Genomic DNA, 72089 nt, shown 5'->3' with positions numbered 1-72089 from the left:
CCACAGAGTCACATCCCCAGCCCCTTTCATTTTTTATTTTGAGACAGGGTCTCAGTAAATTGCTTAGGGCCTCACTAAATTGCCGAGGCTGGCCCCGAATTTGCAATCCCCTTGCCTCAGCCTCCTGAGTTACTGGGATTACAGGTATACACCACCAAGCCAGATCCCACTTTTCTTTTTCAAATGAGAAAAATAAGGCCCAAAGGAATTAAATACAATGCCCAGGTTCCCCTACCTTGTGACCCCCATGGCTGCCTGACTTTCTACCTCATCAGTGATGTGTCTGTACAATAGCTTCTTCAGTTGATGCTGTCTCCATTCATTTGCTTTCTAACGTGCTGCCTTGGCTAGGTCTCAGCCCCCAGAGCACACACCTACAATGCACTCTTCAAATGCAGCTTGCCATGAACTGAGTACCCGACGGACTGCCATGCACTGGGGAGAGAGCAGTAAACAAGCCCTTATCTCACCAAGTTTTCCATCGCATCCTTTCTGCACTGCCATTGGGCTCCTTCGGGAGATTGTGCTTCGTCTGTGGTCTTCTGCTCAATCCCAGAAACACTTTAATCTTGGGCAGATATGGCCCAGACAGAGTTTTCTTTGTGCTTTGTCTTTGGCCCACCTCTCCCCTTCAAGGCCACTCCCCTGTCCTTCCTTACTTTGCTCTGAGCCTTTAAGATGTTAGCAGGCCCAGAGCCTCTCCTTTCTTTCTCTCACACACAATCTGTAGATTACATGAAAAGTGATTTCAGGGAAGCTGGTGTCTCTCTTATACAGCAGTCCTGTCCCCTCCCTGGCCGTCTGAAGTGAGAACTGGATGGCTGGAGAAGCTGCAGGCCAATGCACCTCTGGACTCTACCTGAGAGTCGAGGGCCCACTGAGGATAGGGCTCTCAGGCCAGAGGCTCCCCAGGGCAAGACCTGAGTATGGAAGAGCCAAGTCGGGGAGGAGAAATTGAGGTTAAGTGCCCTATGCACTCACAGTCATTCATTCAGTTTATTCAAAATATTTATTCATGCCTTCTTGTCTGAGGGACGAGAAGGGATAGGATGTAGCAACTAACGAGCCTGCCTTTGTAGAGTTTGCAATCCATTGTGGGAAAATGAACATTGTGAACCATAAACAAGTATATACAGTGGCATCAGAGGGTGGTCCAGGGTATAAAGGGAAAGGAAGCTGTGGGTAGAGTTTGGTGGAGGCATAGTCAGAGAAGAACTTTCTGGAAGGGGTGGGATTTAAGTAAAGCACTGAGTGCAGAAAGGTGAATATCCAGGCAGAGGAAATAGCTCTTGTAAAGTCCCTGGGGTGGGAGCGTGCTCCCTGGTTTTGAGGAAGCAGGAAACCAGCGCTGCTGGAGGGAGGGAGAGGGATGGGAGGGGAGGGGACAGCCCCCTGGGGGTTTGTGAGACACTGTTAACTGTTAGGATTTGAATCCAGGACTTCTGATTCCAAACAGAAGCTCTTATCATTGTGCAATGATAAGAACCATCAGAAAAGAGAGTTCTGTTTTGAAGGTGGGCAAAAACGATGATTTGGTCCTCTTGGATGTTTATATTCGCTTCAGTTTACTTGTAAACTAACTGACAAGCAAAGCAAAGGCTATGCTGGATATCAAGAACACCAGGACAAAGTCCCTAACCCCTGGCTTATTATCTGCCGAGTGGTGTTCGACGTTCTAAGTCAGTGCCACCCATGAGGAGTGAGGAATCTGCCATCAAGAGGATCCCAGAACCACTGGACTGAGGATGGTCATCATTATAGTTTGGATCTTGAATAGTTTGTCTCTGGATATTGAAGGCAAGGCTCCCAGGGGTGCTGTTGAGAGGTAGTCGAAACTTGGGAAGCTAGAGCCTAGTGGAAGGAAGTTAGGTCATCAGGGGAATCCTGGGATCTGGCCCCTTCCTGTCTCTCATGAGGTGATCAGGCCTCTTCCCCCATGCACTCCCACTGCTGCTGCAGGCCCAAAGCATTGGGACCAAGTGACGGAAACCTCTAAAACCATGAGCTAAAATAAGCCCTTTGTCTTATAAGTTGATTGTCTCAGGTATTTTGTCACAGCCACAGAAAGCCAATCAATACAGTCCTGCTGCCATCAAGGGATCTGCCTCCAATGTATTGAGGTACCCTGTTATAGACTTAAGTGTGTCTCCCAAATTCATATTTTGAAGCCTAATTTCCAACGCAACTGTATTTGGAGACAGAGACATTAGCAAAGTGATTAAAGTTAAATGAAATCCTCAGGGCAAAGCCCTAATCCTAGAGCACTGAGGTCATTATTAGAAGAGGGAGAAACACCAGAGACTGTTCTCTCCCTCTCTCTCTCTCTCTCTCTCTCTCTCTCTCTCTCTCTCTCTCTCTCGATGCCCGCAGAGGAAAGGCCACATGAGGACACAGTGGGAAGACGCCAGCTCCAAGCCAGGCTGAGGCCTCACCAGCACCTTGATCTTGGATGTCCAGCCACCAAAGTTGTGGGAAAATAGATGTCTGTTGTGGAAACCACCCAGACTGCAGTGTTTCACGGTGGCCACCTAGGAAGAGTAATCCCCACGCCAATGAATCACTTCTGTATTCTGTTTCTTCTCGCATTGCTGGCCTCTAGCAAGCCTGGCCCTGGCCCACCTCCTCTTCAAACTGGGAAGGAAGGTTCCCTTTGACTTCAGGGTGAACACTTGTGTTTACAGATGGATTGAGGAAAATCAAGATGCCTGAAATTGTTTATGTCTCTATTCTTTGTCTAAAACATGGAAAAAATAATGCCCATGCTTTAAGGGAAGCTCCAAATATAAAATTCAATTCAGCAAACAATCGCTGACATCATCCTTGCATAGTCCATTGTGCCAGGAAGGATATAAAGGTAATTGTATCTTACTTGCGGGAGATTTTTCTCCATAATAGTACATGGGTATGAGATGGTTGTGATGGCACGTGGGGAATTTGGCATTTTAAAACAAGGAGTTTTTCACAATAGTAGCAATCTTGTTACTCAATGAAAATGTACTGATTTTTTTTTTTATTAGTTACAGTACCCTGAGTATTATCTCTTACAGTGTTAAAACACTTACGAAACAATAATATATTTGTGACTATAGGTGAATGTTTGGAAGGGTTAGATTAGGATTGCAATTTGACTTAGGGAAATTTGCTGTATTAATTTATGCATTTTGATTTATTGGTTATGTGAGTAGTTTGAGAGCATTGTTTAATGTTCAGAGAAATTCTGAGCACTGAGTAAGTGCATGCATAAGTTATTACTTATAATGCATTACTAAAAAAATGGTGGGAAAGGTAAGGGTTGAGAGTGCAGATTAGGGGGATAAAGAGACCCTGGGGCAGCTGCCAGATGTGTGAGAGATCATGACAAAGAGGAGATTGGGAGAAATGTTTTGATATATGTTAGGAAAAACAATTCCTCTTAGTCATTTTCATGAGGGGCTGTAATATGATATTCTAATTGGTGTCAATCACTCTGGTTTCCAAGCTGTATGTCTTTAAATGTGATCCTGTGGTTTGACTGAACCACTGACTGACTTAACACAGGCTCCAGAAGTAGATGTGCAAAGGAAATAGCTAGAGCTATTAAAATGAAGCAGCTTTCTCTGTAGTACTATCCAAATAGACCCAAAGGCTTTCTTTCTGGAAACCTGCATTGTGAGTTGAGAAATGTTTCCCTCTGATCTACAACTGACCCCACAGAAGACAGACACGCACACACACACACGCACACACACACACACCAATTCACACTGAGCAAGGGTTATTTTTGGTTCCCTATCATATTTCTCTCTTGCTTTTGCATTTTTTTATATTGTTGTGGGGAGGGGAGTCCTGGGGATTGAACCCAAGGGCACTTGACCACTGAGTCACATCCCCAACCCTGTTTTGTATTTTATTTAGAGACAGGGTCCCACAGAGTTGCTTAGCGCCTTGCTTTTGCTGAGGCTGGCTTTGAACTCGCCATCCTCCTGCCTCAGCCTCCCAAGCTTCTGGGATTACAGGCTTGCAGTACTGTGCTCAGCTTCTTTTTCAATCTTATAGCAATACTTCTGAACCTCTGTTTCCTCTTACTAAAATAAGCAAGATTTACTGAGTGCCTACTCTGAGTCCTTGACTTTACTGGTTGCTTTTACATATATTCTTTGTAATATTAATCTTCATAACACGATGAAGCAGATTTTCAGGTTTGGGGAATGAAAAATGGAGGCTGGAGACATTGCCACTCCTGCATGAGAACTGTGGAGCCAGAGGTCAGAGGTGGGTCTCCTAAACAGGGAGCCTCTGGTCTCCTGCCACATATTAAACAACTTCCAGAACCCTTCACCTTTTTTATTTTGTGTGACCCACAGTTTGATCCTCCCAATTCTATGGATCTCTGGTTCTTAAAGATTCATGGCAAAATGAAAGCAAATCAACACAAAATAAAACTCCAATCTTTGATTTAAGGTGATGGATTTCAGACAACCCCAAAGAGCCAATAGTTAGGACTGAGTTCAACCAAGTTTGGGTTACTTAAAATTCCTAGCACACAGCCTCAATAGTCCAACCTTCCTCTTTTGAGATTATGGCTTTCTTCTCATATTTCTGGAAGTCACATCAATATATTGATGTCAGAAGCTGTTTATAGATGTCTGCGTTTGAGAGAAGGTTAAGGAGACCCAGGGTGTTCTGAGTCATTACGGGTTTGGCTTCCTTGACATCACTCCTTACGCAGAGAGGATTAAAGTCATTTGTTCCAGGAGCCCCAAGGGGCCACCTGGAGAAGTTCCAACAGTCCTGCTTCTCCCTCCTTAGGAGGGTGAATGCCGACTTCTGAGCTCCCTTTTGCCCAGGTCCTGGGTTATATTCAGCATAATCACTGCAGGCTCTTAAGTAGGAATGTTAAGCATGTACTATTTTCAGACCACTCAAAATAACAAAATTAAAATGCAAAGAACAGATAAATTAGGGAAGGATTCTAAACACAAATTAATTATTTGCCTTAAGTAAAAGTTCACTGGCAACTTCATTGGTTTGGCAAGCTTCCCACAGTCATTTACAATGTAATTTGAGTAATAAGAAACCCTACGTATACAAAATATCCAGTAGCATGTGATTTAATAGCTTGTATTTCTATAGGGTTTTATCAGTGTTTTTCATAATGTATTTTGTCCTCTTGACTATTTTGAAAAGTGGAGCAAGTATTGTTATGCCCATGTTACAGACGCAAACGCTAAGGCAGAGAGCAAAGTCTGTGTGTTCAAGGTTACGTACCTGGGAAATGTCATAGGTTAGGCTAGCTGTCCATTCATTTGACCCCTTGTCAAAACACTTGTCCCTTGTAAGCAACTGTGTTTGGGGTTTATACTTTTTCTTGAAAGTACTCAGGTATTTATAAACTATTTTAAAGCATATTAAATTTGAAATGGAGGATCATGTATTAAAAATAATTTTGCTTTCAAAAAAAGTAGTTGGAGATCTGTAAGTTTCTGAAAGATCCCACCTGAGTCACTAGCGAAACTTTTTGCATTTGTCAGGATTCTCCTGAGAAACACAGCCAATAGGATAAATGTATATGCATATCTACATCTGTATCTAATTATGTATGAAGAAATTTATTGCAAGGAACTAACTCATTTGATGTGGGAGGCTGAGCAGTCCCATGATCTACTGTCTGCTATCTGGAGACCAGGAGAGCCCCTGGCATGGTTTTAATGAAAGTCCACAGACCTGAGAACCAGGAACACCAAAGGTATGTTTCAATCTCAGGGCAGAACACAGTGTCCCAGCTCAAGTCATTAGGCAGAAAGCAGAAGCCTTTCTTCCTTTGGCTTTTTTGTTCTGTTCAGGTCCTCATCGGATTGGATGGCGCCCAGTCTTCACTGGGGAGGGCCACAAGCTTTGCCCAGCCACTGATTAAAATGCCAATATCTTCCAGAAGCGCCCTTACAGACACACCGGAAATAACATTTAACCAGATACCGTAACTGGGTCCGAGGCCCAGCAAATGGACACACAAAAGTAACCATCTCACTTTTTCAAAAACAGGTGGTCAGGCCAGACCATAATTTTATTCCATGAGAATTTCCAGGTGTAGGTTTTGCTGCTGTTTTTTTCAACCCAAACCGGAAAAGCCCAAATGCCGCCAACTGGAGTCCCTCTGAGGACTGGGAAGAGAGTCGCAGCTTTTCAAAGAGGATGCCTTCTGTGCTGAGAGCTCTAAGTCATTTCCTTGCAGGCAAACTTAATAAATTTAATTTGTGTTCTTCCTCCCTAGCACAGCAGAAGAGAGAATGAGTCATACACCATTGAAGATGATCAAGAATAGATTCTGTTTCACCTCAGGACACGGTTCAGTCTCAATATTCAAAGTCAATGTGTTCCTTCCAGAGCAATGCTCTTCATAAACAGCTCTCAAGTCTTCTGTGGGTCCTCGTTGACTCCTGATTGCAACATGCCCCTTAGCATGACATTTCTACCCTCCATGACCCTACCCTGTACTTACAACCTCTGTGAGTTCTTACTCTTCCTCCAAGAACCTGTACCCCACCAGTCCACATCCACATGATCACAATTGCCAAAAAGCACTAGATTTCATTTAGGACTTCATCCATGTCCCTCTACTGTGATGCCTTTCTATTTTCCTTTTCTCAATCTCTATTTGCTAATTCTCACAGTTTCTTTAAGGGTTAAGCTAAATAAAATTATGCATTGCTTCACAACAGGATGCATTCTGGGAAGTGCATCATTAGGTGATCTCATAGTTGTGCAAATGTCCTGGAGAACACACACACAAATTAAAATGGCTACAGCGTCACTAGGCAATAGAATCTTAGGGAACCGTCCTCATATAGATGTAGTCTGTCACTGATGGAAATGTCCGTGCATGGTGTATGACTATAGTTTTTTTCCACAAAGTCTTCATTCACTTGAACTAGAATCTTCCTCCTCTTTGCTCCACTGGTATTTTGTGTGCACCAGGTGTGTAACACGCATCGTGTCCTGAGTTACATATTTATTTTACATGTGTATTTTACTTATGTATTTTCGGTCCTTTGCTAGTCCATCTTTACTCATCTTTATACCCTCAAGGTGGTAAGGCCTGTGCCTGAGATATAATTGGTAGGTGCCCAGTAAAATAAGTTGTTAAATTGAATTAAATGATAGTTCTCCTGTTTTGAACATGCATTTCGATAAAATTATGAAGCTTTCCCTTGAAAATCTGACTTGGAATTTCTCTATTTTGTAGCCAACAAAAGGCTTTGTCTGAATAGGCAGGAGTGAGGTACAGATTTGGGGGGTTTGGGGCGAATTAGCCAGGTCACTGAGGTTGACAAAGGAAGAGTTGCAGGGGAGGCACAACCTTTGTTGGAACTATACACCAGCTGATACCAAGATATCCAGATATCCAAGTGTGCAGAGAGGACAAACCAATGGTAGTAAAATTCTTAAAAAAAAAAAAAAAAAAAAATTCCTAGAATCTCTGTTTCCACCAAAATGGAGATTAACAAAAGATAAACAGAGCATAGATAGAATCCCCAAGAAATGGATTCTGATCCAGCCTGTGGTCCTCATTGATGAATGGACTAGAATGCGTGCACGTGCGTGCGCACGCGCGCGCACACACACACACACACACACACACGCCTAAATCAAAGCCTGTTTGGAGTAGTATCCAGAGATATGGGAATAAAACCAGAAGATTGTTGCATCACAAATCTCACAAAAATAAAGTATTTCAAGGATAAATAGTGGTCAACTCTATTTAATGCAACAGAAATCATGTAAATTGAGACAAATGGTGGGATTACTAGATTTGAAAAGCATAGTGACTGCTGGTACCTTTGGCAAAGCCAGTTTGAGTACAGTTAGAAACAGCTGGATGGGAGAGGATAGAAGTGTGAGTGGAGATGGACCTTCTTACTGAGAAATGTCACAGATTTACACCAAGTTCATTATTAAATTCCAAGTAACTCATAACCTTATTTATTTTCCCACAAAGAAGCTAAAAGCTTTCATTTCTGATTGTATGGAGGATGATATTCCTTCAAATCCGGACCTGATAAGAACTATATAGTCTTAACTTTTAAGTGCATTACACTACAAAGTATAGAATAAAGGGAAAGGTCCAGAGACACCAAAAACAAAGTGAAAATTTGAACCCTGAGAAGGGCAGGGCCAACATACACGTTCACCGTGAGGATTTTCTAAACTCTACTGAACTTGTGTTCTTGCTATTTTGATGACTTCATGGGGTGAGGAAACCTACGGATAAAGTCTAGATCCCACCCAAGATGAAAGTCTACTAGAACCCAAAGTGTAACAAAACAGCCTGCGACTCAGTGGTCTCAGTCAACAATAGATTACTCTGAGGTTGACAAGGCTTCCCTGGGAAGCCCTCACATGGAGCATGTTATGGGGTTGCAGCCAGATGGAGGTTGGGGCTGAAGTCATCTAAAGGCTTGGCCATCCGCCAGCAAGGGTTCACTCTTAGGACAGGACGTAGTGCTGGCTATTGGCTGGATATCAGCTGGGGATGTCAACCAAATTGTCTTCACGTTACCTCTCCAGGTAGCCTGGTCATTTCCCAGAACAGTGGTGGTTAAATTCCAAGAGGGAGCATCCTAAGAGACAGTTTTAGGAAACTCAGACAGAAGCCTCGTGGCTTGTTGTTCTAGACACAGAAGTCACTTCTGCTGCATCTTATTGGCCAAACAAGTCATTAAGCCCAGCCCATGTTTAAAAGAACAGAACTAAATTCTACTTTTTAAATTTTTATTGATGCATATTTATTACACAGAATCATGGGTTCCACTGAGGCATGTTCACACATGCATATGACATAATTTGATCAATTTTAGTTCCCAAGACCTCACCTTGTAGATTGTACTTCCTGATGTGAGGAACAGAATGCAATTTTAAGTTCCAGAAGGACTCGATAGTTTCCATTTTGGGACAAGATCTGTTACACCTCCTGAATAAAATGAAATGGAAGACTCCATGCTCAGCATAATGGCCTGTGAGAAACAGACCTGTGTCCCAAAGGAACAGCAATGCACATTGCCTGTCTGGAACCCTCCCTCCACTGGGTGATGACCAAAAATCATCTGTCCTGAAATGTTTTGATCATAATTTTTATCATGGGGGAATTTATAGCCAGAATTCATACTTCCAATGTGGTATTTTTTTAAAAAATCAAGTGTGGAATCTGATTTACTGTGGTCCCAGGATCACATTTCGATGCATCCCCAAAACACCAAAAACATGGTAGGTATAAATGCAAAACTTCTCTCAAAGAAAGTCTGGATAAGCCTTGAAAATCCTCACGAAGAAAGTTCCAAAGAACAGGGACCCATAGTTCAAAAATCACAAAACATACCACGTCACCATGGGTAAAGATGGCAAAATGATAGATGGTAGAATCAGACTGTTAGAGACTTCATTGTGGAATTATTAGATCCAGAGTATAAAATAAGCACATTTACGAGATTATAGGCCCGGGCCTATAATCCCAGGGACTTGGGAAGCTAAGACAGAAGGACTATAAATTTGAGGTCAACTTCAGCAACCTAGAAAGACCCTCAGAAACTTAGGGAGACCCTGTCTTAAAAAAAATAAAAAGCGTCGAGGATGTAGCTCTGTGACAAAGCACCCCTGAGTTCAATCCCCAGTGACAAAAATTAATAAGTTAGACATTCATTTCTAGAAACGAAAAGTCAAATGCAATCACCTCTCCTTATCCTTGGGGAATTGGTTCCAGGACTCGACACCAACCCTAAAATCTGTGGATGTTCAAGTCCCTTATGTAAAATAGGGTAGTTATTTGCATATAACCTACACAATTCTTCCCATGTACTTCAAATCATCTTTGGATTATTTACGACACCTGATACAATGTAAATGCTATATAAATAGCTGTTATACTGTATTGTTTAGAGAATAACAAGAAAAAAACCTATATATATTTATCACAGACATTTTTTTCAAATATTTTTCCATCAGCGGTTGGTTGAATCCATGGATACAGAACCTGCAGATATGGAGAGATAACTGTAATAGAAATTTAAAAATGCAAAACGGAAATGAAAAAAGAAATGGATTTGCACTGAATTAGTCACCACTGAATCCAAATTAGGTTAATAAAAGAGAAACCTATACCTCAACATATCTTGGTACTACTTGACAACACAAAAGATAGAGAGAAGAGCCTAATGACAATCAGGAAAAAAACAAAACTAAACTAAACTCATTTGTGAGGCAGTATCACCTGACAGTTTAGTGCTGTGGATAAGAGTGTAAGGGTGAAGGGTAGTTGGTAGGAACCTGAGCTCTGGATCATATTGGCTAGGTTTCAATACTGGTTCTATGAACTGTAAGTATGCTTTGGCAAGTTACTGCAAGTTACCTCTCTATGACTCAGTATCCTCCTCTCTAAAGGATAATCAATAATATTTTCCATTCATTTCATTATCTGAAAAATGCATACACACTTTTGGGAAGAGCCCTAACATTAGTAAATCCTAGCCATTGCTATTCAAGGAATGCTATTCAACAAGCCGCAGAGGAGAGTGACCCTGGCTAGCAACCTGGAATTCTGAATTTACATGTATATTTATCCTTATCACTGTTCACTATTTTTTTTTTTTTTTTGCATTTTGGACTGCCCACCTATTATCAATTTTCTTTTGCCAAGAGTACAAACTTTGTAATTGCCTTTAGTGAGTGAGGGTTTATTTGCAGTTAACTCCTTAAATTTTCTTTCCTTGAAAGTTGCATGAAACCCCTAGGTTTAAACAGGTTAAAAAATCAGACCATCTCAAACACTTCCCATGGGAGTTCATGCACACTGTTAGCGGAGGTATGAACTGGTAAAATCAGTTGAGAAAAGAGTAATACCCAGAAAATATAGATCTGGAGAATATTTTATATGCATGCACTGAGACACATGTATAAGAATATTCATAGGAGTATCATTCCTAATAGCAAAATATGGACAATAACCTAAATCTCCATTAACAGAAATGTGGATAATTAAATTGTGCTAGTCATCTTAGCAGCAGTGCCTTGACTGAATCTCAAAAGATAAAGATGCGTGAGGAAAAAATGGTTTCTATATTATTCCATTTCTAAAAAATGCAAAAATATACAAAGCTAAATAATATTTTCCATGGGATACATTTTTTGTGATAAAATGGTAAATAGAAGCAAAAGAATCATTAGCATGAAATTCAGACTGATGTTGATCTCTGAGATCAGGGATATGGAAATGATTATGACAGTACTAGTAATATTTTTTTCCTCATGCCTGGGAGTAAGAACAGAGGTGATGATTTTATTCTTATTTAGATACTTTTGTTTGTATGAAATATCTTGTAACTAAAAGATAAGTGGAAACTTCTAGTCAAAATGTCTTCATAGAATCATACTTAGTTTCAAGAACATTAATTAATATCAAGATGTTAAGCACCTGTCCCATCAGGCGAATGGGGAATTCAGTCTTGTGCATTACAAATGTCCCCCAGTTTGAAAGTTATACAACAGTTGGATATTCCCTAACTTGCAGGTTATGCAAAACCTGAGGTCCTGCAAGACTCAGTTCATCAGAGAGACCTCTCTGGTCATCAGCCACAGTTCCACACCCATCCACAGAGCCATGTTACAGGTTTTCTTTATGTCCAGTACACCCCACTGTGTCTACCCCACAGTTAGGATGCAGAGGCTTAGGGGTTGGGGTCTGGAGGCTCCTGGGCTTGGAGTTCAGTCTCCTCAGCTCATCATACAACTAACCTTTCACAGGCCTTTCTAGTTCCCTGTGTAAATCAGCCTCTGTTTTCAGGTTGTGCTTCTTTCATCTCTCTGTGGATCCTTATGCCGGTGCTATACTTTAATTTTTAGAGTGTCAAAATATATATCAACATTGTAATAAGCCCTTTGTCATTGTATCTCTCCTTGTGGCTTTTTTTAGCCCTAAGTAGCTGCCCCATCTATTGTGGAAGAAAAGACTTGAAATGAAGCTCTCTCATCTCCAGATGCCTTGGGCTACCCCCACCTCCCCATTCTCCCCTGCTGGGTCTCTATTTTCAAACTCTTCTCCAAAAAGAAAAGTGAGCTGGGTAGTGGTGGTGCATGCCAGTAATCCCAGTGACTTGGGAGGAGGATCACAAGTGCAAAGCCAGCCTCAGCAACTTAGCAAGGCCCTAAGGAATTCAGAGAGATCCTGTCTCAACTGTCTCAAAATAAAGTACAAAAAAGGGCTCGAGAGGTGGCATAGTGTTTAAGATCCCCTGAATTCAACCCCTGGTACCAAAAAAAAAAAAAAAAAAAAAAAAAAAAAAAAGAAAGAAAGAAAAGAAAAGAAAACTAAATTCTTTAAAGAAAGCCATCATCTTTGCCAATCTCCTTTCCTAACCCATTTTTGGCCAGTATAACATTATCTCTACTTGAGAATAAACTGTAATGATGAAACATAAAACAGAGAATTGTTCATTTAACATAGTTACAGAATATAACTGGCACTTGCTTCTTAGGTCCCCATTGAAAAAGCGCCCTTCCAGAATCATAATTCTGCCAAAGTTTGCTCAACAGAACTCCTTTCTCCCAGTTGAGCAATTTGTAGGTTTGCTTGAGGAGATATTGAATCCCTCAAACAAAAAGAACTGGAATCTCTTGGCCTTTACTTTCTTAAATAAAGACTGCTGGGTTTGTTTCCTTTCCCAGGGGTGACATTTTTTTACCAAATCAGAGGCTTCTCCTTGGTTGGAAAAAGGAAAAGTCTTGGGGGAAGGGAAAAGTCATTCACTGAGCCTCTCTCCCCCTCTCTTTTCTCATAGCAATGTTCTTATTCCTTAAAAAATTAAGAATTCATTTGAATTTTAAAATTAATTTAACTTAATTTTTATTTTATTTTATTTCAGCAACACACATTCACAGACAATTCAACAGTTTTGAGAAGGGAAATCTAAAATCCCCACCTCACTCTCCCACACCCAACTTCTATTCAGAGATAATCTCTGTCCATTCTTCTTGTTGCTGTTTCTGGTATTTGCCTCCTATCGCTAAATAACATACTGTACAGCTGTTTATTATTTCCTAGCTTCAGCTGGGATGCTTTTTCTCTGATGAAAGATGGGAACTCAGGTTTCTTACATCCATCTCTCACACATGCACATCATCTCCCCTATTTCCTGAAAAAAATGATATCACGGTATTTCTGTATGTATATTACTCACTTTGTAAATATTATTCACAGCTGAGCTATGTAGTGTACTGTGGTTATTTTCCTTCTCTGATCAAGTTTCTTTTTTTACTGCAATTGTGCACAATGAGTCAAAATGCATTTTGCTATCATATATACTTACTAATTAAAATAAATTAAGAAAAGAAAAGAAAAAAGAAACATTGCTCACTAAAAGATCACAAAAATTTACACTTACATCTCCTTGTAAGGATCTTGGATTGATTTTTCATCAATTTTGAATTGGTTTTTGTTTATGGTGTGAGGTGAGGGTTCCAATAAATTCTTGATCCTGTTCATATGGACATCTAGTTGTTCCAGTGTTATTTGTTTTATATATATATATATAAATTCAGAAGTAAGACAAAGTGAAAATATTTTCTTGCTAAAGAAAAAAATAGAGAATTCATCATTTTATTAAGCTGTGTTAAAAAAAAAAAAAAAACTATTGAAGAAAGATCTTTAGGCAAAAAGATAAGATCCCAGATGAATCTCAGAGATGCAGAGTAGAACAAAAAATAATGAAACTTGCAAATAGATGAATAAATTAAATGAAATTTAACCATAATTAATGCAAGGATGATAAAAAATGTTGAGGTCTTTCATTCTGAAAAGGCCTCTATCTACTCTCTCATTTATTTGCTGGTGTCTTTCACATGAGGGCCTTTCCTCAAGTGTGCAGTGGTCACTGCTGGCCGTTCATGATCAGGGGTGATGTCATAACAGGTTGATTTGATGCTCTGGTGAGTGAAAGGGATTCACCGCATTGTAGGCTCTGAAGTCAGGTAGAAAACAAAGCAGATGTCCAGCTTTGAGGATAGAGGATTCCCAACCTCGGTCAGCCTTTTTTCTAGGATTGCATAGTTTCCCTGTAGGCAGAAGCCCCAGGGTCCTGTCTTGACAGGCATCTGTCTGTCATCGTTCTGGTAGCCAAATAAGGGAAGGGCACTGGGTCCTCATTTTAGCATGAAAGCTGTCTTAGTCCCCCCAGAGCTTCAGAACATCACTTCCCTCCAGCCCTCCACCGTGTCAGGGATCAACTCCAAAGAGAAAAATATTTTCTTGTAAGAATGAGGTGGAGCATATTCCTGGTGGGAGAGGGGAGCTCCTATTCAACGTTTCAAAAAGTGTCTCTGGAGGTTTGCAAGGGTCCAGTGGGTAGAGTACCCGGTCAGCCCTTCCACAGGGAGGTTTTTAAACTCTCACTAGCTGTTTAAACTGAGGCACACTTCTCAAAGTCTCTGAGCTCCCATTTCTTCATCTGTGAAATGAAAACTCCTCCAGCGTCGTAGTGGGAGGGTTCTGTGGGGTGAATGAATGAGAAATGCCTGGCACAGTCTGCCTGGCACAGGGAGGGCACTCAGCTGTCGGCAGTGCAGTGTCCTTGGTAGGGGTTGTTGGTAGTGGTTGGCAGGATCCTTAGCCTGGTTTCTGTGGACAGAAAGGATCTCCTCCCACGTCTGGTGCTTTTGTTCCACTCTCTGCTCATGTCCTGCTGAAGCATAAACAGGACTTCAGGGGTGCAGCAGCCTTTGCACCTGGCTTTCCACTCCTCCCTTTCCCTGAGTGCTCAATCCAAACCCTTAGCATCACCTCCTTTACTTTGGCTCCCATCCCAGTGAACCCATAGCGGGAGTAATGATTGCAGTGACATCAGTCCAAACCCAGGTCTCAAAGTAAAACAGATAAGTTCCCATGACCCTGCCTTCTCACCTATTTCATGCCTAATTTCTCCACCCTCTACACAGTGCCCTGGCTCTTCCTCCTACTCCTCCTGTCCTTCCTAACCCCAGAGCAAGAAAGAGGCAAGGGAAACATTCCTTGTGCCTTCATTGTGCAAGAACCCTTCTCCCAGGGCAAAATGAAATTCCTCTTTCCCCTACTGATCATCAGCTCTCTCTGACCTCAGTCCTTCCCCTGCTTCTCTCTCACTGTCCTTGTTTGGGGCCTTGGTAACTGCTTTGTTACAGGGCATCCTTTCTCTTCACAATATCTTAGCCTGAGTCCCTTTCCCACCCCACCTGGTACCCAGGATTGAACCCAAGGACGCTTAACCACTGAGCCACATCCCCAGACCTTTTTCTATTTTATTTAGAGACAGGGTCTCACTGAGTTGCTAAATGCCTCATTAAGTTACTGAGGTTGGCTTTGAATTCACAATCTTCCTGCCTCAGCCTCTGGAGCCACTGGGATTATAGGCGTGCACCACCATACCCAGCCTCTGCCTGAATTTTAGGATACTCTTCTTCTCTGGGGATGCACTTGTGATGTACTGGGGCCTCTGGTATATTTGCAATGGGCTGAATCTCAAAGATTAATAGGGATGGGGAGCTGGATATGCTGGGGAAGTTAGACATGTTTTAAAATTAAAAATGTAGAATGCCTGATGGGCCAGAGATCTGGATACAGAATCTGATGGATAGCTGGCTCCATGTGCTTGATATTTTCCCCCGAGTTTGAGATTTCAGCATTTAAGACTTTACTAGGGGGTTTCTCCTCCTACATCATTTAGACTCAGCCACTGAAACTACACCCAATGAAATGTCCTAAGTAGGTCTTATTAACAAAGGTCATGGTTAATAAGACATGGACATCAACATTTGTCAAGAGTGACGTAATGACAATGTCATCTGGATGCTGAGTGAATGAAGGTGGACACAATGGTACATGAAGGAGCCTCATCTAAGGACCTTACACCCTCGTTTCCGTTTTCAGCCACGCACAAACAGGAGAGCTGCACTTTGTCGTTGCCCTCTGTAGATGTTCCTTTCTGAACACAGCCCTTAATTTATCCTTGAAATTCTCCCCAGCAAAGTAATAGAGGAAAGGATTGAAGCAGGTGTTGGCTGCCGCCAAGGCCAATGTGATGACCACGGCTTTGTGCAGCACGTCCCCACACGCCTTCTCATCCCAGGTGACCAGGTGGAGGGTCCTCAGCGAGTGATAAGGCAGGAAACACAGGAGGAAGATGATCAAGGTGATGATGATGGTGATCATAGCCTTCCTGTGAGAAGCCCGCAGACCCAATTCCGAGAGCTTCACCTTGGACAGGACCCGGATGATCAGCAGGTAAGAGATGGTGAGTGTGAAGAACGGCAGCAGGAAGCCCACCACCAAGGCAACGTAGTTCATGATCTGCAGATTGTTAATTTTTTGGGGATCCAAATCCAAGCATGATATGAGCTCGCCCTTTGGCTCGGAGCCTCTCTTCAGCAGCATTCCTGAGGCAATCATGATAAAGAGCCATATGATCCCACAGAGGATCCAAGCCGTCCTGAAGCTGGTGACATGGAGAAGCCGGAAGGGGTGAACGGTGGCCAGGAAACGCACAACGCTGAGGACTGTCAGGAAATAAATGCTGGTGTACATGTTGACGTATAAGGAGTATGACATAATTCTGCAGGTCAGGTCCCCAAATATCCAGTTGGAGCCTCTGAAGTAGTAGTCAGCCCTGAAGGGCAGCGTACTTGTGAACAGGAGATCGGAAATGGCCAGGTTGAGCATGAAGACATTCACAGATGAGGATTTTTTATAAGTCTGCAGGAAAACATATATGGACAAGCCATTTCCCAAGGATCCCCAGACAAATATGATTAGGTAGGCGACAGGGTAAAATTGTCTCTTGAAGGTTTCAGTTGTGCAGTTTCCGTTGTCCTGGGTCTCATTTGATTCCATTTCTGATGTGGAGCTGGACAGAAGCCAGGACATGAGTTTTCTCTCCCAGCTGTGTTAAAAAGGAACAGACACAAAAAGTTACTTTAGGCATTTCCTTTTTCCTTCTTGCTCATCGATTACATCTTTCCGGGTTGTAATGAAATAGTAGAGAAATGTAATGAAATAGAGAGAAATGGTAGATTTTCCTTGAATCTCAAATTGAAAATTATTGGTATGTCTTTACAATAGGCTGTATTATATGTCATGATAAGTTTCCTAGTGTATAATATAGAGAATGACCATTATTTGGCTGCAGCCTCCAACTTGGGGAACTTTTGGCCTCGTGCTCATATTGATATGAGTGCCTTCCTGCGATGCTGCAGCCTGAATCCCCTGGACAGCCGATTCCTCATTAGAACTCGTGGGAGGCAAAGGGAAATGGCATGGCATTTCTTAAGCGCTTAAAAGACTTTCCAGACTAGAATTCTCTATCAAGCAAAAATATCCCTCAGGCATAAAGGGGAGACAAAGACTTCTCAGATGGCGAGAAAACTAAGGGATTTGTTTTGTTTATTTGTTTGATTTTTAATCACCAGAACTACACTAAAAGAAAGGATAAAGGTAGCCCTTTAAACAGGAAGGAATTAAAAACAAGAATAAAATTCAGAGCAATAGGAAAAAGTAGACTTCCCTTCTTAATACACTCCGATGGGGTTTTATATGGATGTAGAGGAATTATTTAAGATAACTATATTATCCATGAGGAAGACTAAAGAGACATAAAGGAAGGTCAAGTTTCCTCACTTCATTTGAATGGATAAAATGATGGTGCTAATAGACTGTGATGAGTAATGTTTGCATGAGACAAGTAGGTCATCAAGAAAAAAGCTATACAAAGAGATGCACTCAAAAACCCTACAGAAAAATAAAAAGGGAATTACAAAAGATTTCAAGTAACCAACATGAAGGCAGGGAAAAGATGAGACAAACAGAAAACAGAAAAAAAAAAATGGCAAATTTATCCCCAATATCCAATAGTTACATTAAATATAAATGGTGTAAGTATACCAATTAAAAGAGAGATTGGCTGACTGGATTATAAAAAAAGATGACCCAACTATCTACTCTCTACAAGAAATTCACCTCAAATAGCGGTATTGGCGGGTTGAAAGTAACAGGAAAGGAAAATACATGTCATTCAAATCAAGGAAAGTTAGGAATGGCTCTATCAGTGTAAGATAAAGTGAACTACAGAGCAAAGCAAGTTATCAGAGACAAAGAGGAGCATTATATAAAGATAAGAGCATTGTCCACCAAGAAGACTCACAAGTTCCAAAAGGGTATTAATCTAACAAGAATTGCAAGATATGTGGAGCAAAGCTGGCAAAACTGAAAGGAGAATTGAACAAGTCCACAGTTACAGTTGGTGACCTCAAGGCCCTCACTGAACAATGGATAGAGAAAATAGACAAAAACTCTGCAAGAATACAGAAAAACTGAAAACACTCCTAACCAACAGAATCTATTTGACACTTAGAGAACACATCATCAGACAAGCGCAGGGTGCACATTCTCTTCAAGTGACCACGGAACATACACCAAGATAAGCGACATCTCAGGATACAAAGCAAATCTCAACAGGTTTAAAGAAATTGAAATCATATAGAATGGGTCCTCTAACCACAATGGAATCAAGCTAGAAACCAACAGCATAAAGGGAGAAAATCTTTCAACACCTGGAAACTAAAAAGAAAATTCTAAATAATCCCTGGGTCAAAGAGAAAGTCTCAAGGCAAATGGAAATAGTTTGAGCTCTTTTTTTTTCTATTCATATCCCTTTAATTTCTTTCTTTTGCAGGAAATCACAAGGGAAGCTAAATAATATATTTAACTGAATAAAAATGAAAGTATAACATAACAAAATTTGTAAGACAATAAAAGTGATATTAAGAGGAAACTATATAATACTAAATGTATATATTATAAAATAAAAAGGCCTCAAATCAATAAGGTAAACTCCACTTCAAGCCAGCCTCAGCAACTTAGCAAGGCCCTGAGCAACATAGTGAGTGCCTGTCTCAAATAAAACATAAAAAGATAAAGGGATGAGGATGTGGCTCAGTGGTTAAGCACTCCTGAGTTCAATCTCTGGTACCAAAAACAAAACAAAAAAACTAAAAATAAAGTCATAAAAAACAAACCAAAAAAACCCAAAAACTACTACCAACAAAACAAATCCAAAGCAAGGAGGAAATAAAGAGTAGAAGTCATAAAATTAGAAACAAAAATAGAGAGAAATCAATGAAATGAGGGTTATTTTAAAGATCAATACAATTGGCAAACCTCTAGGAAAGTCTGAAAAAATAGAGCAACAACAAATTACCATTATATGAAACAAGAGATATCACTAAACGGATCTGAGACAAGGAAAGAATCACAACAGAATACTATGAACAACTCTATAAACATAATTCGACACTTGGTATTTTAGGAGGAATTAGTTCATGCACCAATGGAGATGGACTAATTCCTCTTAAAATATAAAGTGTCCCAGCTTACCCAATGTTAAATCAGTGATTTGAATAGCTCAATAACTATTAAGGGATGGCTGCAGGACCCAGGGCTGAAGGGAAGGACCTGTTGCAGGCAGGGCGGTGGGCGGAGAAAAAGAAATTAGAGACCGAGAGAAGATGGCAGCAAAGGGAGTGCATCACCCCCTTGTACCACGTCACTGAGCAGGAGAATGACGAGTTAGAACAGCTAAAAGCTAGCTTATTAGGAATTTCCAGCAAAATTGGGGTGCTCCAAATCCTAGAGGAAGGATTTCCATCGCATGAGGATCAGCTACGGGGGCTCAAACATGAGAGATTTGTCCGCACGGAGGGTCACGCTGCTTATTCAGCAAATTGCCCCACGGCTAGAGTCTGCAGCGAGCACTGGGAAACGAGGAGATAGCAACGCAAAGATACAGCGCTGCGGATTCTGCGGGCTCCTGCCAGCTATGCAATTACTGTGCACAGTGCTGAATTCTGGGTTTGAGACAGGGAAGGAAGCGGTCCAATTTGGTTCTCCACACCAGTCAGAAACAGAGGAAGCCAGCAGCCACCATCTTGGAGAGCTTACGTCACCATCCCTGTTTTCGACTGATCGCAGCTCATTCAGCTATAGAACAGGTAATTTCAGGCTGCCATTCGCCTGCATCTCGCAGACAAATTACTCAGGCTCAGTGCTAAAGAACCTGCGGAGAACACACACCTAGCCCGGATCGGCTGCATTCAAGCTCCAGTATGCCTGCTTCTCGTGACTCAGCACTAACAATCCCGCTGAAATAACTGGTCGGCCCTTCTAAACTTACAGAGGTAAAAGCCAACTGAGCCTTCATAGGCAGTGGCCACAGGATTGAAACGGGGCTTGGGAGAGAGACAGTCAGGACCCACCCGTTGCATTGGTCAACCGGCAAAGGGAACAAACGGTCACCATTTGCATGGGATACCACCATGGCAGAGAACTGACGTCACGGGTGGAGGAGATAACATCATTGAAACCAGCGACGACAGGTGTGTAATCCCCTAGCCTTCCCTCTCCACACAGCGGGGAAACCTTAAGGGCCCCTCCCAGCTCTCCCGTAAGGACCCCTCCCAGCTCTCCCGTGAGCGCGTTAGCCGGATGGAGGGAATCAGGAGTGGCACGGGACTCGCGTCAAGGCGCGGAACTCCCTGCTACCACTCCCACCAGTGCTGACAACTGAGGTCTCTTGCACCAGATACCGGGGGCGTGGCTGCCAGAGGGCAAGCAAATTCGCTGGGGGTTCTCAGCCCCAAGCACTACAAACTTAGGGTCTGAGGGAGGCAAACATGGACAGTATGCCCAGGTGCTCATGAAAACAGGGCTCCCAGAGGCAGCAGACCTGGCGTGTAGCCAATATTGTGGTGAGTGTCACTGGGAGTGGGGCCTGGCTTGAGGAAAAGTGGGGAAGTGACTAGACACAAGAGAAGGCCCTAGGCACTCAGGATTGGAGACCCGCCCAGTCTGGGAGGAAGAGCTGCTGCACAGGGATTGGTTCCCGCCTATTGAGAGGAGAAGCTTGGCCCAGTGCGCACAGCTCCACCTACTGAAAGAGAAGTTAATCGAACTCTATGACTGCATTTATTATTACTATTATTAGTATTATTATTTTTTAATTTGGGTTTTTTTTTCTTTCATTTTCATTTTTTTTGTTGTTGTTCTTTAACTTTTTTTTAATGTTTTTAATTTTTTATTTTATTATTATTATTTTTTTTAAATTTAAATTTTCATTTTTTTATTATCATTATTATTTTTTTAAATTTTTTTCTTTCTTTCCTTATTTTCTATTTTTTTCTTTTGTCTTTTCATTTCTTTTCAATTTTCTTATTCCACCTTCCTTGAATTCTACCTGCCTACACTCATTCTCTTTAGTGACTTCTTCCCTTCCCTTCTAATATCTTTCCTCCCAAGCATCAAATAAATTTATAAGAGTAAACAGTAACTCAGCAGTCAAACAGAACAAGAAGTAACATGAGCAGCATAAAAAAGCAAGGAAGAAAGGGAGTACAAACAATGCAGGGCAGCCTAAATATTCAGGAGGACCTAGAGTCACCAGAAAAATGGTCATATAAAGAACTCAAGGAACACCTTAGACAGATGGAATGGAACCTTAAAGAGGATACGAGACAGCAAATCCAAACAGTGAAAGAACACATTGAAAATGAATTACATAAACAGATAAAAGAAGAAGTAAAGCATCTTTATCAGGAGATAGAGATTATTAAAAAAATCAAACAATAATTCTAGAAATGAAGGAAACGATAAACCAAATTAAAAACTCAATTGAGAGTATCACTAACAGAGTGGAGCAAGTAGAAGCCAGAACGTCAGATAATGAAGACAAAATATATCATCTTGAAAAGAGTCTAGCCAACTCAGAAAGGCTGGTAAAAAAATCACGAGAAAAGCATCCAAGGGATATGGGATAACATAAAAAAACCAAACTTACGAGTCATCGGGATAGAGGAAGGTATAGAGATTCAAACCAAGGGAATGAGTAACCTTCTGAATGAAATAATTACAGAAAACTTTCCAGAAATAAAAAGGGAAATGGATATACAAATTGTAGATGCATACAGAACACCGAGCACACAAAATCACAGTAGACCAACGCCAAGACACACTGTTATGAAGATAGCCAATATACAGAACAAAGAGAAAATATTAAAAGCTACAAGAGAAAGGAGGCAGATTACATTCAGGGGTAAACCAATAAGGTTAACAATGGATTTTTCATCACAGATGCTGAAAGCGAGAAGATCCTGGAATAATGTATTTCAAACACTGAAAGACAATGGATGCCAACCAAGAATTCTGTATCCAGCAAAATTAAGCTTGAGGTACGACAATGAAATAAAAATCTTTCATGATAAACAAAAGCTAAAAGAGTTTGCAGCCAGAAAACCAGCATTGCAAAGCGTCTTGAGAAAAACACTACACGAAGAAGAAATGAAAAACAATAACCAAAACCATCAGTGGGAGTGCCTCGGTAATGACAGAGGACGGGGGGAAAGCTAATCATGGAGAAACAAACTAAATTTTAAAAAAAGATAAATAATGAAACATGGCTGGCAGTACAAACCATATATCAATAGTAACTCTAAACATTAATGGCTTAAACTCTCCAATAAAGCGACATAGGCTGGTAACATGGATTAAAAAAAACAAATCCAACAATATGTTGCCTCCAGGAGACTCATCTGATTGGAAAAGACATACACAGGCTGAAGGTGAAAGGTTGGGAAAAAATATACCACGCACACGGTCCTCGTAAGCAAGAAGGGGTGGCCATCATCATATCGAATAAAATCAACTTCAAGACTAAGTTAATCAAAAGGGATAAGAAAGGACATTATATACTGTTAAAAGGAACCATTCACCAATAAGACATAACAATTATCAATATTTATGCACCAAATAATGATGCTACGACATTCATAAAACAAATTCTCCTCAAGTTCAAGAATCAAATAGACCACAACACAATAATTATGGGTGACTTCAACACACCTCTCTCACCATTGGACAGATCCTCCAAACAAAAGTTGAATAAAGAAACTATAGAACTCAATATCACAATCAATAACCTAGACTTAACTGACATATATAGAATATATCAACCATCATCAAGTGGATATACTTTTTTCTCAGCAGCACATGGATCCTTCTCAAAAATAGACCACATATTATGCCATAGGGCAACCCTCAGTAAATATAAAGGGGTGGAGATAACACCATGCATTTTATCTGATCATAATGGAATGAAACTGGAAATCAGTGATAGAAGAAGGAAGGAAAAATCCTACATCACATGGAAAATGAACAATATGTTACTGAATGATCAATGGGTTACAGGAGACATAAAAGAGGAAATCAAAAAATTCTTAGAGATAAATGAAAATACAGACACTACATATCGGAATCTATGGGACACAATGAAAGCAGTTTTAAGAGGGAAATTCATCACCTGGAGTTCATTCCTCAAAGAAAGAAAAAACCAACAAACAAATGAGCTCACACTTCATCTCAAAGCCCTAGAAAAGGAAGAGCAAAACAACAGCAAATGTAGCAGAAGGCAAGAAATAATTAAAATCAGAGCAGAAATCAACGAAATTGAAACAAAAGCAACTATTGAAAAAATTAACAAAACTAAAAGTTGGTTCTTTGAAAAAATAAATAAGATCGACAGACCCTTAGCCATGCTAATGAAGAGAAGAAGAGAGAGAACTCAAATTACCAACATATGGGATGAAAAAGACAATATCACAACAGATGCTACAGAAATACAGAAGACAATTAGAAATTATTTTGAAAACCTATATTCCAATAAAATAGAAGATAGTGAAGACATCGATAAATTTCTTAAGTCATATGATTTGCCCAGACTGAGTCAAGAGGATACACACAATTTAAACAGACCAATTTCAATGGATGAAATAGAAGAAACAATCAAAAGACTACCAACAAAGAAAAGCCCAGGACCAGATGGGTATACAGCGGAGTTTTACAAAACCTTTAAAGAAGAATTAATACCAATACTTTTCAAGTTATTTCAGGAAATAGAAAAAGAGGGAGCTCTGCCAAATTCATTCTATGAGGCCAGCATCACCCTGATTCCGAAACCAGACAAAGACACCTCAAAGAAAGAAAACTACAGACCAATATCTCTGATGAACCTAGATGCAAAAATCCTCAATAAAATTCTGGCGAATCAGATACAAAGGACATCAAAAAAATTGTGCACCATGATCAAGTAGGATTCATCCCTGGGATGCAAGGATGGTTCAATATACGGAAATCAATAAATGTTATTCACCACATCAATAGACTTAAAGATAAGAACCATATGATCATCTCGATAGATGCAGAAAAAGCATTCAACAAAGTACAGCATCCCTTTATGTTCAAAACATTAGAAAAACTAGGGATAACAGGAACTTTCCTCGACATTGTGAAAGCTATCTATGCTAAGCCTCAGGCTAGCATCATTCTGAATGGAGAAAAATTGAAGGCATTCCCTCTAAAATCTGGAACAAGACAGGGATGCCCTCTATCACCACTTCTGTTCAACATAGTTCTTGAAACACTGGCCAGAGCAATTAGACAGACGAAAGAAATTAAAGGCATAAAAATAGGAAAAGAAGAACTTAAATTATCACTGTTTGCGGATGACATGATTCTATACCTAGAAGACCCAAAAGGGTCTACAAAAAAACTACTAGAACTAATAAACGAATTCAGCAAAGTGGCAGGATATAAAATCAACACGCATAAATCAAAGGCATTTCTGTACATCAGCGACAAAACTTCTGAAACGGAAATGAGAAAAACACTCCATTCACAATATCCTCAAGAAAAATAAAATACTTGGGAATCAACCTAACAAAAGAGGTGAAAGATTTATACAATGAAAACTACAGAACCCTAAAAAGAGAAGTAGAAGAAGATCTTAGAAGATGGAAAAATATACCCTGTTCATGGATAGGCAGAACTAACATCATCAAAATGGCGATGTTACCAAAAGCTCTCTATAGGTTTAATGCAATGCCAATCAAAATCCCAAAGGCATTTCTTGTAGAAATAGATAAAGCAATCATGAAATTCATATGGAAAAACAAAAGACCCAGAATAGCAAAAGCAATTCTAAGCAGGAAGTGTGAATCTGGTGGTATAGCAATACCAGAGTTCAAACTATATTACAGAGCAATAGTAACAAAAACAGTATGGTACTGGTACCAAAACATGCGGGTAGACCAATGGTACACAATAGAGGACACAGAGACTAATCCACAAAGCTACAACTATCTTATATTTGATAAAGCAGCTAAAAGCATGCAATGGAGGAAGGATAGCATCTTCAACAAATGGTGTTGGGAAAACTGGAAATCCATATACAACAAAATGAAACTGAATCCCCTCCTCTCGCCATGCACAAAAGTTAACTCAAAGTGGATCAAGGAGCTAGATATCAAATCAGAGACTCTGCGTCTGATAGAAGAAAAAGTTGGCTCTGATCTACATATTGTGGGGTCGGGCTCCAAATTCCTCAATAGGACACCCATAGCACAAGAGTTAAAAACAAGAATCAACAAATGGGACTTACTTAAACTAAAAAGATTTTTCTCAGCAAGAGAAACAATGAGAGAGGTAAATAGGGAGCCTACATTATGGGAACAAATTTTTACTCCTCACACTTCAGATAGAGCCCTAATATCCAGAATATACAAAGAACTCAAAAAATTAGACAATAAGATAACAAATAACCCAATCAACAAATGGGCCAAGGACCTGAACAGACATTTCTCAGAGGAGGACATACAATCAATCAACAAGTACATGAAAAAATGCTCACCATCTCTAGCAGACAGAGAAATGTAAATCAAAACCACCCTAAGATACCATCTCACTCCAGTAAGATTGGCAGCCATTCTGAAGTCAAACAACAAGTGCTGGCGAGGATGTGGGGAAAAGGGTACTCTTTGTACATTGCTGGTGGGACTGCAAACTGGTGCGGCCAATTTGGAAAGCAGTATGGAGATTCCTGGGAAAGCTGGGAATGGAACCACCATTTGACCCAGCTATTGCCCTTCTCGGACTATTCCCTGAAGACCTTAAAAGAGCGTACTACAGAGATACTGCCACATGATGTTCATAGCAGCACAATTCACAATAGCTAGACTGTGGAACCAACCCAGATGCCCTTCAATAGATGAATGGATAAAAAAATGTGGCATTTATACCCCATGGAGTATTACGCAGCACTAAAAAAGACAAAATCATGGAATTTGCAGGGAAATGGTTGGCACTAGAACAGATTATGCTTAGTGAAGCTAGCCAATCCCTAAAAAATAAATACCAAATGTCTTCTTTGATATAATGAGAGCAACTAAGAACAGAGGAGAGAGGAAGAGCAGGAAGAAAAGATTAACATTAAACAGAGACTTGAGGTGGGTGGGAAAGGGTGAGAAAAGGGAAATTGCATGGAAATGGAGGGAGACCCTCAATGTTATACAAAATTACATATAAGAGGTTGTGAGAGGAAGGGGAAAATAAACAAGGAGTGAAATGAATTACAGTAGATGGGGTAGAGAGAGAATATGGGAGGGGAGGGGACGGGAGGGAGGATAGTAGAGGATAGGAAAGGTAGCAGAATACAATAGTTACTAATAGGGCACTATGTAAAAATGTGGATGTGTAACCGATGTGATTCTGCAATCTGTATTTGGGGTGAAAATGGGAGTTCATAATCCACTTGAATCTAATGTATGAAATATGATATGTCAAGAGCTTTGTAATGTTTTGAACAACCAATAAAAGAAAAAAAAGAAAAAAAACTATTAAGGGAATTAAAAATGTTTACTTTAATATTCTCAAAAAAGAAATCTCTAGATCCAGATGGTTTCACAAAAGAACTCTATCAACTATTTAAGTAAGAATTAACATCAATTACACACTTTCTCTTCCAGAAAATAGAAAAAACCCAAGATTATTCTAAAATTTGCATGAAAGAGTATGCTTTCTATTTATCTTATGAAGTTATTACTACTCTGATACCAAAACCACACAAAGACAATATAAGATAAGACAAACAAAACAAAACCTACAGGTCAATATCCTCTATGAATATAGATGCAACATATACTTAGCAAAATATTAATAAATAAAATCTATCACAGTGTTAAAAGAATTATACACCATGACCAATTGGGATTTATTCCATGGATACAAAACTGATTTGATATTCAAAAATAGTCAAGTAGTCCATATTAACTGGCTAAAGAAGAAAATCCACATTGATCACATAAATTAATACGAAAAGCATATGACAACATTCAATACCCATTCATGATCAAATCCCTTAGCAACAGAGTAATAGAGAAGAATTTCCTCAACTTGAGAAAAAAATATATATATGAAAATCCTACAGGTAATAGAAAAAGACTGAAGCCTTTCCCTCAGATTAGGAACAACACAAGGATGTTCAGTCTCACGGCTCCTATTCAATATAGTACTGTTAATTCTAACTGGTGAAATAAGGCAAAAAAGAAATAAATATCACACAGATCAGAAAGGAAGAAATACAATACCCTCTAGTTTCAGATGACATAATTGTATATATAGAAAATCTCAAGGGATCTATCTGCAAAACACATGCATACACACACACACACACACACACACACACACACACACACCTTCTAGAACTAATATGTGAATGCAGCGAAATTGTAGAATACAAGAGAAACATACAAAAATTAATTATCTTCCCATAATATCAAAAGGGAACACGTAGACCCACTAAAATTACAAATGCAATCCCCTTTTTAAAAAATATTTTTTTTCATTGTCAATGGACCTGTATTTTATTTATTTATTCTTATGTGGTGCTGAGAATAGAACCCAGTGCCACACACATGCTAGGCAAATGGCTCTGCCACTGAGCCACAACCCCAGCCCACAAATGCAATCCCTTTATACTCACTCAAAAACCAGATGAAATGCTTAGGTATGACGCTAACAAGACTTGCACAGGACTTTCCTGCTGAAAACTACAAAATGCTGATGAAAGAAAACAAAGTTATAAAGGAACAGAGAAACAGCCCTGTTCATGGATTGGAAGACTCAACAGCATAAATATTGTCAGCCTTCTCCAAATTGATGGAAAGAATTAATGCACATCTCAATAAAATTCCAGTCAGATTTTTTTTTAGAAATGATTAAGATTATTCTAAAGTTTGCATGGAAAGGCAAAGGAACTAGCATAACTAAAACATTTTAAAAAGAATAAAGCAGGAATAATCCATTTACCTAATTTCAAGCCTTATTTTATAGCTACAGTAATCAAGCTATGTGGTACGGGCTGAAGAATAGACAAGAAGATCAATAGAACAGAATAGAAATCCCAGAAATACACTTACACAAATATGCCCAAGTGATTTTTGACAAAGATGAAAAAGGCAATTAACTGGAGAAAAGAGTCTTTCAAAGATGCCAAGCAATAGGATGTCCATGAGCAAAAGTATAAACCTTGAACTAAAGCTCACACCCTAAACAAACATTAATTAAGATGAAACATGAACTTAACGCAAAATGTAAAATTATAAAATATTTAGGAAAAAAAACACTAGAAAAATCTTTGGAATCTAGAGCTAGGCAGAACCAAAAACATGATCTATAAACAGAAAAATCAACAAATTGGACTTCATCAAGATGAAAACTTTTTGCTCTACAAAAAAGTCCTGTTAAGGGGACACAAACACAAGCTACAGATGGTGTGAGAATATTTGCAGACTGCATATTTAACAAAGGAATATATGAAGAACTCTCAAAACTTAACAGTTAAAAAATACAACTAGAGGGCTGGGGATATAGCTCAGTTGATAGAGTGTTTGCCTTGCATGCACAAGGCCCTGGGTTTGATCCCCAGCACCCTCTCCCCCAAATATGATTAGAAAATGTACAAAAGACATAAGGGGACATTTCAGAGAATATACACATAACAGACAAGCACATGCACAATTGATTGATATCACTAAACCTTAGGGAAATGTAAATTAAAATCACAATGAAATATCACTATGAACCTGTTAAAACAGCTAACATGTAAAATAGTGACATCACCATTTACAAAGAAACTGGATCACTCATATATCACTGGTGATAATGAAAAATGATACATACAGTCATTTTGGAAAACAATTCAGCAATTTCTTTAAAACTAAACATGCAACTGCCATATAATCCAATAATTGTGTCCCTGGCATTTACACCAGGGAAATGAAACTTACTTTCAAAAGAAAACCTGTCTACGAGTGATTAGAGCAGCTTTATGTGTAGTAGTCCCAAAGTTGAAATACCCAGCTATCCTTCAATGGTTAGAGAAACTGTGGTACATATATACCATGGAATATTACTCAGCTATGAAAAGAGAACTATTGATGCATAAAATAACTAGGATAAATCTCCAGGGAATTGTGCTGCATGAAAAAAACAAACAATCTCTAAAGATTACCTGCAGTATGAGTTCATTTATATAACACACTTAGAATGACACAATTATAGAAATGAGAAGATTAGATCAGTAGTTGCTAGGGATTAAGAAAGCAGCAAGGGTAGGAAGAAAGTGGATGTAGCTATAAAAGGGCAATTTGAGGAATCCTTATAGTAATGGAAATATTCTGTATCATTAATTGTACTAAGGTCAATATCCTGTTTGTGATATTATTCTATAGTTTCACCAGACATTACCACTGGGGAAACGGGTACAAGGGATTTCTGTGTTATTTCTTACACCTGTATGGGAATCTGTAATTGTCTCAAAAAGAAAAGATTAATTAAAATTAAAAATTTTAAGTGTGGTTTGAACCGAATATACTGGGATGGTTGCAGAATTTTATCTAAAAAGAACTGCTCCATAGTTCTTTTGTTAGATCCTTAGGGTCCTCCATCCCCCCTCCCCCCCACCCCGCAACCTGTCCACACTCCATAGCTGCAGAAATAATCTCAGAGAAGTGGGAGAAGACCCTCAGGGGCCCCACCTCGATTAGTAATGAAGGTGGCTTATTCAATTACAAATGTGTGTCAGGGGTCCCCGGCTGGGAAACAGTGACAGGAATAGAGTTTCACCAAGATCCACCTGAAGTCCTTGCTGCCTGGAACAAGTGCCCCCCGACTCCAGGCAGACCCCTGAGACCCCTGCCCATGGCAGAGAGAAGTTCACCCTGAAAGGAGAGCTAACAGTTTGTGAGAACCTTCAGCGGAGTGTCATCTTTCCCTCCTAGGAATAAATCTTCTGAAGGTTTTAGTTATGATTGGACTTGTAAATCTGATAAGTTGGAAAATTTGTTTTCTAGCTTCTAACCTCTGTTCTATGATCTATTGTCCTGAATGTTGTTTGTCAGTCAGAGGAAAAATCTATAAGGAATGGAGGAGCAGCAACCCCCTAAGTCTGCCGTCCATCTGACCCCTGGGCTGGGAGTTCAGGAGACGAGCATTCTTTGCACAAACTGTCCTTTGGATAAACTTGGTGTCATCATTTCAAAACTTTAAGAACTTCCTCTGCCTTATCTTTGTGACTGTGAGAACTACTTTATTTCATTTTTTTTTTTTTTTTTTTTTGGCCTGATTGGAGACAAGTGACCTTTGCCCAAATTCTAGAGACACAAAGTCCGACAGGAGCTACCTTTACAATCCACTGCAGCGTTGGTGGGCAGACACCTCTGCCTTCAGTTTCCTCCCTGTAACCCGGGTCTACGTGATTAGGTCCCTCTGATGGGTACACCAGTGACAATCTGAAATTGCAACGGCTACTTCGGGGGACCCTGATATTGACTATTTATATGAGGGACACTTCCAAACAAAAAGTAAAGAGATCTTCATAAGAAGATTGTCTTGTTTACCAAGAGATATTCTTTTTTTTTTTTTTCCTTTTTCTTTTTTCTGAGAGATTCTTTTGTTTAGAGTTGGAGACACAGTAGCTGCCCTTTATGTCCCTTCTTTGGGGATTATTAAGTGCTGACTTTTCAATTATGTTAACTGATAAAGTTGCCAAAGACCTAAATCATTCTTGAAAAATATTTATTTTTTAGGTGTAGGTGGACACAATACCTTTATTCTATCTTTTCGTGGTGCAGAGGATCGGACTCAGTGCCTCACGCATGCTAGGTGAGCGCTCTACCTCTGAGCCACAACCCCAGCCCCTTAAATCATTTTTAATACAAGTTTTTTTTGTGTGTTATCTTTGTAATTTGCTCTTCTCTAGATAACTTTATTCCCTCTCTTTTCGGAGGGAGTATAATTAGGCTTTTTCAGTGCTAATTGTTGTTTTCATCTGAAGCAGGCTCCTCTTTTTCTCTATTCCGCTTCCCCTCTGTTCTCCTGTCCTAGGAAATTAATGGTCACCTTACCAAAGAGTCCTTCACTTTTTATGTGCACATTCTTAGAAGATCCAGATAACCAGTCAAAATGTCTGGGGGAAAAAAAAGAGTTATTAAACTTTGTATCTTTCTGTGGAGCTTGAAAGTATATTTGCATGAGAGTCTTCATTATTGTAAGAAAAGAAAAAAAAAAAAGCATGATCTTCAAGTTAAAAGAAGTATAATTTTTTGCCATGAGTCACAGTCTTCAGAAAATTACCTTACTATGAAAATTAATAACAGCACAGTATTTTGATTTGGACAAGGCCAGGGTTGAAATTCTTTTGATTAAACTGGATTTCCTACATTGGTTGTATGCTTCTACTATTTTCATAACTTATTTAAAACTAATATTATACATATAAAAATTATATTAATACTAATGAATGCCCTTTCAAAGGTTTAATTTTATGAAATTCTTACAATGTGATAAGTCATGAGGATTTAATGTGTTAGCTAAAATTCTATTTCCAGATCCTTAACTAATTTTAAGGTTTTAGACAAAGGGTTAATTAAAAAGTTTGCCTAGGTGATTTCTAAATAAGGAAAAGATACAAATACTGATTATTAAGATCGTTTTTAACTTTATTTTTTTTTAATGGCAATAGACTAACAAAATAAGCAGAAGCCTTTGAATGATAGTACATGTTTATACATCAAAATTGCTTAAATTATATGAAATAAATGTTACTAGACATCATCTAAACCATTTCTCTGAGTGTGTGTAGAAAAGGAAGGTTGACAACTTGGGTGAAAGATGATTATTAATATAAATGGTTAATTCAGAGTGCTATGATTTGAATATGGATAGTAACCCCCAAAGGTTCATGGTCTTGTTCCACAGGGTGGGGCTATTGAGAGGTGCCACAGACTTTTAGGAGATAGGGACTAGTGGAGGATCCTTAAGTCACTGGGGACGAGCCCTTGGAAGGGGATTGTAAACCCTGATCTCTTCTTCTTCTTCTTCTTCTTCTTTTTTTTTTTTTTCTCACTGGCTAATGAGATGAGCAATTCGCTCTACCATGTACTCCTCTCTTAATATTCTGAGACCCAAATCAGCCATTTAATCATGGACTGGAACCACCAAAATTAATCTTTTCTCTTATTATAAGCTAATTGCCTTAAGTATTTTATTATAGTAATGGAAAGGTGACTAATATATAAAGAAATACAAATATACATACAGGATAATGAATATGATTTTCTGGTTAATTAGGAACTTTAGTAAAGTTGAAACTATTTATAGAGATAGTAAATTTAATATGACACACATTGATTTATTTAGTAGATTTAATTTAAAAGCTGTAGTTAACACTTCAATTTCATTACTTATTTGTTTACTTATTTATCTGTGTGTGCCTAAATTGACACATGTAAAGGCATGTTAATAGAGTCTTTATTGCAGATTATTAATGAATAATGTACAAAGAGTAAAATTAGAATTGGGGTCTTTTAAAATATAAAATGATTAAGTTTTTATGTCCGTGTGAATTAAGGTTTCTTTTCAACAATTAAATATTGTTAACTTTCAATCCTTTTGACATAGTTTTAAATCATTTTTAAGAAGATTTCTTGCTTTAACAAAAATAAAAATTCCTGTTAACTATTGTTAACTCTGTGTTTTCACAATGTTGCCTATACCTATTTCTTGACCCTAGACATATATGCCTTGTATCTGTGTCCTCGAGAAACTATGCTTGATTCTTTTGTTCACAAATTCAGGGCTCCAAATCGGGAATAATCAAGCTATTTGGAGCCTTAACTATCTTTGAGTTTATTACAATGGTCACTAACAAAGATTTTCTTTTTTACCCTATGATAAAAAGGACAAAGGGGACAATTAGAAATCTAAATATCCTTTGACATTTAAAAGTATTAAACTATTACAAGCTGGGTGCAGTGGCACATGCCTATAATCCTAACACTCAGGAAGTTGAGGCAAGAGAATCACAAGTTCAAGGCCTGCCTGGGCAACTTAGCAAAATCCTATCTAAAAAATTATATATATATATATAATAATTTAAATTTTATATAATAAAATTAAAGGGTTGGGGATGTAGCTCAGTGGTAGAATGTCCTGAGTCCAACCTCCAGTAGGGAAAAAAGTAAAAGAAAGATGATTCTGGATTGCTTAGTCACCCAGTCTCTCATGAAGTTTTATTATTCATGAAACATCAGCATGCGTTGCCAACACTCTAAACCCAGCGATCCTCCTTTCCTCATCTGTAGAAAAATGTGCCTATGATTGGGTACCTCGGTGAGGGAACTATCCATACCTTACAGGAAATTTCTAGAGTCTCTTTGGATACCTCTGACTTAACTTTGATGTTGGTTCATACTAAAACACAAAAGCTAGGAATTGTCACGTAGGTTATGCTATTGTTGACTTTTCCCTTGAAATGCAGCTTTTCCTATAAATAAAATAAGTTCCAATGGCTAAATCAATTGCCCTCCCACAGACCTGCCAGCTGACAAAAGATAAAAGAAAACATACTTATATTTATTAAGGTACGTGAATTTAGATGAGTCAGTCCATGCATTCAAAACACTTTAGATATAAAAAGATCTCTTGAGACTAAAAAAAACTCTAAAATAGACGATGAATTAAGGAACCTTGAGCTACTTGCCATTACCTAGGGAGAGAGCCATAATGAAAATAAAGTTTAGCAAAGCTTCTTCATGATATTACTACAAGAGCAGAAATAAACTGACAATGATCTTAAACCAACATCCAAGGGATGATTAAAGGGTATTTTCAAGGATGTCCCAATGCATGCCCTGCCCAGGTTGGCACAATCATGCTAAGGCTAGAGAAGTAAAATGTGATGACCCACGGCTGGAGATCACTTTGAACTTTTCCTACAGGCCTATGAAGATGTTCTGGTTATTGTCGTCTATTCTCAGAATGTACTAAGGCTTTTCTTTGCTGGAGCGCCTGTGTCTATGATGGTATAAAACATTTGTTTCATTTTGTTTTCCCAATTTGGGAAATTCCAGCTCTCCTCTCCAGGAAGAGAGGCAGACACACATTTCACTGGTATAATTAGTAAAGAACAGTGAAGTTTTACCTTCTACATGGAAACTTCTCTGTCCTTATCATCCACAAACAACACAAAAAGTGATGAGGACTAAAGGAATTCGGAAGCCCTCAAATGACCAAGGGCCACTGGATTCCATTGGCCTGACCGCGGTGAGCTCAGCCTCCTGCGGGTCAAGTACATTACCTCCTTCTGGGACAGAAGAGTCTGCCCCGTGCATTCAGGATTGCTTCTAGTCCTCGATTCTGTCCTGTTACAATCTGAGGGGAAGATTGCCCGGAAGCTCTAGTTTCAAAATAGCCCCCTAAGCAGCCTCTGTGTGATCTGAACCCGAGACTTTTGTTGTTTTGGAAAAGACAACAGAAAAAAAGCCCTTAGACCCTGATGGAAAGAACATCACTGGGTACTGTTATAAAGGCACAGCACAAAGACTCCAAAAGTTTAACCCTGGCTTCATGTCTCCAGCTAAAACCATGTATCTAAACCCTGCATCCCAACTACTGGAAGATTGTTCCTTTAAGAGTCCTCAAGCTTAAGATTTTTTAGAAATTCCTCAGAAGCTGTTGATTTACAGTAATTTGCCTCCTGTCCCAAACAGCGTGACAACTTACTCACTACAGAAACAGCTTCTGAGGAGGAGCGGGGAGAATGACTTTTCTGGCTTTTTAGCACGCTGTTTTCTTTCCTTTTCTCTGCTGACTTTCTTGTCTGTCATGGTACCTGGGCCACCTCCCTTAACTGACATAATGTCCCTTATCTTCATCCTACCACTTTTGACTCAAGTGGCCTTTTGCCACTTTAGGAAACAAACAAAGCCCCCCATCAACCAAAGACTTCTCTGCTGAGGTCTTTATAAACCTATCAGCAAAACCTGACCCTGCAGGAATGGGGACAAAGATTTGGCCTCTCCTGGATAAAAACAGTCACTCCATGACCCTGAGGGACATGCCAGACTGCTTTGCAAGATCTGACTCCTCTGAAGGAACCTGTCCATCTCAAGTGACACGCCCCCAACAACCAAAGACCAAACTGAGTCTGTTGTGATCCATGATTCTTTTTAAAAAATTAATTTTTTTAGTTGTAGTTGGACCCAATGCCTTTATTTTATTTATTTATTTTTATGTGGTGCTAAAGATCAAACCCATGCTAGACAAGCACTCTACCGCTGAGCCACAACCCCAGCCCGAGTAATCCGTGATTCTTTTTTTTTTTTAACATTTATTTTTAGTTATAGGTGGACACAATATCTTTATTTTATTTTTATGTGGTGCTGAGGATCTAACCCAGTGCCTCATGCATGTTAGGTGAGCGCTCCACCTTTGAGCCACAACCCCAGCCCGATCCATGATTCTTAAATGCCCATTATCAATCCAGTGTGCCCCACTAGGACAGTCCTTAAAGGGACATCAGGCTTACTCCTGCCTGTCACACATGAGCTTATCTGTGTATTCAGGATAATTGTTAGAGAATTTAAGATATTTTAAACAATCATCCCTTCAGTGAATCATGTTTTTCCTAAAAGAATCCACGACATCTTCAAGGCAAGCTCAGGCTCCTTGAGAGCACTTGTGGAGGGTGACCTGACTCCTGGACCTGCAGGCCTTGCGAGCAATGACAACCACAGCTGGGATCACGCAAGTGGAAAGGACCATCCAAAATTTGTCTCTGAGCCAGGAAAAAGTCACGAATGATACAACTTCCACTCCGGAAGCCCAGTTTTAAATTTAAATCCATTAGGCAGAGTTGTCATGGATAATCACGTTGTCCCTAATTTCTTCCTAGCTAACCAAAGAGAAATTTATGTTAGAGTAAACACTCTGGCTGCACCTGCATAAATACTACACCACAGTCTAACTCAGGGGCAAGGACCTCCTGCATGTCTAGAAAAAAGCAGGCAGATTTGAGGAACATATTTTAATTTGTTGGGTATAAAAATTTCAGAATCTGGGTCCTCATTTTCAAAATCTGTTACAAGAACTAATAACCATGTTTGTTTTCTGAAAAGTCCTGTTTCCCTGAATTCTATCCCCAAATTATCTATCACGAGCACAAATCCTATGATAATTCCTGTCTAATGCTCTTTTTCTAAGACATCTGTTTTCAGTTATTTTAATTTAGAATCTTTAAGTTGAAGAGCACCCTTTCAATGATTAGGAGAGACACAAAAGAAAAATAAAGATTTTTCTTACATAAAAGAAAAATAAAGACATTGTCCCTGAGAAGCCACATAATGTCAAAAAAAGGTACTGTACAGCATTACAATTTTACCCTGCCCAAATAGATGGTTTATAAATGTATTTCTGAAGCAGCAAGAATGTTTTTCACTTGTTCTTCAGAGAAGATGGAACTCACAAACATGGACAGTGTGAAAATGATGTAATAAAAGAGAGAGTTTATTTTTTTCCCCTTTCATTGAGCACTTTCCAAGGTATCTTCTATAGAACATGGATTCCACAAGATGCTTTGAAAAGAAAAAGCTTCCATAATCAACGCGGCTTGAAAAACACAGCCAGCTCTAATATCCCTCTCTTAGAGATTCATAATGCATTGGAAAGGCTCTTTGGGATCCCATAGAAAAAGATTTGTATAGAGTTTCCCTCCCCAGCTTTTTTTGACAGCGAAAACTTTTTTACACATTAACAGATTCTAACTCCCTGTAATTTATCTAGAATATGATTTTGTTGAATGAGAAAGGGAGCCCCCTCCTGATAGACCAGATTAACTAGCAAGGGCGTGGGGGCATGTGGGGTTAAAGTATTTGGAATCAGGGAGCCTAAGCATTTATTCTTGAATAAACTAGCATTTTGGAGCACCCTTACTTCCTTTGTGAAATGGAGATTGTACTTGGTTCCTAGGGCTACCTCAGCAAAGTACCACACACTGGGTGACCTAAACCAACAGAACTTTACTTTCTCACAATTCTGGGGGCTACAAGTCTGAAATTAAGTTGCAAGTATGGCCAGTCTTCCTCCAAAGGCTCGAGGGAAGAATTCTTCCTTGCCTAGAGTTCTTCTAGTTTCTGCTAGTTACCAGCAATCCTTGGCCTTCCTTGGCTTACAGACATACTGCTCCAAACTCATGCCTCATCACATGGTCCTTTTCTTCTGTGTCTTCACATTATCTTCCCACTGTGAGTGTCTGCACCTCTGTGTCTTAAGAACACTCAACATGTTGATCTCAGGGCTCATCTCACCCAATATGACCTCATCCTAACCTTATATCTGCCAAGAATCTGTTTCCAAATAAAGTCACATTCATAGGCACCTGAGGTTAGGACTTGAACATATCATTTGGTGGGACATGATTCAATCCATTTCATAGAGTGGCCATAAGTGTTATATGAGTCAGTGGATGTGCCACGTAGAGTACTTGGCACTGGGCAACTGCTCCAAACTCATGAACGAATGTAGAGATGATCTGACTTCAACTTCTGTCATCCCATTGGCCACCAGGAATGAGGAGATGAAATGAACTCTCCCATTCACCTGAGGTGTAAAAAGACAACTCCTGTTGGTGTCTCTTAAAAAGGCCCACTCTACGGGAACACTGACTACTCTCAGATTATTCTGACATGTTTATAATGAAAACCGCTCAAGACAACATCACTCCATGACCCTGATCTATTCCTTCCAAAGAATAATTTGATGTTGGAACCAGGTATAAACTTCTATAAGAAGTTTATATCTAAGAAGCTGAGAAGTGTCTGGAACAGTAGAATAGACTTGAAAGCAATTGAGTCTTCAAAGTCTTTAATTATGAAGACCACCATTGCTCTGTCTAAAGTCCAGCAGGACTTGGGTTAAGGTAAGAAGGGAAGCTGGAGAGTGACCCAGCCCTGGACTCCTCCCCTGGGAGGAGGCTGGTCAGTAGAAGCAGGCCCTGAGTCCTAGGGAGCATGTTAGGTAAAGTCTTGGGTACAGAGGTGGCTCAGGCCAGGGATGCTGGGACAGAGGGCCATATACCCTAATGAGTTGGGAACCAAATCTCAGGAATGAGAGGAAAGCCTAATTTTAGAATCAAGGCACAAGAGCAGAAGCGGATCATCACGGAGGGTAACACTGAGTCCCAGAGCTGTTTTGATTCCTTGGCTTGAGGTTGGGGTTGGTGCTGGGCCTCACAGAGCCTACCTGGGTGGGGTGGGATGGGGTGACAGCTGCCAAGCAGCCCCTGTTGGAGAGAGAGGATAACCAAAGAGGCTGAGGGTTTTGATACCAGGAACATCTTAATTTCCTGGAAAGTTAAAGAGAGAAAACACAGAATCACCCTTCCTAGAAATATCATGTGGTTACAGGACACCTGCAGAAATAGGGCCAGCCCAGATTCAAAACTGCATGTAGCTCCACATTTTTTCTTGAGAAACCTTTAAGATATTTTGATTGTTTTTTTTCCTGTCTATGTAAAATACATGTGACTACATCACACCGTAACCATTCCCTAGCCAGTAAAACAAACAAACAACAACAAAAAAAAACCCTTAAAAATAAAAAGGAAGAAAACCTCCCTATCAGATGTAACTGTAAAAATCAGTCAACCAGACAATTAAGTATGCAAGAGGAATCTGTCGGAAGCCATTCTCACACGTGACTGGGTGACTCCCGGTTAGGGTCTGAGGTGCTCTGGCTGTGTCGGAGCTTTCCCGGCCCTCTCCTGATGAGAGAACCTGTCCGTGTGGGGGTGTAACTGACCACTGACCCCGGAGGCCCAATCACTGACCCTGACCTTGGAGTGCGGCCCCCCTTCAACCTTCATTGGATGGAATTATCCCCTGCATTTCTTGCTCCCCAATAAAAGGCTACTCCCTGGCGTGCTCGCTCTCTCTCTCTCCTGCTAGCCCTGAGTAATCCTTGCTGCCCTGCCGGGCGGTTAGAGGAGGAAACCAGAGAGGGGAGCCGTCTCGGACCTGGTCATAGAAAAAAGGTAACTGAGTCTGTGTGTTTATTTCGATCTCGCTAGCTAACTTTTATGCCAAGAACCTCATTAATGAAACCATTGCGCTGGCCGCATGGTAGAATTGGCGCCCAACGTGGGGCATTCTAGATTAGCTAGATTGAGTGGGAGCGCGCTATAAAGATAAAGAAAAAAGTAAAGATAAAGGAAATAGTGACAATTTGGGTCACAAAAGGAAGTGGTGACAATTTGGGTCACAAAAGTACTTTAAGATATTGAAGGAAAGAGACGTTAAATTAATTAAAATGGGAAATTCAACTTCTACGGATAAGGAAATGTATCTGACTATTTTAGACAGTATAATTAATCAGAAAGGAAAACAGATAAAGAAAGCTCAGTTATTACAATTCTTAGAGATTGTAGGTAAATATTGTCCTTGGTTTTGTGAACAAGAATCTCCAAATTTACTTACTTGGGAGAAATTAGGAAGAAAGTTACAAAAGGTCTGTCTTTCAAATGAATTACCTGGAGGCATAGATAATATTCAGAGAACCTGGACGGCCTTGGAAGTTTGTCTTTTTGAATATATGGGCCAGAATTCGTGGCCCCCTGAAGACCTGCTAAAAGGCATTCAACGGGCCATCAAGTCTATTCAAATGGAAAATCCGCCTGAGGCTACGTTAATTCCTTTTCCTTTAAGCCGCTTAAAAACGAAGGCACTAGGGACCAGGCCCAAAGTTAAAAATGTAAATTTAAACTTGCAAAATCAGGCTACTCCGCAGGGAGATTATGGAGAGCAATATCAGAGAGGAGATACCTCCAAGGTCCTAGAGAGCCCTCCAAGGGAGGTAGACGATCTTCCTGGAGAGAAAAATTCGGAAGAGATTCCTAGAGGGGCTCAGAGTTCTTCTCAGCCACGTGACTTAAAAGCCCAATTTCAAAATGGCGACAGCACAGAACCTTTACCAGCTAATCTATGGGGGAGAGATATTTTAACCAAAATGAGATTGTTATTAGTTACTCCTAACTCTATGAGATCAGTTGAGGAAGTTAGTCAGAGATATTTTCCTGGAGATGATAGGGAGACCCTTCAGGAAGAGTATCTGTTTACAAACCAGTCTCCACGACAAAGATTAGTAAATACTCCAAGCCAAAATTTTTATTAGGGGCCCTGAGTACTTCCCCGATCCCTAAGACAGCTGAAAAAATCACTTGGCTCACAGAGGAGCCTATATGGATTTCTCAGTGGCCCATCTCAGGGGAAAAGCTTAAAATAATTCATAGGTTAGTTGAGGAACAAATTCAGGCTGGTCATATAGAACCAACGCTTAGTCCTTGGAACACACCTATTTTTGTTATTAAGAAAAAGTCAGGAAATTGGAGATTGCTACAGGATTTAAGGGCAATAAATCATGCAATTCAGCCTATGGGATCCTTACAGCCAGGACTTCCCTCTCCCACAGCCATTCCTTTAGATTATAGCTTGATGGTAATAGATTTAAAAGACTGTTTTTTCTCTATAAGGTTACATCCTGGAGATTGTGAGAGATTTGCTTTCACTGTCCCAACAATTAATTTTAAGGAACCTGTTAAAAGATATTGCTGGAAAGTACTCCCACAGGAAATGCGTAATAGTCCTACTCTGTGCCAAAAATACGTAGACCAGGCGATAGATCCCATAAGAAGTAGCTTTCCTGATGCATATATTATTCATTTTATGGATGATATATTATTGGCTCATGCTAATTCAGAGGTACTTTCAGAAATTTTTACTCAGTTAGAGACTTCGCTTACAGCAATGGGTTTATGCATAGCTCCTCAAAAAATTCAAAAAGTGTCACCTTTTCAATATCTAGGTCAGATAATTCAAGGACGTACAATCCGTCCTCAAAATCTTCAGATAAAAATTAAGGAGTTACATACCCTTAATGATTTTCAAAAGCTATTAGGAGATATTAATTGGCTGAGGCCATCCTTAAAACTAACTACTTCTGAGTTAAGTCCTTTATTTCAGATATTACAAGGAAATCCTTCTCCAACCTCTCCACATCAGCTAACTTTAGAGGCTAAAACAGCTTTAAGGAAAGTTGAAAATGCAATTAAAAATGCACAGCTTACTAGAGTTGATCCTAAGGAAATGGTGTATTTATTAATATTTCCAACTGAACATACACCAACAGGAGTCATATGACAAAAATTAGGAGTTATTGAGTGGATTTATTTATCCCACTCCCCTCAAAAAACATTAATTCCTTTTCATGATTCTATAGCTCAATTAATAATTAAGGGTAGAACTAGGATTTTACAATTAATTGGATCTAAACCTGATATCATAATTATTCCATTTTCTGTTCAACAGATTAATTGGCTTTTTCAAACTTCTAGCCCATGGCAAATAGCTTTTGCTGATTTTCCTGGCCAGATAGATAGTCACTATCCTCGTGATAAGATTATACAATTTGCATCATTAACGTCACTTATTTTTCCAAAGATTGTACGTGCCCATCCTATAGATGAAGCCTTATCAGTGTTCACTGATGGATCGAGTTCAGGTAAAGCAGGATTTTATAGTCGTGTTCACACAGAGGTAATACAAACTTCTTATTCTTCTGCCCAAAGAGCAGAGCTTCAAGCTCTGATTTGTGCCTTAACTTACTTTACAAATGAGCCTATTAATATTTATTCTGACAGCTTATATGCAGTTGGAGTTACTAAAAATATTGAAACTTCAGTTATTGGGTATACTTCATCACAAAAGTTATTTAAATTATTTCATAATTTACAAAAGGCAGTGCTAATGCGGAAATATCCATGTTTCATAGGACATATACGAGCTCATACTAATCTTCCAGGACCTTTAGCTTCAGGTAATAACAAAATTGACAAACTCGTAGCTTTTTGTCAACAGATGTCTTCATATGACTGTGCACTAGCTTCCCATTCGTTACATCATCAAAATGCTTTTAGCTTACGTAAAAAATTTAATATTACTAGAGAACAAGCTCGTCAGATTGTAAGCCAATGCCCTAAGTGTGTTATTCACACTCCATCTCTGCCATCAGGGGTAAATCCCCGTGGATTAAAGCCAAATCAAATCTGGCAAATGGACGTAACTCATATTCCTCAATTTGGTAAGCAGTGTTATGTACATGTCATAGTGGACACTTATTCTAGATTTATTTTTGCCACAGCACGTACTAAGGAAAATTCTCTAAATGTAATTTCTCATTGCTTAGCAGCTTTTTCTGTTTTAGGATGCCCTATACAGATTAAAACAGATAATGCTCCAGCTTATGTAAGCTCTTCTTTTCAACAATTTTGTCAAGAGTTTAAAATTAATCATAAAACAGGAATTCCTTATAACCCCCAAGGTCAAGCCATTGTAGAACGAGCTCATTTATCTATTAAACTTCAATTACAAAAATTAAAAAGGGGGGATAGGCTTATGACTCCCCAAAATAGCCTTAATCATGCCTTGTTTGTTTTAAATTTTTTAAACTGTGACGCAGAAGGTCACACTGCTGCTGAGAGACAAATGTCTCCCTCAGTAACAGGCCCTTTAGGCAGAGTTTTGTGGAAAGATTTACAGACCGATCAGTGGAAGGGCCCAGACCCGGTGCTTATATGGGGCAGAGGGCATGCTTGTATTTTCCCAGAAAATTCTTCTCGTCCTATTTGGGTGCCTGAACGTGCTATCAGACATGGAAGAGATAGAACCCAGATTCAAGCGACTGAGGATCGACCCAGAGGAGCCCCCATCCAGAAGGAGGAGATATTGAAAAAGGATGAAGAAAGACCAGATTGACCCAGCAGAAAAAATGATTTCATGGAAAGACGTAAAGAAGCTAACAACCCAGGCTTCCCAAATACTTCGAGACCTAGGAGAAAACAGGACCCCGGTGATGATGGATGGCGAGTCTTCAGAACAAGAATGCAGAAACTCCAGAGAGTGAACCGCCGCCTCATTTTTGCGAAAAGAAAGGGGGAATATGTCGGAAGCCATTCTCACACGTGACTGGGTGACTCCCGGTTAGGGTCTGAGGCGCTCTGGCTGTGTCGGAGCTTTCCCGGCCCTCTCCTGATGAGAGAACCTGTCCGTGTGGGGGTGTAACTGACCACTGACCCCGGAGGCCCAATCACTGACCCTGACCTTGGAGTGCGGCCCCCCTTCAACCTTCATTGGATGGAATTATCCCCTGAATTTCTTGCTCCCCAATAAAAGGCTACTCCCTGGCGTGCTCTCTCTCTCTCTCTCCTGCTAGCCCTGAGTAATCCTTGCTGCCCTGCCGGGCGGTTAGAGGAGGGAACCAGAGAGGGGAGCCGTCTCGGACCTGGTCGTAGAAAAAGGTAACTGAGTCTGTGTGTTTATTTCGATCTCGCTAGCTAACTTTTATGCCAAGAACCTCGTTAATGAAACCATTGCACTGGCCGCATGGTAGAGGAATCTAATAAATATATGAAGAGGTAAATTCAAGGGAAACTGGAAAATAATTGGGTCATGTAATTTCCACTGCCTTAATGGGGCAGGATTGAGCATGGGCACAGCTTCCAGTACTGAGAGGAGTCTCAGAATCAAAAAAGAGTTAAGGCTCGCTCTGCTGCAGCTTTACTATAGTGGAACAACAAAGAAGAAACAGGGACCAGCAGTAGCAGGTAGAGATTCCATACCTGAGTACTGAAGAAAACCCACACACAGGTTTTCAGTGACCAGTTAAAAGCTGATGGGGATAAATAGCTTACAATGATATTTTGCATATTTTCCTGGTTATAGCAAAGAAATTATTTTTATTTTTATTTATGAAAAAATATCTTTGATATATTCTCCTGAGATTGTTAGACCTTGGCACAGAGACCTCCCTGACTATGGACCGTCACCTTGCATTCACCAGGTGTGTTCATCTTCAGTCCTTACGTACAGACTGTGTCCTGCCTACAGAGCCCTAAAAGACCAAAGTGCTCAGACACAAACATATAGCAGCAACACATTGATTCAGAACAGTAGCAAGTAAGGTGCAATTAGACACTCAGCTGCCCTGACCTGGTATATTATCTACTAAAGAGCAGATGATCTTCTCAGAATGGATGTTGGTGGAGTGTGCATTGTCTTTATAAGAAAGACTATTGATGTGATTTTGTGTAGAGTGGCCCTGAGCAAGAGGACAGCAGCATCTAACCTGTCAGAGGGTATATTTCCCATGCTAGAAGCCTCTTAGTTGTTATTGAGTGCTATTCTGAGTACTGAATGGGCTAGATGTAGAAATCTAGGGAAAAGGGGAGTTAAGGGTCCCCCTGGATATTTTGACCTCTTGACCACTGTCTCTGAGACTACGAACTTCCACACTGAAAATCCTCCCAGTGAACTGACATCAGGACTCTTGGCTGCCTGGTTGTATCAGCCCCCAGCACTGCTCCCCACTTCAAACTGCCCGGTCTCCCTGCCCAAGAGCTCTGGGAAGTGCACTTTCTCCATCAGCCCACCCCCACCTCCAGCCACAGATACTTGTCATTCAACAAGAGCCATGACGAGCCGTGTTCTCTCTAGCCAGACATTCTGCCAAGCTCCTTGTGTGAATGAATTCAATTAATCCTCAAATAGCCCTTGGTACTCTTATTTGATAACTGCTCTAGGTGTTCTGATTTTATCATATCAGAGTTGAAAAGACCAAAGTGCAGGACATAGAGTAGCTTATGTGCTCAAGGTCACTGTGGGTCATGGGATGGGGCTTGAACCCAGCTGTAAGCTCTGAGCCACAACACCACGTGTGTCTCATGGAGCTGCATATTCTGGGCTCTGTGTACATGACAGTGAAGAAAACACGATCTGTAACCTATAGAAACTTCCATCGTGGTGAATGACTTGGACAGGCTAAAAGACAAAGGTTGAAATGAGAAGGACCACCAGAAAGAGATGTAGAGGGGGTGAGAGTGCATGGGGAAGGAGGCAGCCAGCCTGGGGGGATAAAGAAGAGTTTCCTTGAGGTTCCAAGGAAAGAGGTTCAAGGATTCCAAGCAAAGAAACAAGACATATGCAGGCCCATAGCCCAGAGCCCATGGCAGATTTGGGAAGTATGTAGAATACAGTATAGTCTAGGAGAAGCCGGCAAAGAAGGCAAGGTAGAGAATGGCCCAAGAGGGGCCTGTGTCCATACTAAGGAGTTTGGGTTTATCCTGAGGGCAATGAGAGCCCCCAAAATCTGGAGAGAAGATCTGTGCTTTAAATAGGTGATCCTGGAAGTAGATGGAGGAAAGTCTGGGGGAGGCAAGCCTGCTTGAAGAGAGATGAGTAGGGGTGTCCTTGCCATGGTCCAGGGCAGATGGTGTGAATTAACCCAAATAAGATTGAAAGGTATAGAGGAGTAACAGCTGACCCCACTGTGGATGGGCTAGATGTGGAAATCTAGGGCAAAGGGGAGTTAAGGGTCCTCTTGGATATTTGGTGGGCGGGAATGATACTATTCATTAATAAAAGCCAAGAAAGATGCTATTTGGGGAAAGAAATGAGGAGTTCCATTTGGGAACTTCTGAATTTGAAGGTTTTCTATAATAGACAAGTGGAAGTGTCCCATTGCAGCCTAGAGCAGGGGAGGAGCTCCGTGAACCTGTGGATTTGGGGAACATCAGCACTAGGTGGAAGCTGAAGTCAGAAGAGAGAAAGAACTTGTGTTGGGCTGTGGAAACACAGAAGGAAAGAGGGTCAAGAACAGGACCTTGGGGAACATCAGCAATGAAGGGACAGGTAGAGAGAAACAAAGGCTGTAAGGATGATGGGAAAGACTGGCCAAATGATAAGAGGTGAATCAAAAACGGGCTGCCACAGGGGCCAGAGGAAGGCTGCTGTAAGAAGTAAGTGACCAAGTGATCGATAGGGATCACCAGAGGATTTAGCAACAAGGTTATCAGAGGGGAAGGTGCAACCCAGTCACAGGAAGCTGATAAAGGAGCAGCAGTTGAGACAGCACCCACAGTGAGGGGAAAGGATGAGGGGAGAGTCCTGTGGCTGCTGCAAAAGACATGTTGCTAGTATCAGAGTTCATCTGTCTTACTATGTCTTTTTTTTTTTAGTTCTATTTATTTATTTTTATGTGGTGTTGAGGATCAAACCCAGTGCCTCACATCACTGAGCTACAACCCCACCCCTATCTTTCCATGTTTTATGCTCTGGTGTCTCCTTTGCATCCTTCACTACTATTGTGCTTTGGCGCCATTACTAAGTGAAGTAAGGATTTTTTGAACAGAAGCATTACAAAGCAAGACTGTCAACTGAGAGCAGAGAAAGCTACTAAGTGATTAACGGGCAGGTAGAGTATACAATGTGGATACTCTGGACAAAGGGATGATTCATGAACTGTGCAGGATGGAGTGGGACAACATGAAATTTCATCATGCTATTTCTATTCGCATGGAATTTAGAATTTATTATTTCTGGAATTTTCTAGAACTACTTTTGAATTATAATTGCTTGAGACCACTGAAGGGGGTACTACTGCACACTCTACTTGAGATCCAGTAGACCTAGTTTGACTCCCAACCCTCTCTTTCTAGTTGTTCAGCTTTGCTCTCTGACCTTTAGCATCTTCATCTTTAAATAAGACTAACGAAGCTAGTCCTTTAGGATTGTTTGGGGCTTCAAATGAAGCTTTGCATAGCAAGAGTTCAACCAAATGTTAGTTTCTTCCCCTCTTACCTAACTGTTTTACCTGCTGAAATTCTGACCCATTTCTTCTTGTCCTTTTACACCTAAACTCCCTCAATTATGTGCTTTCTGTTGATATTTCTTTCCCATGTTCCTCTTCCTAATCTACACAATATGTCTGCCCTGCCCCATCCCTTTCACCTCAGTGAGGCCCCTCCCTCTGAATCTCAAGTGACTTAGATAAAGTCATTAGTTCCTGCCCAATAACCAGCTTCTAGTCATTTCTCATATTTCCTGTCTAGTCATGCCATAGAATTGGGTCCTCACATCTTCAAGGCCTCCGCTCCTCTGATTTCTGAAGCTTTATGCTTTCCATTTCCTGACAAAGCAAGAATGTCAACTGAGAGCAGAGATGGCTACTAAGTGACCAAGGGGCAGGTAGTCAGTGCACCATCAGCAGCTAAAGCCACCACTGTCAAGGACTTATCCACCCTGGGGACTTTGCAGCCCATCTCTCTGACTCCCAGATGTCCCCCTTTGATAACTCCTGTTTTCATTTTATACTTCTAAAGAATTTTAAATTTATCTCATTTGCTCTGTTTGACAGTCTTTTGGATAGACTGAGTTGGCATTATTATCTCAATTTTACATAAAGATAAAAGGCTGAGGCCAGGAGAATTTAAGGGTTTTCTTTTCCTGAATTCTAACCTGAGCTATATTCTCACACTTCTACCTACAGCATAGTCTCACTTGGAGCTTCTGCCTCTACCACAAATGCTGACTGAACTTATCCTTTTCAAATAGATCCTGCTCAGCCAGTAACCATTATTAGGACGTTCTCTTTGATTTTTCTTGCTCACATCTAATCAATTTGGCAGAATCATGGCTTAAAATTCCAACCTTAATTTACAAGAATAATATCACCATCCTAACCTCAGTCTATGAGAGCTGATGCCTAGCATCTAAAAGTGTCTCCTGACCTGTAACGATTGCTAGATTTAACTCATTAAAATGACATTTTTCACTTCACTGTGAACCACCTATAATTGCCTGTCAGACCAAATGCAAATTCATCAATCAAAAAGATAAGGCTTCCTACCACTGGGCTCCAGTGTCCCTGTACTCTCACAAACGAGAGTCAGCACCAAACACCTGGAAATTGCACGACAAGGTGACAGATTGGCAGAAGGAGAGCAGAGATCTGGGTCCTGTTCCACCCTTTTCTAACTGGGTGGCCTTGGATAGACACTTTGGGGGAGCTTATCTGTAAAATGGGGACAGTGAAGACCCTGATCCCATATCTTTGTTGTTATTGTCATTGTTGTTCTTTTTAGTTACACACGACATTAGAATGTATTTTGACATATTTATGTATCCATGGAGTATGACTTCCCATTCGTGATGTGGAGTTACCTGGCGGACCCCATATCTGAAGAGGGCTCCAAGGGGAACAGATGGTAATGATGCAGGTGAAAGCACTTTGGAAACCACGAGCTGGCTTTATCGTCATTGTTCCACTGCTCCTCAGGACCAGGCAGCTCAGACCTGGATTTGCGCTGCATCCATATGCCTGTGCCTTTCAGGCCGCTCTCTTCAGTCTCTGGCCTGCCCCTCCTCCCCATCTCCCCTTTCCCCAACCTGCCAAGAACTTAACTCTGGCTAGGCCAAATCTCCAACATCAATATTGCTTTCTGTGCTTCACTTTCCCCAACTGACACATCCCACAGGCCTCTCTTTTTGTAATGTTCTTATCGCACTTATAAACAAACTACTGCAGCCTAAGAGTAGTTCTTCACTGCTTTGGTAGATAGTGTCAGGCAGATAATACATCACGTTGCCCTCTATAGATTATCAGATTTATGACAGGAAGGGACAATCTCTTACTGATTTTGCATACCCTACCCTACCAAGCACATATCTGAGGGAACTTGATGAAGTGAGAAGGTACGAATGGCAGATCAAAAGGACTTTAGTAAATATTTTTAAAAATGAATTTAAAGACCATGATGTCTTGAATATTGGTATAAATAAAAATAAAATAGATCTTTGTTTGTAGAAAAGGCTGGTACCTAGAGATATGAAAATCAGAGGAGTGAGGACATTTGGGATGAGAAAAATAAAACCAAGCTATAATGGGAATTAGAAGGAAAATGTTTTTTTGGGCAAAAAGATCAACGTGAAATTTCCAGTTAGCCATATTCCAGTGTCATCATACAACAAAAAATATAACAAAACCCAAAAACAAGTTATCCAGGTAGGCCACGAAAGCAAGGTTATGAAATTTGGATAACTTTTCACTAAGCAAGTATGAAATTTGGAGGCATAAAAACATGATAGATTAAGTCATTCCCAAAGGACAAAAGTCACTCAGAAGGCTGGGGCTGGGGCTCAGTGGTGGAGCACTCCCCTAGCGTGGGAGAGCCACTGGGTTCAATCCTCAGTACCACATAAAAAGATAAATAAATAAAGGTATTGTGTCCATTTACAACTAAAAATTATTTTTTAAAAAGTCACTCAGAATAATTTAATTGAATTTTGACTTTTTTTTAACCTAAGTTACATACAATTGGGCTTAGAAATCATCCATAAGGAAGATCCTATCCCTTTTCAGATGCCAGGCACCTACTGACGACATCCATCTTTCTGCTCCCTGCATTTAGTAACTCATTACAAAACATACAAGCTGACTTATGATGATCCCCATAAAATAAAGACTGCATGCAGGACTTCCCAAGTACCATCCATTGGTGACTTTGGACTTGCCAATTTGTTTTTCACTGAAGGCTCAGAAGAGCTTACTACAAATGTTATCTGTGGATATTAAAAAAAAAAATAAACATCTTTCCTCAGCTTTAAGAGGATCATTTTATATTATCAAACATAGAAAACAAGTTTCGCACAGTATTTTTTACTCATAAATTCAATATAAAATGTTACACACAATTTAATAACAGACAAAACTCTCTCACTCTGAGTGAGATTCCCTTGGTTTTCATTGTGAAAATCATTGGAACTTACAGACTAAACATTTAGTCTGAGATGTCATAAATCCCAGTGTGATAATGGCTAGTCTTATAATCCTTCAAGTAGATCTACACAGGCTTAAATCTAACCATTCTATTGTTGTGAATTTGAATTCTCCACAGTAGGAGGATTCTGTTTTAATCATCCACCCTGCAATCCATAACTCTCCCCACAATCATGCTCTTCATTTTATCCAAAAACTTTAGAGCATAACTTGGATTTTAGCTCCCAGAGAGACTGTGTACTGTGGATTTACAAATAGGACATTAGTTTTATAGTTCATAGAAATGTTCAGAAGTGGCAGTCAAACCTGCCACTTACTAGCCATGAAGTCTTGGCCAAGTGATTTGTCTTCTCTGAGCCTCAGTTTCCTCATCTGTAAGTGGCATAATGTAAGTGGCTCTCATACCCAGTGGGCACACCATGATGATAACTATTATTATTAAGCTCAAATTAGGGACTTAGGAAAAGTATTCAGGAGGCAAAACTTTCTCATATAAAAGCAAGGGCTGGGGGATCATTTAATGACAACAATAATTGTGGAAGGCATGACAGCGCTTGCTCTCAGCTGCACAGAAGCAGTAGGAGAAAAACAGGGAAAACCACAAACTCAGAAACTGAATCCTGGTCTTTCCTTGATTAATTTGATGAAGTAGGCAGGTAATTTTATCTCCCTGTGCCTCAGTTCCTAGTCAGTAAAATGGAGATAATGATGATGCTAGTCCTTACTTCAAAGGATTGATTGTTGCAAGGATGCCTTGAGATGGTATATAAACAGCACTCGGGCCAGCGCCTGGGCCATAGAGAGCACTGGAAAAAGCTCCATGATAAGTGTCAGCCATTGTTATTGCAAAGGCTCACAAACCAGTTCCCTGAAGTCATGCAGAGAGAATGCAACCCTCCAGAGGGGACAATTCCACAGCACATTTGTCTCTCAAAACCCCGGAGACCCCTGAGTCCTGAGTTAATGTAGTCCCCCAAACAGAGAAATCTGTTTTCAATCTATCATTGAAAATCTATTTTTGCATTCTGAGCTGCTAACACAGAACTTAGCTAGAACAGGCCCCAAATGTCATGTTAGAAATGCGGTGTTAGGGATGGAGGTGTTTTGGTCCTAGCAGAAATGAGATTCTGCTTTCAGAATTTTTTCAAAGAATTAACATGAGTTGAGTTCTTGGAGACCAAAACAGAAATATAGATAAAAAAACACAAGACTGAGATTGCAACATCTTTTGAATGAGGAACTGAGCTGGTCTCTGAGCTCCCAGAATAAGCGGGGTAGAAGAGTGACCCACTCAGGGCCCTGTTTCCATGGATTCAGCACCTTGGGGAATTTTGCTGCTCCATTTCTTCCTCTGCTCTGTCACCCCCAAAGTACCTCAAAGAGCCCTGGAGTATAAGCCACTTCATGGGCCACCAGACTAATGACCCTTTGCTTGTTAAATGCGATTTGCTTTCACACATTGCATGACTGTGAAGTTACCACCTTGGCCCACTGGGAAAAGGGTTGTGGGCAAATCTACTGTAAACCAGACCATTAAATAAGCATTTATGTTTCTGGAAGTCTCCAGGGGAAGGATTTCTCTGATTCACTTTCTCTGTACTTTGGACAGCTCTGAGGTAGGCAGGAACTTCTCAGGAAGGGTCCAGGGACTCCATTGGTCACCTGTGGGGAGAATGGAGTCTCGCCCCTGGGGCCTGTGCAGAGTTTGCTGCATTCTTGTCCTCCTCTTCTTGGAGTTCAGATGCCATATTTGGAAGTCTTAGAGCTCACAGGGCCCTCTTTTTTGGATCCCAACCAAACTGTGGCTTGACTTGCCCTGGTATTGAGTGGAAAGAAATCTGGGCATGTTACTCATGGGATTGCACAGATTTCCAGGGCAGCTTGAAGCTCCTGATGAGCAGTCTCTGACTGTTTGCCATTGGAGGAAGATCTAAGAAAATCCTGGCAGGAAGAATGGGCTAGTTTTAGTGGGCAATTTCCAAGACAGGCCAGCATCCCTGTGGGGTACCAAATGCACTGGGAAGTGTCTTTCTTCTCATTGCCTCATGTAATTATGGTGGAGGATGCCACGTTACCATACCTACTTCACCATCTCTCCTCAAATTCCTCCTCAGGAATCCCCCAGGGTTGAGGTGGGGCAGGGGGTTCAGAAATGTGGGAGGTTGATACTCCATTGTTGATCTGTCTGAGCTTCCTCCTGACTAAATTCCAACAGGTCCAGAGAAAGTTTAGAACACACACACATCACTTCTGAGTCTCATTGTCGTGGTTTTCTATTTTAGCTCTAAAGACCAGACACACCATGATGTATGATATAGTTTTCCAAATAGAATGCTTTTTTTTCTTAAATCATAGTACTTGAGTTGTCAACTTCAGTGATTTCTCCCCATGACTTATCCACATGTGCCCTTCAGTTTATATCTGCTTCCTTCTCTTTCTAGCGCTTTCTCTGACCCATGAGAACTCCTGGGAGCCGCCAGAGCCTTCCTTGCCTGGGTTCTGCCTGAGGTCCCTGGGACTTCTGAAAACCTTGTTAGGCCCAGCTTCTGGGAGGGGCTGGGTACACACCATGCATCGACTATGGCCTTCTTCCACTGAAAGAAGAACTTTGCCCAGACTACAGAAATGTGTGTTAAAATGACATCCGCCACCATGAATATAGTGCACCTGGACAGACGGAGGAAGAGACACCGAAGAAGACATATATTGTCAAAGCTGCCACAATGCCTAGTTTGGATGATAGTTGAACAGTAGCTGCCTTTTTATATCTTTTGCTGACAAACATTTCCCCTCCATTGTTCTGATTGGTCAGTTTGCACATTCTCCACTGAAATTGCTTTCTTGAGAATTTTCCTGTGCAAAAAGATGCCTAAGAATCATAGACAGATTTGCAGAGAACTGGCAAAACTGGAGTATTTCACAACTTCATTTTTCTTGTGTTATATTAAGGGACAATGCTCCCTTAATATAACTGGTCCCCAGAACAACTGGTCCCAAGGGCTGTCTCAGAAGCTGAAGCCTGACAGAAGGCCAGCATCCAAACACGTGATGAGGCTATGATGCCTCAGAACACAATGCCTGGCAGTATCTCTGACATCCTTCATCCAACCTCTGCTTTGCTAATTCCTTGTTCTCTCTCCATTATTTTTCAAATGCTAACTTTTCTTCCATCTTCATCCATATTCAGCCACCACAATAAACAAGCACAAATCAATACAAAGAAAACACATATGGAGAGCTCTGAGCTCCTTGGAGATATGACTTCCTTTAAAAAAAACAAAAACATTATTTTGATGAAGAGTTGTCTTCTCCCTTCCTCTCAGAAATTTCTTCTACTCTCCTTGCTTAATATAACATGAGTCCATGATGCTATGGATTTTTCTACTTAAAAGCTCAACAATTTTTTTTTTGTCATTTTCTAACACACAACCTCAGTGTACTAAGGAATATCTGAGCAAGGAAGGTTGGAGGTATCTGTTATTAACCCAATAAGGGCACAGAATTGTTCTGCATCTGAGCCTCTGATTCCCAAGTGTTCTGATTTCAAGACAGAAGAAAGATCAGCAAGTGCTATCTCAGAAGCTACTATGGTTGGATATCATTTAATTATTTAATTTGTTCCCCAAATTTCCATTGTAACTGAAGTCTTGTTTTGCAGGGTGGCTGTGTTGGGAGTGCTGTGGACTTTTGAGAGTGGGGGCCTAGTTCTTAGGTCACTAGGAACATGCCCTTGAAAGGGATTGTGAGACTCTAGGCGCAAGCACTCGCTCTCTTGCTCTCTCTCTCTCCATCTCTCTCTCTCTCTCTCTCTCTCTCTCTCTCTCTCCCTCTCTCTCTTTCCCTCTCTCTCTCTCTCTCTCTGCTCTGTTAGAGAAGTGACGTGACAGCTTACTCTGATACATGCTCCCACCGTGATATGCTGCCATCCATGGCCCTCACCAGAGACCAATCCAATAGGGTGGTCTAATCTGGGACTTTAAACTACAAAAAGTATTAACTCAATAAACCTTTTTTCTTCATAAATTTAGTTGATCCTGGTACTACATTGCAGCAACACAACACTGACTCATATAAAACTTATTCCAATAAACTTCTAGGGGTTGGTCAACATCAAGACCCTCCCTGTCCTTAATCACAGTGCCTAAATGACATGACTCCGGAACTGCCCAAAGGCCCCTTTTCAAAGTAAAACCCACTTTTTTTCTCTTCTCTCCCACCTAGGCATTTTATATTTCACTATTAGATTAATTTCTTAGAGCAGAGGAATTATTTACAAAGGTATTTTGTTAAACATCATCTGTGTTTACTAAAACTATATAGAGATATTGTAATATCATGCAAAAGCTTTAGAATAAATCTCACAGGACTGAAATCCTAACTCACTTTTTTCCTCTTCTCTCCAAACCAACTGTTTGCTACCTGCCTGATCATCAGCAAGTGATTAATCTCTCAGAGTGAGTAGAGAACCATGGGAGGAAACATGCCTACATACTTTGAGCTCCAGCTCAGCCTCTGGCTATCCTTTACCCAATCTCAAGTTTCTTTCTAAATAACACTTCCAGAAAAAGCCTTCTTTGACTCCTCCAGGTCTTGACTGGCTGCAGCTCCATGGGTTTCTCCCCAGTATCCCTCCCAGGGTACCTCAGTGGCCTCCTGTCATCCCCACCACCAGAACGTTCACCCACTGCAGGCAAGAAGTGCCTCTTGTCTACTGCTATTAGCCTTAGCATGGCGTGCAGCACATAAGGGTGTTCAGATAAATGACCACTGAGTGAGCCAATGAAATATTATTCAACCCTCTCATGTATGTCTCACAGTGAACATTTTCTGGGAGGAAAAATAAAATCCACCCACCCCTTGGTTTTGGGTAATGAAATGCTATTGGTGTATTTTTCCTTACAAACTTTCTGTCCCTGAAATTCAATTCTAAGATCTAGGAACAGAAGATAGGGTCAATGGCATGTGGGCAGGGGGCGACCACAAAAGGTACCCAAATGGTACTATGTTCTCAACTCTGAAAGAAGTGACACTATTTATATCTCGGAGGAGAGCAAATTGTCTTTCTGATTCTGTGCCAACAAATTCCCAGTAGGGTTTTGTGCCTGTTACAACTAAAAAGGGGAGCCGCCTTCAAACCTCTTGGAGAGTTTACTAGAGAGCAGAATTATTAAGGCAAGACTCAAAAAGAAACCAACTTGCTGCAAAGACTCTGCAAGGAGTTGGGGACATAGCTCAGTAGTAGAGCTGTTACCCGGCATGTGTGAGGCCCTGGGTTCTTGTGATATCTTCAAGAACTCTTTAGACCATTGTGTTTTCTGCACCAGAGATGCAGACAATGTGAAACGCCATCTCTCCAGGCTCATGAGAGGAGTCTGGATGGGAAATAGTCTACTTTTTAAGATCTAATAAAAAAAAAAAAACCTTCTTTTAATAATGTACAGTGAATAAAATAATTTTGGACAGAATTTTTAAAAATTCTTCCAGTTTAGTTAAATCTTTAAATTTCCAAAGTAAATGGGTTGCCCTCCCCTGGCCTTTCCTCCTCTCTTCCTCCCTCCTTGTTCTTCTTGGGATCAACTTCTTCCATTTCTTTAAGTCTCTCTCCCTTCAGGACTTTGGAGTTTGTATTAACGATGCAGAAATCTCTGTCTAGCCCCGGCTCTTCCTAAGGATCCATCCAGTTTTGAATTCTTTGTCTTCAAGTTACTGCGTATACCCTCGTCATCAGCCCCTCAGTTAATAACCAGACTTATTTTTCAAAGGTGCCAGACTGTACTGCCACCAAGCCATCAATGCAATTAGAAAGGTTTTACTTTAGATATCAACAAAGATTACACTTTTCCCCAAAGGCCAACTAATGGAATCAGATTAATAAAATTCAAAACAAAATTTTAATTGAACATTAAGGCATTAACATGATCATAAACTGTAAATAAAGTCCCCATTCACTGATGAATTAATTGATTTGCACATTCCTGTTTCCCACAGTGATTGATAAGAACCATAGGAGTGAACATGGACAGCAGCTGAAAACAATTGTGCTGCATTTGGAGCACGTGCATGCAAGAGAAAGAGAGAGGCTTGCCGTGTGGGGGTGTCTGGTTTTATGCAAAGACACATGGTCCAGTAGGGGGATGAGGCCTGCACAGAAGTAGCTCCAGTACAAAGAAGGAAGTGGTCAGAGCCTGGAGTAAAGCATTCAAAATGTGCAGGGGGGAGGGGGGCTCTGAAGGGATGTGAAAACCTCTCTAGCAAAGCTCAGCAACCACAGCAAGAGGCTTGCCTTTCTATGCATTATCCATCTTGGCCATTGCATTAGCCAGAATTCTCTGGGTGATTGCACAATCCCTTGTGGGGCTTTTATCTTGCAGGCTTAGCTTTGGGGGACAGTGTGCTTCCAATATTTGCTGTGCAAGACAAACTAGAAAAGCAGGAGGGTCCCTTGAGTCTGGAATGCACACAGATACTAACAAGGCGATCCTGACACATGGCAAAGCGTAGGAATGCCCACTTTCCTCCCAAACAGGTGTTACCCGTAGAAAGGAGCTGCTCTTAGACCCCAGGCAGACGGGGAGCAGGACGGTATGATGAATGAAAACATGTGCTTCTAAGTTAAAAAGGAACTGGGTTCAAGTCTCAGCTCTGCCTTTTGGTCACTTATTACATTATCCTTCTGAATTTCAAAACTGTCATGGGCTGAGAGAGCATTTGAGTGAGAATCAATGAAGTAAATGGATGCAAAGTGATTGCTTAGATCCTGACACGTGCTAAGAGCTCAGTGCTAGCTAACCATCACAACAATGTGATCAGGAATGTACAGCACTCAGAACATTAGCAGGGAGGCTTCCCTGTGGCCAAGTAAAAGACCATTTCATTTGGAATAGAGCCAACCGGAAAAACACAATTCTATTTAGTTTACTTTACATTTTTTATTATACACATAGTGCATGCTTATGGTAAAAAAAAATCAAGGTAATACAAGTTGAAATAAATTACAAAGTTTACCACCAACCAGATACATCTAAATTTTGTGAATTTACTTCCTTTCATCTTTCTTCAAATATACATAATTGTTTTTAAACAAAAATGAGCACATATCGTAATGCTGTTTTGTGCTATGGTTTTTCCTTGTCACTGTGTCATGTCATGTCTTTCTTGGCCAACTAATAAGTGACAATGTCATCATTTAACTGACGGAAGGCTATCCAATTATATAGACAAAACAATGTGTATTTAATCAACTTCTTACAATAGCTGTTATTCAAGTTGTAAGAAGGGAGCCCTGTGCCCTCTGCACCAGTACTAGTTCCACCTTGGGAAAGATCCTGTGTTCTCTGGGCTTCATATTTACCACCTTTACAGTAAGAATTAATGCCCTCCAGCACCCAGGGCTATTTCATGGATCCAAAGAACTGGTGTATATAAACATGTTTCTAAACAGAAAAGTATTACGTGAATGTTTATATTCATCAAAGAAGGTACTAAACATCTATTCCCTTCTGTGTAATGAAAACAAGAAGAAATTTGATTAACACGTTATCAATTAAGTTAGGATAAATTAAAAAACAAAACCTGCATCCCTGCTGTAGGCTAGGAAAGCAGTAGCAAATGCTTCAACTCAGTTTAGCTGCCTGTTGTCTGTCCTCTGTTCCTGGGGAGAGAAATCAGAAATTCTTCCCACTTTCCACTTGGGATCCAGAAAAGATAAGTGCCATGTCTATGATGTTTCTAGAAAACCTGAGAAACCTCCTGTCACCTATCATCCCCGTCTCACCCACCTTTGCTTTACCTCAGGTGTGCCTATGACTGGCTGATCATTAAATGTCCACCTTGTGCTTAATGAGAAGGTTGCAAAAGACAGGAAGACTTACTGCCTCAGCAGGTACTAGAAGATCTCAGGCTTAATTTTGATCTGTTTTGAACATTCTAGAGCCTCAAATTCTCTAACTTTGAACTTTCCAAGCAGGAGAAACAAATCCCTCTCCTTAAAGCATTAGCAAATTAAAGCTCTCAGGTAGATGCTCGACTCAAGAGTTGATGTGTCTGAGACAAATGAGAGAAATTTCTATAAGTCTTCTGTTTCCCACAAATTAACTCAATGATTCGCATGGTTTAAGTAGCATTGAGAGGCAGGTTTGCATGGCTTGCCTGAAATTGCATCCTTTTCTTTTTTTTTTTTAATATGAATATTTATTTTTTAGATTTCGGCGGACACAACATCTTTGTTTGTATGTGGTGCTGAGGATCGAACCTGGGTCCCACGCATGGCAAGCGGGCTCGCTACCGCTTGAGCCACACCCGCAGCCCGCATCCTTTTCTTTTAACACATATTACTTTTAGGTAAGTGTCAAAGACAGGAGAATATTTCAAATAACCTCTGTCAACTTTTGCTGATTATAATCACCTTAGAAATTTTTTGGAAAACAAAAATCTACAGGTGGACAGACTGATCCCCCAAGGCTAAGTTTCTGGGGACAGTTTTCTAATCTGCTCCAATTCAGGTGATTCTGGCTGAAGGTGCAGCCAGAGTTGAGAAACACTGCCGGCCCCACAGAGAACGGTCTGCAAACTCACATCCCCACACCTTCCACTCACAGTGCCTCTGAGCAAAACCACTGAAATACACATCTTCAAAGCTAACCTCCTCTCCCCCCACAGCAAGACTCCAAGTGAGAAAAAAAAGATACATCTTCTAGAATAAAATGATTCCATCTATGTAGAATAGGGAAGATGCTGTGTGGCCAAAAACAGAGGAAGGCGTGGGTAAAGTACGATAAATCTCAATGAAATTTATGCAGCAATTTAAAATTATGATTATGAAGAATTCATAGCAAAATGGATAAAACAAAAGCTGTGATCAAAGAAATGAACATAAACTTATCCATATTGTATGGGTACAACATGAAAATCAAACTCCATGCACCAAACACACACACACACACACACACACACACACACACAGAGAGAGAGAGAGAGAGAGAGAGAAGGAAATAACTCCCCAAATGCCAATAGAAGCTATATCTTGGTGATGGTTTTTGTTCTCTTCTCCTTTTTTTTTATACTTTCTCAATATTTTTTAAACTACCATATGTATGGTAGAAAAAAAAATTTAAATTAAGAAAAAAGAAGTGATAATCCAGGCACAATTCTCAACAATGAATTAACAAAGCAACAGTAAAAATGCCCACCTGCAGGTCTCTGCCCTCGGTGTCTTGCCTTCTGTCTTTCTCCTGCCTTTCTCCTCCAAGTAATTCAGCTTGATCATTTAAGAAAAAAAGTGAAACAGCAGACTGTGCTTTATGAGCAGTGTCAGCCAATAGCAGGAAAAGAAGGAACTTTGTTCAGTGGGTCATCTGTGCTTTGTGGAAGCTGGTGTGGGTGTTGGCAACGGCTTCTTTCTTAAGAGGGGAAGGCTTTCCGTTAGGGACTACCTCTAAAAGACAGAGCCCTGGGATTGCCCTGCTCTCTCCTGTCTCTCTCCTTCTCTCTCTCTTTTCTCCTCTCCACTCTCCTCTCTCTCTTTTAATCAGCATCTTTGACAAGAGATCAGGGGATGTGATGGACTAGAATCAGGGGGGGCTTTAAATGGCTTTTAGTTTTTCTGAACGGTTTCTGTTTCCATGACAAGAGGGACACAACACTGCCTCCTGCATCCAGACAGCTCTGTGGCATTATTTGGAGTAGTCCCATTACCCACGCGCTTTCTCACTTCCACCCAAGGGGAGGTCTTATTGTGCTGAAAATTCTCGGTGAAGCCGACGGATCACCCCCCTGTTGCTCATGTAAGAGGTCTTCTCAGTCCTCATCTTCCTTCCCTTCTGGTTCCCACAGTTAATCAGGAATATCTTATAGAAACGTTCTCCCTCTTCTTTCTGGTTCTTTTTCTATCAATTCTCCAAATGTGAGTTTTCTGCAGAGATCTGTCTTCTGCCCTCTTTCCAATCTCTTCTCTTGCTTTTGGCTACTTTATCCACAACTATGGCCAAATTTAATATGACCTAAATAAAAATTTTCCTTTTTTTGTGTGTGGGGGTTGGTTATCAGGGATTGAACTCAGGGGCACTCGACCACTGAGCTACATCCCCAGCCCTATTTTGGATTTTATTTAGAGACAGGGTCTCATGGAGTTGTTTAGAACCTCACTTTTGCTGAAGCTGGCTTTGAACTCACGATCCTCCTGCTTCAGCCTCCCAAGCCGCTGGGATTACGGGTGCGAGCCACTACACCTAGCTAAAATTTTTCTTTTCCTATCCCAAGCCTACATTTCCCTCATCTTTCCTATTTAGCAAATGGTATCATGTGATTCATCCAGTTAATTCATCCATAAACTTAGAAGCCATTCTTAATTCCTTTCTTTTTTCCCAGAGCCCACTTCCAATCTAATAAACTCCATTTGTCTGCCTTGAGAAGTATGTCACAAATCCACCCATTTCTTACCATCCCTATCCCTTTTCAAACCCTTATTGTTTCCTGTATAGAAAACTGCAGTAATGGACTGGGGATGTAGTCCAGCAGAAGAGCGCTTGCCTAGCATGTGTAAGGTCCTGGGTTCAGTATCCCACGTGTGCATGCATCTGCACACACAAGCCCAAACACACACACACACACACACACACACTCACAGAAAAATTGGGAATGAAAACTTCTGTAATATTAGGCAATAAAATGATATAAAAGCTTCCAAATTGAAATAAATAAGTAAATTATTTCTGTAGATATCATCTTTTATCTAGAAAAACTTCAAGAACATACATGCAAAGCTGTTTAATAAACAAATTAAGCAAAATTGCAGAATACAAAATCAACACACAAAAATCAGTTACATGTCTATACATCAACAAAGACCAATCCAAAAAGAAAATTAAGAAAAAAATCCATTTACAAAGCATTAAAAAGAATATAATACTTAGGAACTAACTTAACCAAAAGGTGAAAGACATGGGCTGGGGTTGTGGCTCAGCAGTAGAGCACTCGCCTATCACGTGCGAGGTCCTGGGTTTGATCCTCAGCACCACATAAAAATAAGTAAATAAAGGTATTGTGTTCAATTAACTAAAAAATAAATATTAAAAAAGTGAAAGACTTGTACACTAAAAACTACAAAACATTGCTGAAAGAAATTAAAGGAAGGCATAAATACACTGAAAGACACCCTATATTCATGGATTGAAAGACTAAAATATTGCGAAAATGTCAATACTATACAAACCGATAGACAGATTCAATGCAATTCCTGTCAAAATTCCAACAATGTCTTTTGCTGAAATAGTGAAATCAATCTTAAAATTCATATGGAAGGCTGGGGTTGTAGCTCGGTGGCAGAGTACTTGCCTCTCACGTGTGAGGCACTGGGTTCCATCCTAAGCACCACATAAAAATAAATAAACAAAATACAGATATTGTGTCCATGTATAACTAAAAAAAAATTAAATGATATGAAATCTAAAGTGACCTCTGAGTAGCTAAAATAATCTTGGAAAAGAATAGCAAATCTTGAAGTCTCACATTTGAAGATTTCAAAACTTACTACAAAAATTACAGTAATCAAAATAGATACATAGACCAATAAAGTGGAATGGGGCACCAAATGATTTTTTTTTCTTTTTGGTGGTGCTGGAGATTGAACTCAGGGCCTTGTGCATGTGAGGCAAACACTCCACCAACTGAGCAACATCCCCAGCCTGGCCAAATGACTTTTGACAAGAGAGTCAAGGTCATCTAATTAGAAAGGGCAATCTTTTCAACAAATGATGCTGAGAAAACTGTATAACTGCATATAAAAGAACGAAGTTGGAAGCTTACCTGGCACCATGTACAAAAATTAACTCAAAATGGATAAAAGACTTAAATATAAAAGCTAAAACTATAAAAATGTAGAAGAAAACCTAGGGGAAAGGTTTAAGACTTTGGATTTAGCAATGATTTGATTGTGACACAAAATTCACAATCAAAGAAAAAATGGACAAGTTGAATTCGATCTCTAAAAACTTTTGAGCATCATAAGACACTAACACAGTAAAAAGGCAAACTTCAGAACAGGAGAAGATACTACAAATCACACACATGATAAGGGAATAATACTAGAATATATAGAGACTCAAACAATTAAAAAAAAATAAAACAGGCAAAGTACTTGAACAGACAGGTTTCCAAAGATGGTATCTGTCTGGCCAATAGGCACATGAAAAGATGCTCAGTACTGCTAATCACTGGGGAAATGCAAATCAAAACCACAATCAGATACCACTTTAAAGATGTCTATTTAAGAGCAAACAAAATAGCAAAATAACAAATGTTAGCACAGGTATAAAGACATTAAAACCCGGGCTGGGGATGTGGCTCAAGGGGTAGTGCGCTCGCCTGGCATGCGTGCAGCCTGGGTTCGATCCTCAGCACCACATACTAAGATGTTGTGTCTGCCGAAAACTAAAAAATAAATATTGAAATTCTCTCTCTCTCTCTCTCTCTCTCTCTCAAGAAAAAAAAAAAAGAAATTAAAACCCTATGTGCTGCTGGTGGGAACATAAAATGGTCTAGCTATTATGGAAAACAATGTGACAATTTCTCTAGAAATTAAAAACAGAATTACCATACTACCTCTGCAGAGTTCCAGCCAACTTGGGACAGGAAGGTGATAGATGAGGACCAGAGAGGGGTCTCTAAAGCATGGCTCCAGGATCCACATCTCAGAATAGCTCTGCCTTCACTGTCCAATCCCAGCCCCATTCAGGTCCCATCCTGTTAGATGCTCTCCTATCAAACTGAGCTATTTATTTATCTCCAAAAATAGAAAGCACTATTTTAGGGTACACAACAAGGAGTTCAGCTGTGTTTTGGTAGAAATTAGCCAACACTTCCTGATAATAAACAAAGATGGCCATGTTTGCTTTGCTTGTTGCAGCTTATTTTCTGGGAACTGGAATTTAACTTCAGTGCGTTGTGAAGAAGAGGAGGTCTAGGCATGTTGAACACCTAAGTTGCAGCACGAGTTAATGTCACTCCAGACCTAAGAACCCAGGGTGGGGGCCGAAAAGCTCAGTGGCCATCTGAAATGCTGCCTGCCCTGCCCAGCCCTCCTATGCCTTCCTCTGCCCCCAATGCTATGAGAAAGCAGCCCTGGCTCTGGCTACACCCTCACTCGAGTTTTCTTCTAACTCTTGAAACCACTAATTCTAGCTCCCTGCCCCATTCCTTCCCAGTCCTGATCCTGGCCTGGTACCAAGTGCTGAACTTGAGAATCCTTCCTCTCCCCATCAGTAGCACCTTCAAGTGTCCCAAATCTTGAAACTTGGAGAAAAATAAAAAGTACCTCTTCCTTCAAAGTTCTATGCTGCTGCTGCTGTGACAATAAACAAGAAAGAGGCCCCTGGAACCATTATACGCATGTCCCATAGCTCTCCAGCAATGACCATGCCCAGAACAAAGTGGAGATCTTACTTCACATCCAAGAACTGGGGTGAGGGTGGGTAGGTAGGTGTCTGTGCAGCCTTTTCACTCAGCCTTGGAGAAGGGGCTGGGGCCAAGGCCACTGCTCTGGGAACAAGGCTCTTCCTGAGCTCAGGACTGTGTTTCCAATATTCGATGAACCAACCAGAAACTCACAGAGTACAAATAGTTTATGGCATTACTTATCTCACCTTTAGGCGGGGAAAAAGCTTGATAGAATACTTGATTCTGTAAGCAGTCACTATAGATTTTTATTTCTCCAATAAAAGTCTAATAAGTTGACTCTTGGGGCCATATTATTAAAATAAACAAAGTGAAAAAACTTTCAACTCTGAACCCCCAGAGCTACCTCCCATGTACCAGATTCTCAAAAAGCAGAACATGGCGTGTCAAGAGTGTGAGAAAGAGGATGAAAGAAACAATCGTTTTTATCCCCTTTCCTCTGAATTCATAAACCTCAGGGGAAGGAAAGGACTTTTTGTTTTGTTTTGTTCGTTTATAGAAATCTTTGATTTTTGATGGTTTGATGTTGTTGTTGTTGTTGTTGTTATTTTACTTTACAATGATGCAAAAATAATTTTCATACAGTAGAAACTGTACTTTGAATTTTGATCTTGATCTGTTCCCAAGCTAGTGATGAATGTTCTGGTCCTTCCTGGAGATTCCTGACTTTGGCAGCAGAAGTGACCCACAGTCTCCAGTCCGCCCTGCGATGACACTGGTGCTTTACCGTGTGCTGTGCTGCTGAGCTAGGATCTTCTGTGGATCAGATGGATTAAATGCATTTTCAACTCATGTTGGGTTTATCAGGACTATCTTGTCACCTGTGGAGGAGCTTCTGTATCTTTAGGATAGCCAGGGATCTCTGTGCACTCCTTAGGTAGTAGCTTCACTGATAACCGCCTATTGGACACTCTCTATTCAACTTGGCCAGGTGGCAACCACATGTTTTCTTACAAGAGGCTGAGGAGTTTCAAGAGACCCAGTCAACATCCCTTGGGATGGAACAACCCCTTGTCCCATGGCATGACTTATATAATAGGGATTAGGTACAACATTCTTTGTCAAGGGCATAAACATCTTCATTCTTCACTTTCCTGAATCATGCCCTTCCTTCCCTCCCTTTCAGCCAAACTTTACTCTTACCCCTAAAAATCTCCTGCTATTCATCCAAGGTCTTTCTTGTACCAAGGAAACAAATTAATTAAGTGACTTAGGGAACATGGTGACTAAGGTTGTAGCTGTCTTCATCCATTTTCTGCTGCTATAACAAAATACTTGAGACAGGGAAATTCATAAATAAGAGAAATTGATTTGGCTCATAGTTCTGCAGGCTAAACAGTCTAAGGGCATGATGCCAGGATCCAATCCACATCTGAAGAGGGCCTACTTGCTTCCTCATTATAGGCAGAAGGCATCCCATGATGAGACAGCAAGTAGGCTAGCTCAGGTCTCTTCCTCTTCTCATAAAGCCACTAATGCCGTTATAGGGGCCCCACCCTCACAACCTCCTCTAATCATATTTACCTCCCAAGGGCTCCCAACTACAAATACCATCAACATATGAACTTGGGGACAAATTTCCAATGCATGAACTTTTTTTTCCCCTTGCAGTACTGAATATTGACCCAGAGGCTCCTACATACTAGACAAGCACTCTACCACAGAGCATATTCCCAGTTCTTTTTAAATTTTATTTTGAGATGGTGTCTTGCTAAGTTTCCTAGGGTGACTTCAAGGTTGTGATCCTCCTTCTTTGGCCTCCCGAGTAGCTAGAGTAACAGGCATGTGCCAACACACCTCACTAACACAAATTCCAATTTTTTGAGGGACATACTCAAACTATGGCAATAGCATTCTAGAAAAGGACCACAGAATTAGAACCTCAGCAAAAGCATAGTACAGAAGAGATTCTAGATGCACCAGTTTAGCTTCAAATCTGTAATTCCTCATTATTCCTTCTTGTTTCTTCCAAATCCTAACAGGGGTATCATGATCTCTACTTGACTAACGCTTGAAGATCTCTCTTTAGGATTCTGTTCTATGATCTGAGCAGATGAGACAGTCCTTCTTCACTTCCATCTGTGTGACCCTCAGCCCAGGTGGCATGTGGCCAGGTAAGAATACCAGACAGAGAATCAAGAGACAGTCTGGTCCTGTCTCGGCATAACTGGTTAGATGGTTTGGAAACTATACTGGAGACCCTTCTCTGTGTTTCCTTCACAGTGAAGGTCTATGAGGTTCTGGGAATGGGGAAAGAAAGAGGATATAAGGTTAAATAAGAAAAATTCCTGAGCCCAAGGAATTTCTGTAGTAAATCTCATTTCTTTGCATTGAAAACCAATCAGAGTACCGTCCCCCCAAAGACAATACGTTGGTGTATTTTTCTGTGTTGTTGTTTGCTCATTTGTTGCTTCCTTTGTTTGACATAAATTTATTTCCCATCAACTTTAAAACACAAACATTTTCCCATGTCAGCACACATATTTCAATGACTAGATCACATCCCATCAACAAAATGTGCCAAAGTTGGGAAAAATCAATTCCTTTTGTTTTATTTTCCCCCTGATACACGAATCTTCTCCTTGTTTAGGATGGTGGACTGTTGTGGTTGGCTTGGGGTTAGTTTCAGTCAGAGAATGTAGAGAGAGTTTGCAAACATGAAGTGTAGCTTGAAAGATGAAGAAAGAACTCTGGGAGAAAAATGGCAAATGAACTACCCGCAAAACCCTAAAGAATGCTCTATCCTCTACCTTCCCTGGGTTGAGGCTGAGTTTGAAGCCAGAGTTTTAAGCACTAACATTGGTGACACAAAGAGAGGGCCATCCCTGATAACATAGCTGGTGTCTAAACTCAAAGCACCTCATGCTCCCCAGGAGAGCCTGTAGGGTGCTTCTACCCAGTTCTGAGAAGAGTGCATGTGCAGTAGGAGCAGCATTGATCTCTAACTTCCTCCTGGGCTTGGCCCCACCAATGCCCTTAGGCACTTAAACAGTAATTGCAATGGCAGCAGGGGTGATTGCTGTAGTAGAGCTGCTCTCTCTCTTCCATTGCCATCTGCAGACAGGAAAATGACTTGGTGTGTTAATTTTTTATTGCTGTGACAAAATAACCAAGAAAAAAACACTTCAAGAAGTAAAGATTTATTTTGGCTAATGGTTTCCAAGGTTTCAGTCCATGACCAGCTAGTTCCATTGTTTCTGGACCTGTGGTTAGGTGGTTCCTGATGGTAAAGGGCATTCTGGACCAAAGCTGCTCATCTCATAGCAACCAGGAAGTAAAGAGAGTGAGAGAGGCGTGCTCCCAGCGGCCTACTTTTTCCAACTAGGACCTACCTCCTACGTTTCTATCACCTCCCAATAGCCCATTCAATTATGCACACATCAATGGATTGACTCACTAATGAGATCAGAGTCCTCATGATCCAGTTACTTCCCCAAAGGCTCACACCTGAGTATTGCTAAAATGGAAACCAAGCTTTCAATACCTTAGCCTTTGGGCAATCCAAACTATGACATCCAGCTTTAACAGAAAACTCAGGAACACAGGAGAAATTGAGAGGTATGGGGAAGTTTGGGGACAAGGACAGAAGGGGAAGAGATAGGTTGAAAACAAAATAGAACACTAAATGAAGACTCCCAAGCCAGGCCATGTCATTTGGTACCTGTCCCACCAAGGGGCACACCTGGTATATTTGCCCTCAGTTTTCTTTATCACATCTCCCCTACTCTGCTTTCTGTGGAGTTGGGGTGGGGGACTCATTCTAAACCTCAGACCCCCTGCTGACTCAGATTCTGACTGTACTTGGCACAGGTAGGGAGAAGGAAGGTAGAAGAAAAGGAAAAAAAAAACAGAATATTTGTTCCTATGGATTCTTCAGGTGGCATTTCTGACAGCTGTATATCCTCTGGGGATTCCAGTTCCCGCCCACCTTGCCAGCCAACCACCAGGTTGGAGAAAGCCATCTCCTTTCCATGTCTCTGTAGCCAAGGTGTGGTAGTGGCTTCTGTGTGCTAGTCTCAGTGTTGATTCTGTCTACAACTTGTTAGCTCTTTCATCACCTGGGTAATCCTTCCCTGTTTTAAATTTCTAAATGGACTCCAAGGTCCGTGGGTCCCCAGGGTCCGCCTACACTGATGCACTCTTGGCTCTGGGAGGAACACACATTTAAATGCTCCAGCAGCTGCTAGACATCTTCCATCTGCCAGGCCCATGATAAGCACCTGACACTTATCTCTTCACATATATTGCAATGATCCTGTGTGTTGGATATTGTCCGTTAGACAACATCTAAATGATGAGGAGGCCACATTTCTGAGATGCTAAGTAATTATACATCTTCTTATCCCTAGTGATACAAACCACAGCTCTCTCTGACATAAATCCATTCCACCACATTAGGGAATTTCTGCTTGCTAAGAGGAACTAGGGTCTTAGCATTGTTGACCATTTATATGATGCTTACATTAATTTGATGCTTTATGTGTTTACATATAAAGATGGGGGCAATGGGTGCCTCTTCTACTGGGCATGTGCAATAAAATGGTCACCAGCTCATGTCCAAGAAAACGATACTAAGAAATGCATTGTGCACTTACTATCAAAGGAGTGTTTCACAGTGGCTTTAATAGCTGGCGACTTCAGAATTCTGCAGAGCCCAGGAAATTGCATTATTTCATCCAAGTCATTAGAGAGGTCTTAGGCACCATGCCATTTATGGCCTGCTCAGACTGTTCAATTCACTTGGCTTCTCACAGATGAGCCTTAAGGCTCCAGCTGATACCGTCCCGGGTGCAATCAGCGCTACCCTCTGCTCCAGAGGGGAGGGGCAGATGCTATGGAGGGGAAACGGTTCTGCCTGTGAGGCCAGCCTGAGTTCCATGCTAGTGGGGTACAGTGGGCACATCAGAAAAAAGCACTGATGGGAAACAGGCTGCAGAGGGGCATTCTGAAACCCTGGTTTCTCACACTCCAGGGAGTCAGTGTTTATCAACTCCTACCCATGAGGAGGCCATCATTTCTGTTTTGAGCCTGTTAAATAATTGGGAGCCTAGAAGCATGAAACCCCAGGAAAACTAGAAGGGTATTTTAGGGGACCAGCTTGATGTAAGGCTGTAGTTTCCTCTCTTTGTGTAAAGTGATAAAAAAGAATAAATGAGTTTTTTCCTTGTGGGCCAGAACCAGAACATCCTAGGTATATTTTTGAGGGGATACCAGGGGTTGAACCTAGGGGCGCTTAACCACTGAGCCACATTCCCAGCCCCATTTTGTATTTTATTTAGAGATAGGGTCCCACTGAGTTGCTTAGAGCCTCGCTTTTTTGCTGAGACTGGCTTTGAACTTATGATCCTCCTGCCTCTGCCTCCAGAGCCACTGGGATTACAGGCGTGTGCCACTGTGCCCAGCCCTTAGGTATCTTTTTATCTCCACCATCTACACTGTGACTGGCACCTAGTAGGTACTTAATAAATACTTGTTGTATGGATAAAGAAGGAATAAAATAATCTTGCCAACTTCAAGAAACACACATAGTCTCCTCCTTTCCTTCATTCACCCTTCTACTCATCTGTGCAACACACCTTAAGCAGAGGTGGGCTAGTGCCCATGCTAGACGAGGGGCATAGGATGATACCCAAGACTTGGGTCCTATCCTCAGAGGATCGCTGCCTGGTAGAGAGAGGCAAGAGGCAAACATTCACTCGTGCTGGTAGGGCCTGGAGGAAGGAATGGTCAATCCCAGGGCCCAGCAAACACCTACAGGTGCCTCTGTGTGAAGAAGGACCTTTATGGGTATTAGAATTACAATAAGGTAGACCTTCCTTATGACCTGCAGCCTGAGGCCAGGGCTTCCCAGTTGCTAAAGCAAAGCCTGGACTTCCATCACTCTCCTTGTAGGCCTTGGTCTGGGGCAAAATGACCCTGCTGTCCTGCTGATCCCGGTCAGATATTGCCAAGAGAGGGCACATCAGAAAAGGATTGCTTTAGGCAGAAGGGCATGAACTAGCTCAGGGAGAGAAGCAGGTGCACCGTGGAAGGAATCGTGGAAGGAGTCATGGAAGAAACTTTAAAATGTTCTGCAGGGGGGTCCTGAGCAATAGGCCAGCCTGGGCTCCAATTCCGTATCACTGTTTCTGGCTCTGTGTCTGGGTACACATGACTTACCCTCTCTACTACAGACTGTGCTCCCACCAGAGTTCATAAGTGGAAATCCTCACCCCTGAGGTGGAGGGATTAGGAGGCGGGGCCTTTGGGTAATGATTAGGTCATGTGGGTGGAGCCCTCACAAGTGGGATTAGTGCCTTATAAAAGAGGCCCCATAAAGCTCCATGCCTCTTCCTCCATGGGAAGATGCAGCAAGAAGACCGTCATCTGGAAACCAGGCATGCATGCTCTCAACCCACACCGAATCAATCAAGCCCTGATTTCAGGCTTCCAAAGCTGTGAGAAATAAACTTCCGTTACTTCTATTCTACCCAGTCTGTGGCATTTTGTTATAGCAGCCAAAATGGATTAAGACACTCTCTGAACTCCTTTGCTCCTGGTGAAATGATGGTAATAATAACTCATCAGCACAGCGAGACCCTTCTGAAAGTCAAGCAGATGAAGAACTTAGCAGGGCCCAGTTATACAGTAAATTCTTCCAAGTTTTCTGAGAGGACACAAAAACTAATTAAAAGTCAAATAAGTCTCCCCTCCCAACAACCTATAATCCCTTTAAAAAGTGTTACTGTTCCCATTTTTTAGTTGAAGAACAGTCACATAACTGTTCAAAATCATCTGGATTTCAAGACTCTCTGCTTCTGGAGATTGACCCCCTTGGCACTCCCTGACACTTGAAGACCCAAGTAAGACACTGAGGTGGGTCTAAAAGCCTCTAAATAAATGTGTGTTCTTTTTTTTTTTTTTTTTTTTTTTTTTTTTTTTAAGGGGAGAGAGAGAGAGAGAGAATCTTTTTTCTTTCTTTCTTTCTTTTTTTTTTTTTTTTTTGGTAGATGGACACAACACAATGCCTTTTTTTTTTTTTATGTGATGCTGAGAATCGAACCCAGGTCCTGCCCCTGCTAGGCGAGTGCTCTACCGCTGAACCACAATCCCAGACCCAACAAATGTGTTCTTATGGGGAAAAAAAACAGAGACTACCGGTAAGGAGCTCAAAGTTGGGTAGTTCAGTAAGACATGTATGCAAAAATTATACTCCAGACAGAATGAAAATTTCACAGAGGATACCAACGAGTTTAGCTTCCTTTCAGGTTGGTTATCTTGTAGGCTGTAGTGATGGTTAATTTTGTGTGTCAAGTTCGCTAAGCCCTGGTGTCCAGTTGTTTGGCCAAACAGCAGTCTGGATGTTACTGTGAAGGTATTTTTAAGAGGAGATTTAACATTTAAACCAGTGGACTCTGAGTCAAGCTGATTACCCTCCATAATGTAGGTGAGCCTCATCCATCTCTCAAAGGCCTTAAGAGCAAAGACTGAGGTTCTTCCAAGTAGAAGTTCTCAAAGCTGCAACATAAAATCCTGCTTGAGTTTCTAGTCCATTGTGGCATTTGGACTCAAAACCACCATGTCAATCTTTCCCAGAATTTCCAACTTGCCAGACTGCTCTGTGGACTTTAACTTACCAGTTGAGCAATTCCTTAAAAAAAAACAAAACAAAAAAAAAACCTCAATATCTCTCTCTCTCTCTCTCTCTCTCTCTCTCTCTCTCTCTCCTTTGTGTCTTCAACTGGTTCTGTTTCTCTGAGAAATCTGAATTTATACAACGTTGTTCAGGGAAGCAAAGTTTCAGGAAAAGGGTGGGGAAGAGTGCAGGGAATAACTTCCAAACAACACAACTCTCCCTTTTACAAGTCTCTGGCTTGTGGCCTCGTCCGTTTCCATGCTGAGTGGTATGAAAGCAGGCCTTCTGGGGTCTGATTTCAAACAAACCTCTCAAGGAATTCACATCATCAACAGGAAGAGGCAAAACTGATTATCGACTGTTTGGCACTTAGCAGAAACTCCCTGGTATTGCTAATGCATGACCGTCCTGGATTTCTCCAGCTTCAATAGGAAGCTTTTCCTCCTCACACTTGGCACCTAGTCGGCCATTCAAGACTCAATAAGTGCTCAAAAAACATTAATCAGATTGAATGGAGTTGAATCTGTCTTTCATGGATAGCTCATTAGGGTATGTTAAAACCCTACAAATGGAGGATTCTAGGCAGACCCCAGGGGATGGAGGGGATGGGGATTGATTTAGAGATTGCTTCAACCTCTCTTCTCCCCTCTTCCCATCACACACATTGAATCTCACCCCTGCTCTCTGTTTCCTCTGTACCTGGGCTGGCCTGACTTTCAATCCATGGTTATAAAGGACTGATTCGATGTACAGCCCTGTGTTTGGTGCCTGGTAGGAGAAGAAAGGAACAGGACTCCAGCCTCTTGGTTTCTTAGCCTTTAAGGCAGTGGTCACTTTTTTTCTACCCACCTTCGACATCTGTCCCTACACACTTTCTTCACCAAGACCCACATCATCTCCAAAGTCTCCACTCAAGTGGCCTGCTTGATCCTGGCCATCACCTCCTCACCTGACTCCCGGACCCAACTATGCTTCAACCACATGTGTGCACATGCCATGCCGTACAAAGAACTGCTCACTCAATTTTCCTCTTCCCCATTCTAGAGCCTGTGGTTACCCTGGCCCTTCTCCTACAAATGCCCTCAATCTTCCGACTCT

At 40.8% G+C, this 72089-nt stretch overlaps 1 protein-coding gene across 1 annotated transcript; it reads right to left on the bottom strand.

The window, feature by feature from the left end:
- Nucleotides 1–15898: 15898 nt before the first annotated feature.
- Nucleotides 15899–48521, bottom strand: Cysltr2 (cysteinyl leukotriene receptor 2). Its single transcript, XM_076872227.1, has 2 exons — nt 48313–48521; nt 15899–16931 (listed from the first exon to the last, which is right to left on the bottom strand). Exons 1-2 carry the CDS (start codon nt 48519–48521, stop codon nt 15899–15901), a joined length of 1242 nt encoding a protein of 413 aa, XP_076728342.1.
- Nucleotides 48522–72089: the final 23568 nt, after the last annotated feature.

This window comes from Callospermophilus lateralis, chromosome 12, assembly GCF_048772815.1.
Source record: "Callospermophilus lateralis isolate mCalLat2 chromosome 12, mCalLat2.hap1, whole genome shotgun sequence".
NCBI lineage: Eukaryota > Metazoa > Chordata > Mammalia > Rodentia > Sciuridae > Callospermophilus > Callospermophilus lateralis.
Note: the sequence above shows the minus strand (reverse complement) of the source record. Positions and strands in the feature narration are given on the sequence as shown.

Excerpts from the sequence above, each read along its gene's own strand:
- Cysltr2 (XM_076872227.1), bottom strand. The coding sequence starts at position 48,521 with ATGGGGAGGAGGGGCAGGCCAGAGACTGAAGAGAGCGGCCTGAAAGGC. Across the intron at positions 16,932-48,312 it reads TCAGATATGGGGTCCGCCAG|CTGGGAGAGAAAACTCATGT; the intron begins GTAACTCCACAT and ends TTTTTAACACAG.